General features: G+C 45.2%; 1 protein-coding gene across 2 annotated transcripts; it reads right to left on the reverse strand.

The window, feature by feature from the left end:
* Positions 1–509: 509 nt before the first annotated feature.
* On the reverse strand, positions 510–15,938 carry LOC100121357 (protein embryonic gonad). Of its 2 annotated transcripts, none has more exons than XM_001604919.5 (3): positions 15,340–15,938; positions 9,831–9,908; positions 510–2,923 (listed from the first exon to the last, which is right to left on the reverse strand). In XM_001604919.5, exons 2-3 carry the CDS (start codon positions 9,906–9,908, stop codon positions 1,700–1,702), a joined length of 1,302 nt encoding a protein of 433 aa, XP_001604969.2. In that variant the 5' UTR covers positions 15,340–15,938; the 3' UTR covers positions 510–1,699. The 2 variants fall into 2 exon arrangements, with proteins under 2 accessions (XP_001604969.2, XP_031786310.1); XM_031930450.1 differs by lacking the exon at positions 15,340–15,938 and adding an exon at positions 15,102–15,333.
* Between the last annotated feature and the right edge of the window lie 56,151 nt (positions 15,939–72,089).

Here is a 72,089-nt window from a genome sequence, read left to right on the forward strand (position 1 = left end):
CTTTGTCTCTCCCACACTCAGCTGTCTGTGTGTCCGATAATTGAATTTTCTTACAGTATAATACGCAGATTTCGTAAATTCGCACCGATTGCGCAACGGCACACTCTGATGCCTCTTCCTTTCCTTTTTTTTTATCTTCTCTCTCGCGCGAACGTAAAAATCAAATTAAGAAGTCTGGCTGTCGCGTCTTTTTTTTTTTGCTAGGCTTATAAATTTCGGTATTTATTGGAATGTTCGACTTTCTTCACAAGAGCCACACACGTGTCGCGCACCCGGCTCTTAGCCGAGTTTTTCTCCCGTGAATCAGCGCCGGTGAAATTTATAACTTTATGCAAAAAAGAGAAGAGAAGAAGAAGGAACATAACGAAAGCGGAATTTTCGGCTCTATTACGAGTCGTAAATTTCGGACGAAAATGTATTATTGGAAACAGAGGTGTAGGGGTATAAGATAACGATACTCGTAGTGGTTTTAAATTAAACAAAAATATTTATTTGTCATCAATATAAGCTTAAGTACTGGCCGCTTTTACTGTGTGATTGTTTTTTTTTTTTACTCTTAAACGCTACTATTTACAAATATAAGAACGATTCGCTGGCTCGCTCCGTTAATTACAAAATACCTACGGCTTTTTTCTTCTCTCTATTACAATAATACATAACAAGTGATGTGTGTAAGAAAAAAAAAGCGAACGATATCCTTTCAGGCATCGAGAAAAAGAAGAAGAAGAAGAAGAAGAAGAAGAAAAAAAATACATATTATAAGTTGGAATGCCACAGGTTTACTTCGCGTTAAAAATAACGGACTCTATATCTGCATTGCTCCGCGGTCCGCATCGTAGCGTGATTTGTAGTTTACTGGCCTTTTGATTTACTAAGGATCACATTTTCTTTTTTTTTTTCCCTTAAGTTTGCATCGTCGACAAACCCTCGTCGTCCTCGTGTCTCGCATACATTCGCAAGAGTACACCACATACACATGACGTGGAGCTAGATCCCGTACAATATGCTCGTTATATAAATAAAATATCTATGTATATGCAATATATAAAATATTTCATATATGTTATGTCGAATATAGTACAATAAAATAACTCTATGACTGTTCGTTGCATCTGCCTTCAATTCGATATAAAATGAATACGCTCTGACGTGTGTGTGTTGGATATACTTACATATTTGGTCGCGCGCATATTACAATGTACGATAATATTTATATATGTATATATTCATATGTATATATGTATAATAGAGACGTATACACGCTATGGGCTGTCTCGCTCGTCAAGTGCAACGATGAAAAAAGTATAAGCTATCTGCTGCGTTGGAAACATCAGGGCTACGAGTACACGATGTAGTAGTAGTAATAATAATAATAATAATAATAATAATAATAATAATAATAATAATAATAATAATAATGTGGCTGGCTCTGAACACATTTTTTCGTACGCGGATACACACACACACACACACAACGATATACTCTCTCTCTCTCTCTCACTCTCTATTACTCGCTTCGCAATACAATCGCTCCGTACACCGATCTCGACATTCCGGGATAAAGACAGGCTATCGCGCGCGTCCCCGACCAATATATCTATGCAGTGGGGATCAGGCTCAGTCAAACGTTTGATATTACATATCAGTCGGGACCAGCCCGCCTCTGTCCGAATGCGCTATATTTACAGGCTTCTTGGGACTACAGCGACACCTCGGCCGGCCTCTTGACGTCGAGGCTCAGGTCGAGCGGGTTGCTCTTGCCGGTGTTCTCCTGCTGCGTGCCGATCTTGTTGGGCGAGCTGCTCTGCTCCCGTTCCTGGGACTTTTCGCGCTCGGAATCGAGCACGCGATTCGACCTGTGGAAACTGCTCTTGATGGTCGATTTGAGGCTCAGGTCGATAGGTTCCATCTGCTCGACCGCCAGGCCGCCAGGACTTGGACTGGCGAGGAGCAGGTCGCCGCCTCGGAGCGAGTGGTGCGACGTCGCCGGGGTGACCAGCTCGCTCGGGGGGTAGACCAGCCCGTGGTGGTGGTGCTGGTGGTGATGGTAGTCCGTGGAAAGGGTGACCGTAGCGTTGATCTTCCGCCTGGGCGGCGAGTTGCCCTCCTGCTTGAAGTAGCTGAAGGCCGAGTTGCTGCGCGAGTCGTGCTCGTCGCTCTCGACCGAGGAGGCGCCACTGTCGCTCGGCGTGTCGGTCGTCCTCTTGTAGATCGGCAGGAACGGCCGGAAAACCTCGAGAGAGCTCGCGGACGCCATGGCGCTGGGGTCCTTCTGGCCGGCGGCGACCAGGCCGAACATGGCCGAGCTCGAGACGAGGTCCTTGTAGGGGAAGGACGGCGGCGTGCTGTTCCTCGGCGGCGTCGTGTTGGCCGGGGACTGCTGCTGCAAACTGTTCACTCGGTCCTCCTCCTTCTGCCAGGCCAGCAGCTTCAGTTGGTTCTGCAGCGCTAGGTCGTCAGGTCGGGGCGACTTGCCGTCGCTGCCAACACCGCGGCTGCTCTTTTGCTTCATCATCGCCACATGGAGAAGGTGCGACTGCAGCGCCAGGTCCTCCTGACTCGGCGACCTCTGCTCCCGGCCGTCCTTGGCCGAGGAACCGTAGCCCAGGAGGCTCTGCTGCGACTGGGACTGGCCCAAACCTGGCAGGAAGCCAGGTATGAAACCCGCCGCTCCGAAGTGCGAGGCCGCGAGACTGCTGGCGTTTTGATTGTTGTTCGACTGCTCCTGCAGGAGGCAGTGGATCTTGAACCAGTTGGAGCGACGGCCGTAGCGCGAGCCCGACTTGGACATCCCGACCATCAGGCATTTCCTCAGCCGACAGGCCTTGCAGGCCGTGCGGTTCTTCTTGTTGATGACGCAGACGCCGCCGTTCTTGCACTCCGATATGCTGCCCAGGTTGTTGTACGTCCGCCCGAAGAATGACTGCAACATAAAGAGAGAGAGAGAGATAGAGAGGGATTGCTCCAATTAGTCGTGGAATTAACTAAGGTATATATATATATACATATATTCATCGATGTTTCCGCGGCGCACGACACGCGGGAGGATTAGAAAGGCTGAGCGCGTCGGGGATCGGCCCTGGGATTATAGGATAGTCGCTCGATCTTCGATCTCGATTTCTATACATAATCCTCTCCCCTATTAAGGCTGTACGTATATAGGTGTGTTCTCCGATTCACCTTCACTCACGGCGATTGAGCAATTTTTGCAGGACGGACAGTTTCGAAAATTGCACAGAGGAGGCGCAGTAGCTTTGGACCAAATGTGCAGAGCATCGGAACGACTCCGGAGAGGAAACTGTTATATTGGCGCAAGTGTTTCGCTAGAGCGCGGGTGGTGCAAGCGACCTAGGTCATTGTTACTTCCGACGGCGCAGGTGTTTGGCAATTGCGGGTACTTGCTTGCAGTTGCTTGAACTCGCCTCGGTATACAACAAAGAATTCGCTGTGTTTAGCGGCGCTGCGCACTGACGCAATGGAGGAAATGAGCGTAAGAACGGCGAGAGAGAGAGAGAGAGTGGCGAAACGGCGGAGGCATGAATGATCTCTCGCTCTAGCTCCTGGACTCTGACGGAGAGAGGATTACAATCGGAGATTTTCCTTTATCTCCCGTACACTCTTTTGCAAACTCACACACGCACGCAGCGGCTCTTATCTATCAGGGCCAGCCGGTAATTTCGTTACATTAGCCGATACGGTACACACGGCAATAAAAAGGAAGATATATATAGTAATAAGGCTTGCGTAATCGGGTCGCAAAACGGGTACGCGATCTTAATTCTAACGTTTCATTTTTTCTCTCTCTCTCTCTCTCTCTCTCTCTCTCTCTCGTAATACGCTATAATTGCATTGTGCCGCGCGCGCTTTCGGTAATTCGTTTTCCCAGCGCCTCATTTATACTATATACATGTATATAGTCCCCGGCGCTTTTACGCGACGGACGGACGTGGTGAAGCTGACTAATACGCGTGTACAGTTTATATCGAGGAGATGAAAGGACGGCAGTGTGTTAATTCGACAAAACCGATGCTTATCGAGAGCTGCATCAGTCACGCTGGATTAGCCTCGTCCCTCTCGGAGTGTGTTGTGACCGTAACGTCGGCATCGATCACTTCTTCCTCTTTTGATCCGAAGCACAGGACGATTTTTCCACGCCAATAGTACACACACACACACACACAGACTATATACGTATAAAGAGGAACATTGCGCAGCGATTGTCGTTTCTCCTCTCGCGCGAGCCTTTCTCTCCCATCCGCCCGCATCTAGGCTCTCATCCGGAGAGCACCTGTAACGCGCGAGAGAGAGAGAGAGAGAGAGAGAGAGAGAGAGAGAGAGAGAGAGAGAGAGAGAGAGAGAGATGGGCCTTTCTCTGTCACGACCTCCGGCGTCACGACTCTCCGGACTCGCGTAAATATGATCTCGTTGCAGCGCCGCTGCTGAGCTCTCTAAGTGATAGTAATCGGCTGCGCGGATTTTTAAGCCCCTGTTGTATACTCCAAATTCTCCGGACCGCATAAGCATTCCTCTCGTCGCATTGTGTCTTTAGCGGAATATCGCTTATTTTCGAAAGCGCCGCGCGCGGCTTTCCCCGGAGACATCAATGACTGTCCGGGGCAATCAGCGGCCGCGAGATAAAAAAAGCGCGTCTCTCTCTCTCTCTGTGCGAGTATTTGCGCGGAGAATTAGCGCTTACGAGAGGAGGAAATGAATAAAGCGACTATGCACAGGCGCGTCTTCTTCTCCGAGTATGTAGTGCGCTATAGTCGGCGGGTGAAAGTCGCGGAGTTATCGGACCTCCGGTATCGGGTCGCGACTGTTTGCTTCCGTGCGCTCGTGTCTACAAGCTGCACATATCGCGCTATACGCCTCGAGGCTAGTCTGGAGAAGAGCCGACCTTTCTACCTGCTGCGTGAATTAGCCGCTCTTTTCGGATATAGGCGGAGTTTCTTCTCCGAGGAATTTATATGGGCTTTCCCCGGCTGTATGTAGTGTTAATTTATTAAAAGTTTATTACATACGTCTTTATGCGAGTTACGCAACGCGAAAAAAAAAAGAAAAAAAAAAAACAGAGGAACACATCACAACAACACACACGTGAAAGTGTACGGACGGCCGAGTATGTGAACCCAGCCGTGGCCGTGCTCGCTTTTCACAGCTGCGTGTGTATTTCGAGGTTGTTGCGAGAGAGATGCCATCACCGCGTTAATTATCGCCCTCGGTTATAATCGACGTGCTCTAGTTTTCTTTTTCTCGTTTTGTTTCGAAAAAGGGCGCGAAATTTGAAAAGCGCTTGAGCAATACCAGCGAGGCGTATATTGTCAACCTGTGCACGGGGAAAACTAGATTACGATACCAATGCGATAATAACGAGGCTCCTTCGCTTGCGAAACGGCCATTCATAAAGCCGGCGCTCGTCACTACATATATATATATATATATATATATGCATCAGTAGGTACAAAGTAAAAGTCCCTCGATAGCGCACTGCTGGTGGGGGTAGAGAAGAGAACAGCGCGGAGAGGAAAAGGGAAAAAAATGACATGTTTAGAGAAATGATGTCGCTAGGCGCATAAAGAGGCTTGCAATTTGCTGGAAATGCAACGAGAGAGAGAGAGAGAGAGAGAGAGAGAGATGCCGCCGCGCGCACGAAACGCTGAATGCGTTTCTGGAACACGACGCGTCGCGTTGCATAATATCGATTGTTATGAAAAGTTCTCGCGATCGCCGCTATACTATACTACACAGCCGTACGGGGTCTCTCTATACTAGTGGAACATAAGACACAGAATTGCGTGTACACGCGCAGAGAGGAGTCACTCGGAATCGCCGGCTGAATGTTAAGTGCGATTTGCAAACGCGATTTCGTTTCGCGCTCTGAGGCAACGGGCGTGAACTGGGCCAGTAGTGTAAGTGCCGATATAATTCGACTCGCGTTGAGGTGTTTCGATTTCGTTTCACCTGCATCCTATCGTCTTTCGCAATAGAGTTATATTGACCCTGAGCGATTTTTCGGCGACCGGTATCGAGAAAATCGGTTGCACAAAACTTTGCATTCTTTTCTAGTCCACTTGTAATTGCCAAAGTGTCTAGAGAGAGAGCGAGAGAGCGAATGGAATTGCAGCGTCCTTGAACGGCACTCTTATATCTCACGAAATCTAACCTAAAATCGGAACGCTGCTGTGTGCAAAGTCGATCGTTAAAGTCACCGCTCGTTACGCTCGGCAATTTTCCAGGCTGCGGCTTACGTAACGCCGAGAGACTTATCGCTCTAATTTTCGACCTTTCCTGCACAATGTACTCTCTCACGGCGTTGCAGCGCATTATGCGCAGCGAGGAGAATCGAAAAAGGTACGCGGAGAGACATCTCCATCGGCGTCGTCGAGAGGAAGTAATAGCGATAAATCGGCGGCTCGTCGTGTTCGCCGCGCGGTCACGTTTCTTCTCAAGGAGGTCATCGAAACGTCCCGCTGATGAATCAACGGAAACTCCGACACTATACGCTATTCTCTCGTCCGCATCTCTCTTTAGTCAGCGCTTCTTTTCACAGAAATAACAACCTTCGCGCTGCGACAGAACAATGGGAGTAATAGTATCGCATCACCATATGTTGAGGGTTGATGCATCAATGCGCGATACACACACACACACATATATATATATAAATTTTTTTTTTCAGAGCCGAATATAATCCGTCGAGAGCTGCTGCATACTTTTCTCGGGAGCGTCTCTCACTCAGCGCAAACATTTGCCTCATCCGCGTGTGCGATAACAGAAAGCTCGTCGTTCGGCCCCGAGGCTGCAGAGCGACGGAGGTGCGAAGTGTCGTGAAATCTCCTCTCGCGGCGGGCATTGCTATGCAAATGACTTCTCCAAGCTATATATATATATACATATACGTGCAATTAGGTGGGGACGACTCGTTCCTTTTGTGTCCCGGCGACTACTCGACACTCCCCGCAAGCGCAGGTGTTTCCTCGACTACTTCGAGCCTATGTGTGTGTCGATTTTTTTGTTGTTGCTTTTCCTTCTTTACTCGAGAGAGCATAAGTAGGAGAAGAAAGCCGGCTTTCTTTTAGCGAGCTTTTGATTAGAGCGCGAAGGTCACTGAACCTTCGACTTTTCGGGCTTGGAACGGATGGGTTTCCATATGGTTTGGTGACGATAAAAATAATCGAAAATAGGAGAAACTGGTTCTCCGGCGGTCATGGGGTATATATAGTGGCATCCTCGGAATTTCCGGAGGAAGATGGTCCCCTCGTACTTTATGGTCCATTTGTTTTGCTTTAACACTTCCCGGCGCATTAACATTTCAGGAAATTTTCGGCTGACCGTCTCCATATTCTATGAAGAGCCCGTATACTGACTCACACATATTCTAATAATTCGAATTGGATTATAAGGCGACAATAGTATAAATAACCAAGAAAATGAGACACGTTTATATCGAGCGTATATCAGAATTAGCCGTCTCGCGTTTAAGAAGATTTAGCGCTTTTATGCGAAACTCTCATGAGACCACCCATCATCATCCCGTTCTTTAAACTTTATATATATATATATATATTTGTCCTCTCCTTTCTCGCATATTCGCGTCCTAGCCGCAAAGCGCCGGCAGTTGTTCCTTATCGGCATCCGGATCGCGTTTTCTGCGTCTGTGAATACACACAGACACACACAATGCGCTCAAGTGAGCCGAGTAATTTCTGGCTTTAAATCGCGTTTTAAGATATATCGGGCCGAGCGCGGCGGAGCATCGAATTTCGCGCATGTATATCGGGAGATTACGATAATAAGACGGGGATTTTATCGCCCCGCAGAGCGAGACGTCCGATTTTTATTGGCCCTGCGCGGAATGATACAAGTATACTAAAAAGCGGACCCGATCGTCTTCTAGTTCTTCTTCTTCTCTCCTCTTCTTTCTTTTTTTTTTCCAATCTAAAAAAAGCAGCTCATTCGAGGTCGTTGATATTCCGGCTCTCTAATCGAATCCGAATATTCATACATACGAATCAGCATCGAAAAGCTCATTGTTCTCTGAAAAAATCGGGGTCGATCATACACATAGCCGAAGAAAGGGGCATAATTAAAAGTCACGAGCAAGCAAGCCATCAATCGCCTCGATTGCTCTCTCTCTTTCTCTCTCAAGAGTCCCTCATGCTCTTGCGAAGTGCAGAAGCGCGAGCTCCTTCGCATTCCACCAAGCGTCCGCAAATAAATTTTTTTCGCGTCCTCCGCACATACACACACACAGACAAAGGCTGCGCGAGGTTGCGCCGTTTTCGCAGTCCTGGCCATTGTCCCGAAGCTTCTATATATATATACACACACCTTTCGGGATGAATGAGGCCGGCGCTTATGAATCACGCTGACGCGCTCGACTTCTGTGCTCTACCCACGGGCGAAAATTCAATCGCGATGATACATAAATTTCCGCCCCACCATTCGAATAGCTTGCGTAATGGCCGATCGAAAAATCGTCGCTTCAGGAGGAGAAGCGTATAGATAAGAGCGGCGTTAGTATGCTAATCGGGTATAGAGCTCCGCAGAATCGACGCTTCTTTTTTTTTTTCGCCGAAATTCGTCCACACACACACACACACAGATTATAATGACGCAAGCCGTACGTGTGTGTCGCAAGGAGAAGAAGCTCCCGCGGCGAGTAGGGAAAAGCTAAAGTTACAGATTTAGATGAGCGAGAGATAGAGCCGCTTGTCCGCCATTAACTGTCCGGCAGCTGGAATTTATGTTTTTGAGGCAGCAGCAAGAGAGAGAGAGAACGTCGCGCTGCAGCCGATCGGTTAGCGAGCGAAGAAGAAGAAGCCGCAGCAGAGGCTACTCTTCTTTTCCCCTACTTTCCGCTATATCCTCGAGCTTGTGTGTGTGTGTGTGTGTGTGCTCGCATATGGCTCTCACCTTCGGACTCTCGAGAGCTAAACTTTCTTGTCGCGATGTATATAGCTTGGAGCTCTTTCTCAATCCGGAGCAGAGGCAGCGCCGTCGTGGTACGAATTTCATTTGAATTTTACCGGACACTCGGCATGATTGGGAATAATTATACGCAGATCGCAGATTTATCCCAGCGCACTAGGTAAACCATCGCTCGTTGTTAGCCTAATGAGATCCAATCGGACGGGTCACTTAGTATGCGGTACCGATATGTTCCCTTTCCACTTGCTCTCTCTCTCTCTCTTTCTCTCTCTCTCGCGCGCGCAAGAGTGTATACACAGCTTAGCGGTGAGAGCAGCGTCTTGACGTCCGCAGGTCGAGAGCAAGGGTCAACACCCTTGGCCGTACGGCTGTTAACAAGACTACGCGCTTCGATTATATAGACCGAACGCATAGCGCCCCTGCACAGTATGCAGACAAGCTCGCACCGGCTTTCTGCCAATTTGCTCCCTGAGAGAGAGAGAGAGAGAGGTTGACGCTTTTACCGGCTATGCACAGCGTATGATGTATCGAGACAGCTGAGAGATTGCGAATATGTCATAACAGCTTTTAGTGCATAGCAGCCTGGCAATTACGTCGTTAACGCGCGCTCTCTTCTTTTTTTTTTTTTTTTCATCTAACGCGCGTCGTTTTTAATCATCGCAGTCTAGAGGGAGCTCAACAGAAGCATCGCCCGGGAGCTGAAGCCTCCCATTTTTCGTTTTTACGAGCCGAATGCGGTCTCGCGGTTTTTCCCCGCCCTGCATAAAGTCTCTCTCTTTCTTACCGCAGAGACGCGCGGCGCTTCCGCGAGAAAAATCCGGGATTGCAACGCGCTCTGTGATTCTGTATTATCTCACGGGAAATTCGAATTTTGTATAAATGCGTATAGATATAATTACCTTGCAACCCTCACAGGTGAACGCTCCGAAGTGGAAACCAGCGGCCGGCTCTCCGCAGACCTTGCACTGCTGATTCATCTGTAAAGAAGATGATGTTTTAGTTAGGTGTGAAGATTTTATTCTATTTTATTCTACTCGTCTCCTATAATTCTCTCTAAAACCCCGTGAAAAATCGTCTCGCGGCTCCCGTTCTCTCATCCTCCGCCTGTATAATTCCCCCGTCCCTTATCTCTCTCTCTCTTATTCAGGCTTGCGCGCGCGCGCGCGCACGTTCTCTTTTTGCGTCGTCGTCGTCGTCGTCCCGAGCGGGACGTATTGCAGTCTGCGGTCGACTATAGTCTCTCTCTCTCGCGCATTTAAAAGGTCGCCTTTATCCGCACGATATCTATGTAGATTAAAGCCGTCTCATAACAGCAGCAGCAAAGCAGGTGCCTAATAAGGCCTTTTAGCCGCGGATTTGCATTAGCCTCTCTTGCGTATATACATCCGTGTGTGCACCGGAAAGCTGCAGTATATAGTCTGTGCTCTCTGACATAATCTCTCTCTTGCTCTCTTGGCGGGTAAAACAAAAAAATCATAACGTTTTCCGTCATCGCGGAAGCGGCGCTTTTTTACTCTGACTCGAGAGGACGTCGCGATTATTCGACGGCTTTCTAGAAATCGCCGGCGAGTATACACGCACACACACTGGAGAAGATCGATCGAATCACTTTGATGGATGGCGAGCCGCTGCTTTATTTATCGAGCGGCTTTTTCCGCGCCCTAAACAGCATCGCGCGCAGGTGCTCGATATTTGAATTATATATATATATATATATATATAGATCTTTCTCTTGCAGCAATTAAACCGCTCGCGCAGGCGTTTATGTTTTCATCCAGGAGAGAAATGCGCGCCGGTACAGGCATCAAAATCGGCGGCTGCTTTTTTGCGGCTAGGGTATTTTAACGAGAGACTCACCCGCGGGTAATTAGAGCGACGCGAGGGATGCTGCTACCGTATGTCTCGGTCATTTGTACTTAATTACGTTATGTCGACCTCCGGCGCTGCTCTCTGCGCGAGATGAGAGACACAAAGACGCTGCTGCTGCTGCTGCTCCCGTTCACCGCTTCTTCTTCTTCTTCTCCTGCGCGTTTGTTGTGTGTGTGTGTGTGTATACATGCGACGAATTGCCGAGATCGTTAAGCCTCCTTTCCGGAGGCTCTTTCTCTTCTCTTGGGCTTCTCTTTATCCTCTCTTTTCTCACTCTCTCTCTCTCTCTCTCTCTCGCGCGAGAGAGAGGCTACTATCCTCCGCTTTTATTATCCTTCAGAGTAGAGGCAGCAGCCGGAGAATAATCGTTCGACACTTAATAATTATTTTTCTTCAATAGAGAGCGCTGAGGACGATTTGTCCGCTGCTGCGGAGTGCAATCAGCGCTATAGCTACTGAATTGTGAGAAAAATTTCTTCTAATAACTTTATTTTACGAATTCGCGTGTTCTTCTCGGCGGTATAGTTTGATTTGAATAAAAAATCGATACACTATAGAGAGAGAGAGAGAGAGAAGAGCCGTGACCCTTATACAGACGCTCTTTCGGTTTTTTTCCGATTAAAATCCTGCTACATAAATCATCGTATCGGAGTAGATGTGGCCGTTGCCGTAATTAAAGAATATCTGCCGACACATACAGACGTTCGAGCTAGCGGATCAGTAAATGTATGCGTGATAGAATTTGGGGAAAGAAAGTGATATCGGTCTACTACTCCATTTGCGATTATAATTAGGCGAAGCGTCTAGGAATCGCTTTATTATACAAAAGCGACGAGATCTAACGTCCAAGGGATAGAATTTCGGCGAATAAAACAGTTTCATCGATTTCGAGGACAGAAATATACACAGCAGATGAGATCCTATATACACGTGCCTGCGCAGAGCGAGGAATATCCACGCGCGCTCGCCCGATCTATATATATATATATATTCATCCGCAACGGCACAATCTCCTCATTTGCATATAAGAAATTGCATTCCAGTTTTTACAGAAACGGAATTTATAAGACAAAGCGCGGCGCGGAATGCCCCGCACACAACCCGCCGAGATTAAGTGGATCTCCGATCGCTTATGTATATATCTGCTTATACACACACACACACACACACACATACGTATACACCTATATACGTAAGAGACGGATATACGCGACTCTCAGCGTAAATTATAGGCGGCGAAGAAGCGCTGCGCGCTCGCGTTTTATATACGTGCATATCACGTATAGTGGGTGTTACGAGTACACAGCAGCAGCAGCAGCAGCAGCAGCGGTGGCATATACATATAGACACATGCGAGGAGGAGGAGGAGGAGGAGGAGGCGATCCAAGGCCGGAAAAAAACGATTGTGTATTACCAGTGACGCGCGCTCTCTTCGCGGATGCGCGAGAGGAATCTTTAACGAGCTTTTCGTCGCTGATGCGCCAGTGTGCGTCTGTGTATCCATTAGAAGAAATTTCCAACGAATCTCCGGATACTCGGGAATTCAAATATTGAAACTACATCCCCGCAATAAGAGCCATAATAAATAACAGCGGCGGAATTCCGCGCGCAGAAATCAGACCGCTCTCTCTCTCTCTCTCTCTCTCTCTCTCTCTCTCTCTCTCTCGCCTAATGGATATTCGAGGGGGCCGGGAAAATAAAAATCAACAAATAACAGCTGGACACCGCTCTTCACACTTCTCTCTCTCTCTCTCTCTCTGCAAGCGGCGGGTGGCGTAAATATCGCTCTTATTCAGAGATGCGTTTTTAACGATCGCCAAGATGAATGGTTCCATCTCTCTTTCTCGGCCTTGAAAAATCCCAACGCGCGCATGGCCCGTTTCTTCCCTCTCGGCTGTTTTTCGGAGCGCGCACAATGCACACACACACATATACGCCACGGGAGCCGAGAAACAATTAATAACCTTCTTCGGGATCATTTATCGCGACAGTTTAACCCTCCACCGGCAGGCACCTCTATATGTGTGTTTTATTCCTCGATGCTCTCGAGAGCCGTGACCGATAGGATTTTTAACGGAACGATTCTCGCTTTGCATATGCGTATGCACTGTTGTACGCAGTGTATGCGGAGAGCGTTTAATGTCTCTTTTTTTTCTCCAAGCCCGCGACTCTAAGCCGTTTACGACTTGACGCTTAAGTGGAGCGCGTCGGCCGGTGCAATATGCGAGAGAGAGAGAGAGAGAGCCGCCGCTTCACCTGTGTGTGTGTGTGTGTGTGACCGCGCTTGAGAGTCCGCTCTCTGCACGCGTGTAAGCGCAGCGCATACAGCGTGTGAAAGAACGTGGGTGATTTGGCTTTTTACTCTCCTCTCGGCTCTGCTGCAGCCACGAGGGTTAAGAGTCATCGCTTCGTCCCGCTCTTTTTTCTTCGCACTTGTGTATTTCCTTCTCTCGCGCGGCAATTTCCTCCGCTGCAGCGAAAAATCGCACATATCTCTCGATATAAATTTCGATATTTCGCGCATGCGCACACAAAGTATTCGAAGCTCCTTTATTTGGCGATTAAACGCGTCGGCTCGCTTTGATTTATCATCTCGTAAACGGTGGTCTCGAACAGAACCCCGTTCTAGAGAGAGAGAGAAAAAAGCTTCGCGCACACATATAAGAGAGACTATGAATCCAGACGCGTCGGAATGCTATTTAACTGCAGTGCGCTGCACACTCGCTTGTTTCTCATTCGAGAGAGAGAGAGAGAGAAAGAGCGAGGGATAATAACAAACGCGTTGTAATATATGAAATGTTATTTAGAAGCGCATAAAGCTCGAAACGGAGGGTAGTGCTGGGCAGCAGCCGAGCGCGTAATTGATAGCGCATGCGCGTAAAAACGACTTAATAATAATATTAACGATTTCGAGTGATCGAGCGAGAGGTTCTTTCGGGCTCTCTCGCGTCAGAGTCGCGAATATCATAATCTCTCTCGACGTGAGCCGATTCTTGCCCTTTTCATTATGCACACGCGGCTCTGCGTGTGCTCCCCTTCGCACACATGTGCCCAACAAAGCCAGAAGAACAAAAAGGCGTTAAGTCAGATCACGACCTTAAGGTTACGTCGCTCACGAGCGCTTCATATGCAAATCGCAGCCCCGGCGATTTTTCACACACGCACACACACGCACACATATATATATATACATATAGCACCGATTAATTTTTTCGTACACAGCGCACTCCGCGGTTATTTTATAAATCGCACTTCCCGGAAATAATATTCATACACATCACGAATTGCATATTTCCTATTCATACGTACGCTGCCTCCCCTATATACATACATTTTTTGTCTCTATCTATCTCAACCTTCACTCGCACACACACACACACACACGCGTGCTCTGGGCGCGACTCACTTGATCCGCTCTCGCGAATACATTACACGCGCTCGCGCATTATAAAAGGGCAGACTTTGACCTCTTCGACAGAGAGTCGCACAAGTGGGATAATAATCGCGTATAAAGCCCCGACAATGGAGCGCCGCCGCTGTACCCGACACACCGCAGTCATGTGTGTATAGAAACAAAAAAGAGGGAAGAAGAAAAAAAATTATACGCGGTGGACAATAAATATATTTTGACATGGGAGAGAGCTTGTCTCTCCAACGGACCGACGCTACAAACTGGGCCCATTGTCGCTATAGCGCAAGTGGCCGTGTAAGCAGATTTATTAGCGCGGAAAGGGTGACAATTTTATGTTTTCATTACAGCGCCCTGTATGTATAGTACAGATGAAAAAAAAAAAAAAAAAACGAAAAAGGGATCAAAGGCGCATTGTTTGCCGACACGCCGCGGCTTTCACCGCAAGAAAGTCCGGTGAAAAGCGCGTTCGTGCCCCCGTTGCTCCTCCGTAGCCCCCGAGGGCACACGCGAGTTTATGCGCGAAATGCCCGCCGCGCGCGATCGGGATAAAGTCGGAGAGAACGACGACGATTTTTATCCGACGTCGCTGCACAGCTAAGGAGAAGAAGAAGCGCCGCCGCGATTACGTAGAGAGACACGCATAGCATTACGGACATTTATACGTGTGTGTGTGTGTGTGTGTGTGTGGGTAGGTAGAAGCGCGGAAGCGCCGAGCGCGACGTGCCGGAGATTTAAACGCGCGACAGCGCATGTGCCGCTGCCGAGCGCAGCCTAAATCGTGAATCACGGCTATTTGCGGTGAGCTGCGACGAGGACGATTTTTTTTTTCTTGTATATACTTATACTTTGCGATGTTATACCGATCGATTCTCGGTTATACAGGTATTACCTATAACTGTGCGGGGAGAACGACGAGGATACATACAGTTGAAAATGTGCCGTAGCGGCTTATGTAAACGATACGTGACTCGAATGCAGATCCATTTTCATTTATCTCCCGCGCGCGAGCGAGCGGTTCATTGTTCGATCAATTTTTCGACGCCAGCACTGAGTCAGACGCTTATGCGTACGTATGGAGCACTGGTTTCTTCGGGCACTCGTTGAAAAATCGGCAACTGCACACTCACCTTTGACGCGGTGTTTCGACTCTCTCGTAAGATCGGTATGGAAGAAGTGCGGCTTTGGGCTTACGCAATCACATGTACACTACGCTGCCATGTCCTCCTCGAGATCTTCTCAGCTCTCTTCGATACTAGTGTTGTGTGTAGCAGGAGCAATAATCACCGCACGACAATTAATGATCTCTACCGAAAAATCCAAACTATTTCGGAGTCCTAGAACACTCGCGCTGGCACATGCTGTCCGCACACTACTCTTACAATATAATCTCGCACAAAAGTAGCAGCTAGTGGTGGTCTTCCTCAGCTTGTTCACTCGCGAGACTGTCCCTCGAGACTGCAGCAGTCCATGCCGGTAGCCGGTTAAGCGCGCGCTAGTGTCACTCTGCGTATGGGTGTGTATGTACACCCGATGCACCTGTCGGGGCCAATACCGATCTCTCCTCCTGCGCGCGAAGCGACCGGCGTGGGCGCGCTGCGACGGCGGGGGGGTGGGGGGGTGGGGGAAGGGATAGACGACAGAGAGCAGAGAGTAAAAAACGGAGCAGCTCCGACGGCAGCGCGCGAGTAGTGCAGCCGCGTCGCTGGACGGGAGAGGACTGGCGCTTAACGATCCTCGACCTGTTGGACTGAAGGAAGGTGGCCGATTTTCCTTGCCGCCGCCGCCGCCGCTGCTCTCCTCCCCTCCCTCCCTGCGCGAAAAAGTGGGCCCCGCTGTCCAAGCCCCGCCCACCGCCGGGCTCGGCCAATGGGGGGGCGAGTCGCTACTCGGGCCCGACCAATGGGAACGCCTGGGGGGCTGGGCCTCATGCCACGCCCATCGGCTAAAGCGACCGAGAGCGAGATATGCACTTGCGCATGTATCCTACACGTCTTGTCTCGGTGCGTTTCTGTCGCTGCATGCATGCTCCTATGACCTCTCGCGCGAGGGGGGACGGCGACGCACTATGCTCCTTTGAAGCTTTCATTCCGGCGCGCCCGCCAATCCTCTGCTTAGTTAGCGCTCCGCGCGCCGAGAGGCTTATGCGCGTTTATATTCGCATATCTATCCGTCTCTCTCTCTCTCTCTCTCTCTTGTGGAATATTGCACTTCCCGCTTGCAGCGGATTTATGTTTTTCCACGTTCCCATGCCGACTCTTCCTCTTATTATCCGCGAATAAATTCGATTCCCCCCTCCCACCCCTCTCTGGTGAGCTTATCTGCGCTGCTTGGTTGTTCCGCGGATTCGTTTATCACACCTCGGATCACGCCGAGGCTCGCGCTGAGATTTTCCGATCCGAGTTGGGGAGGGAGAGACTGCGTGATGGCGGATTTATATTGTTGACTGTACCAGGAAGATGACGATCGATGTTTGCTCGATAGACGTCCTGCGTGTAACGCAGGCAAAAATCGGTAAAAAGAGAAAGCCCATACCGGCGGGAAACAATCGAGCGATCGATTAAAATCGCGCCTATTAACGAAGCGAAAAGTATTTTCGAAACGGCTCGTCGCTTCGGCTTCTCTCCCGAGAGACGCGCTGAGCAAGTATGCTTTTTGTCAGGTATATTAGGAGCAGATATTGACCCTATATATATATATATATATATATATATATATATATATATATATATATATATATATATATATACACGTGCTCGCTCTCGAGAGCCGCCGAGGGTTAGCCGAGAGACGAGCGCGACGAGGCAAATAAAGAAGAAGAGAGAGAGAGAGAGTGAGAAAAAAAATAACGCGCGCTGCTCTCTCGGCGGACCTTTTGTAAGTCATTTATGGACGTTTTTAAGGTCATTCGCCGTCGTAAAGCCGGGCCCGGGACAAAACCGACCCTAAAAAAATGTAGGAGTGTAATCAGCGCCGGTGAGAGAGCCTCGAGAGAGCTGAGAGACAATTTTACAGTTGTCAACCGCGCGCGTTCGAGAAGAGGCGAAATGGAGTGTCGAATCCGAGTCAGTTTCGTCATCCTCTTCATCGAGAGCCGACGAATAAGAATATATTCCTCGCGATATCGCCGTGTGGTATAATGGGGTGAGCGATACTCACACTCGGTATAAATAACACACTCGCGATAATCGTCGCTGGAATTCGGGAGAAGACAGTATAGATCTCGTGTCTCTGCGTGGTTTCAAATAATTATGCAAATAGTATAGAAGATGTCCTTATAGCAGCTCTCGGCTTTCGAGAGAGACTCGAGAGGATGATATTTGCTTCTTAAGTAAATCGTATAATTTAGTGCAGCGCGCGTTCGGTCTCTAATTCTCGGTGTCACCTTCGACGAGTTATCGTGCTTACGGCCAAAAATCAAGCCGATTTCTAGTTTTTTATAATTTTAGATCGGATTCCTATAGCTCGAGTAGAAACGGATGAGCGACTGGATCATTTCAATACAAATGAGTTATTTGACCTTTATTTTTTTTTCTCATCTGCTTCTAGCATTAAACAGCTCCAAATGTTCAGATTTATCGTTTCCGCAGAGGTAATCCAGCTGGTGTACATCCAACATCATTGTTTTTCAATTTTTCAAAGCGACGTCTCAATTGAAGACAATTTCTCATATACAGAAGAGCCCGCAGTAACGGGTATACATATCGCATCGGCACAACAAATTTATAAGAGAAGGAGATCCAGACTATCTCGCGTTATAGGTGGCACACGCGATAATCTCCGAATTTATGAGAATTTTCGGAATAATTTGAATATACAAGGTGTGGCCGATTCGTGTTTCGGGAGAGAACCGGAGCTCATATCTCGCTTATGTGTGTGTAAAAAAAGAAGACACGTCGCGCAGAAATTGAGCAAGAGACTCGAGCTTCGGCCGCATTTACGTAGACCAAATAGAACAGGTGACAAATGGTGAATCATTACACGTGTGTGTGTGTGTGTGTGTGTGTGACTCTCCGATGGGTGCTGCGTTATGTGGAATACATATCGATGGAAAAATGAAGGTCAGCACAGAGAGCCCGGTATATAAGAAAGTTATTCGAGGAATTCCCGAGTGTGTGACAATAACGCGCTCTGCGATCTCCATAGTATAGCTTGAAAATTATACTCGATATATTATACTCGAACGAATGTATTATATCTTCAGCTCGAGTAAACAGCCAAGAGGAAGCAGATGATTCTCGTCTCTCTTTCAAGATTTGCCAGTATAATGAGCCCACGTTCGGCAAAGCCTATTGCTTGTACAGTGCAGTACACGTCCGTTGGGAAGAAAGAGGGCACATGTGTAAAAAGTCAGAGAGAGAGAGAGAGAGAGAGGACAGCTATGTGTATCGAGAGCCGCGACGCTAATTGAAACGTATATAAGAGCAGCAGGCGCTATACCTATCATTAAGCGCTATATTCTATCTCTCTCTTATAGGGAAGCGAGTATACATCGGTTGGCTTAATTGCAGCGCGCTGTGGGCCTTGAATACGAATAATACCTGTAAGTGCTTTCTGATCATCGACGGCGACCTTCTTTCTCATGGATATAAACGCGAAGACGATCTTCGCTCCAGATAATCGGTTATATACGATTTATATAGATTTTTCAATGCTATAATAACGCGACTCCGTCGTGTGGATTGGTAGCTGTGTATGTGTGTGTGTGTGTGTGTGTATTGATATGCTAATCGAAATCTTTGTTCGATTTTCTTCTTCGCGCGCGCTTATGTAACTCCCGATCAGTGCAGCACTGCGCCTCGATTCGAATCGGGATTGATACGCGCGAAATAATAGAAGCGAGAGGTCTTGTATAATTAAAATCATCATATCTCTTGTTATCTCAATTGCGAAATTTTTCATCGCGTCGGTCTCATCTCTCTCGATTGCAAAATGAAATTCGTAAACAAATTGGAAGCTGTGCGTGTATTTGCACTAAAAATACACTTTTCGCAATAACATCTCTCTCGCTCGAGAGTATATATTTTTACCATATAAAAAGCGACGACGTACGTTACACATCGTGAGAGATTTTTAGCACGTCTCGCTGCTGCAGAAATTCGAACGAGTGTATCGCCGCATAAATTATCCTAGAAAAATAAAGAAGCCTATATACACCTCTGCACGTGTACATGCACCTATGTATATATGTATATATAACAGGTAGGAGGTTACTTTCATAAAGATCGTCTTCGGCTCTCGAGGACGCGCCGTTCGCGCTCTCGCGACTTTTACTCGTGACCTCTCGCACACACACACGTATACACACGGCTATATGTATACGTATGCAAGTATGTGTACAGGAACGGGATGATCCAGATGATTAGAGAAAGCGAGCGAGTATAGGCACCTGTGTCCGCGCTCGCTATATATACAGTGTACACGTCGATAATGAGCGCCGACGATTCGACATAATGGAGGTGACATTTGACGAGAGCGAGAGAAGATTGCGCTCGTTAATGCGTGTATATATATATATATATATATATATACGTACATCGCTTGGAAATCCTTTCCGAGCCGCTGCTACTATACCAGTCACTATATATACGTAGTGTGTGGGGATCATTAAAAGAGCCGAGAGAGGAGCGACGAAAAAATATATAATGATACAGTTGCGCTCATATGTGTATGTGTACGTGCGTATACAAAATGTAAACAATGCTTTCTCTCTCTCTCTCTATCTCTCTCTCTCTCTCTCTCTCTCTATCTCTATCCATCTCGAGGATATCCCGGCGTGAAAGTCACCGCCGCGAGTAAATTGCAGAGTTTCGAGGTGATTGTAAACGGTCCCATTGTCGGCGCACGTTTACAAGTGCGAAAAGAGTTGTATAAAAGAAAGACCGTATCATCGATGCTAGAAAGTCGGTCCAGCCTCTCGTGAAATGTGTCTCAGCGAGATCCCTTATCCTAATCTCGCACGTAGATCGGCTGAAAAATCATCTCCTTCCGCGCTCTCGCTTATATATCTTCTTCGAATCTTACACTATATATAATATAATATGTCGCTCGCAATAAAGTGCCAATTGCGAAAGTGTGTAACGCGGCGTGTATACTCATTACTTTTCGGCGCCGCTCAATTTCGACACGTTATAAGTGTTCCCATTACGCTCTATACGTCTAGGAAAGCGTGTGTATATATATATATATATATATATATATGTGTATATATATGTATGTATAGGCAGGTATGTGCAGGCCGATATATAAAAAATGTCGAAAGAGCTCGCTCGCCCTGGGTCATAAATAAAGTGAGATGTCCATTTGTAGAAATTAAGCGATAGGAAACTGGTTTCGAAGCAGCTCGTGTGTATACTTCTGACCTCGTGCCTCTGCTGTATATATACTATATATACAAGTCGCTCATTCATACGAGCCGCAATGTCCTCATCCTCGATGGTCCCTCTCGTGGATTACTAATGAGCCTTTCGGTCGGTTTTCCGGCGCGCACTAAATTCCTAATCTATTCCTCCTCTCCTATACTGAACTACAGATGGGCCGAAAAATCTCGTAAATGCACTCCGGAAGTCTCAACGACGCTCCTTCTTTATTTATGTATACACTTTTTACCTTCTCTCTAACTGTATCACGAGCACAATACACTGCGCATCGAATTTAACGTCTCAGCTCGTATAAAGCTTCGGTGTATTACACAGTATTTATGCACGAAACCATAGCGTGTGAAAGAGAAAAGATATTGACCTTTCGTCTGCTGTAAAAAAAAAAAAAAACTACGAGAGGAAAGCGTTTGAATTCTAACGAGAGCATCGCTCGAGCGCGGCTCATTAGGCATCGAGAGTCGAGCAGCACTTAATAGCGCTGAGAAATTCGGTCGGTTTTCGTGAAAAATGCGTTTGGCTTAATATGCCCGATTGCGGAAGCGCACGTGTGTAGACGTTATTGATCGTACGAATATTTATACGCGCTGGGCTTTTTTGTCTTTTGACACACACTGGACGTGTTTGAGAAATATTACGCGAAAAAAGAAGAGCTATACAATGAGCTCGCAGAGAGGTAATTACAAGCGCGTTGATTCAAGTTAGTCCCTCGTAAAAAGCGAGCCGAGCGATAAAACATTATGTGTGTGTGTGTGTGTGGATCGTCCGCACAAAGTTTTTATGGTTTTTTCGCAATACTCTTTCTTTTTCGCTTATCGCGCGCTTTTAGAGCTTTCTCGAAGCTAGACGCGATTGCGCGGGATTTTCGAATAATCGAGTTATTTTCTCGCGTATATAGCGATCGCAAAAAAGCGGGTATTATTAGCCTTCCTCTCCTCGAGTGGAATAATATAAATGATAAGACTCGATAAATCATGGGATGTACATACATCAGTGCTTATTCTTACGTAAGTGTGCTGCGCGAGTTTACGAGGCGTTTTTTCTGCGCTTCCACATCGCAGGCTAGAGATTTTTTGCGCGTCTCGGGCGAGTAATGAAGTAATTTATTGAAATATTTTCATCTCCTGACACTCACACACACATATTGTTCGTCATTTTTCGCCGTCTCTACTGCGCTAATTGGTGCGCATCGTGGTGAACTATGTATTCCGTTATAATCAACAGATATAGATGGCCCGCGGGAGATTATTCCATCGGCTTTTCGGAAATTCGGAACGGTATACGTACTATCTTTGTGTGAAGGAGAGAGACTCTATTAAATCATACCTGTCCGAGTGTGTAGGGAGTGAGCGAGCCGGGATATAGAGGGCCCCCCGACGCACACGAGAGAGAGAGAGAGAGAGAGAGAGAGAGAGAGAGAGAGAGAGAGAGAGAGAGAGAGCTGTCTTGTTATTACGAAGAAAAGTTAATCGAGCATACTAATGGCCGGAGGAATCCGTAACACTTATAAAAAGAGCCGAAAAAGAGAAACTCGACTCGGAGCTGGAACGAATATCTTGTGATCACAAATGAGCGGCTGAAAGCGCGCGAGAGCGAGCGACATTCGAATAACGACATAATTCACGTCAAAACAGCCTCGAGATAGGATCAGAAGAAGCAGAGAGAGAGAGAGAGAGAGAGAGAGAGAGAGAGAGAGAGAGAGAGAGAGAGAGAGAGAGAGAAAAAAGAAAATATAAAGGTCGCAGCCCTCCACACTCGCATCGCTCGATCTCTCCCTTTGCATATATAGGTAAAAACCGGGGAACCCCCGGGTGGACGCTTCTCCGCGCGCGGGGCTTTTATCGCGCGCTGCGACAATTTCGTATATATACAGAGAGAGAGAGAGAGAGAGAGAGAGAGAGAGAGTCGATCCCCCGCGAGGCGCTTTATTAATCCTCCTTGCGCTGCAGTTGTATATTCGTTTCTTTTTTTTTGACTCTTTCGACGGTTTATGCAGATATTGCGCCGTGGGAAGGTCTGGTCGCTGCAGTGCGTATAGTAAGCTCGTCACACCGCGAGTCACTTTCGAGAGCGTCGTCGTCGTCGTCGCGGTTATTCGCGGTTCACCCGAGGCCAAGGACGGATTATCTCGAGGGAAGGTTTTCTCGATTTTGCTTCCTTGTGTCGCTGCTGCGTTTTATTTGTGTTTATAATGAAAAGTTTGTATTCCGCGAAGCGAATTTTCCAATTTTCAAGCAATTTGTTATTGTATACGAGGAAGAGGTATAATTGGTTAGTCCCATTGTCAGCGGATCGGCTGGTAATGGATTCGAGTTTTCGAGGAAAAACGGATTGCACACGACGAGACTATGCTCGTTTCGAATGCAACGTCACGATTTTCATCTTTTAGAGATCACAGCGATGGAAGGAGAAAGAAATATTTTCCAGAGACTTTTCATCACAAAGCTCCATTGTTTCCCGGCTGTAATTTGCTCGTTGGAAAAGTTTTTTCTTCCAAACAAATTGAGACCCGAACGTTAAGTACTGCACACACATCTCTCGTCGAATGAAGAAAAATCTCAGCAGCAACAACAACTTAACGACGATTCAATTCAAGTCTTATAAATCAGCGAGCTTCCCTCTCACAGATCCTCGGAATAATCCTCTCTAGTATAAATACTATTCGAACGGGTGCACACAGTCCCTCTCTCTCTCTCTGTCTCTCTGCTTCAGCCCATAGAGAATCCCTCGCGAGAGCGTGCGAACATGTCCAGCACATGCGCCGCCGCGCGTATACGCGTTCTTCCTCCTCTTTCTCTCTGGCACACCGCAGTGCGCAAGAAGCTGATGCAGCTTCGCCCGCTATAACCCCGGCCTGCGCTACTCGCAGTGGCAGTGATGCCAATGTCCCCGAGAACGGAGTATCCGATTGCCGAGCTTCTTCTTCTTCTTCTTCTTTGCTGCTGCTTCTGCTTCTGCTGCTCCTTCGTTCTTCTTCTTCTTCTTTGCAGCGAGGAATCTCTTTCTCTGCGGCTATAGGACTTTTGTGTCCGATGTAATGTCGGCGGAGAGGAGCAGCACTTTTTCTCTTCGTGGGAGGGAGCTTTTGTTCGCGGCTCGGCTTGTCATTTGAACTGTTTGTCGCTTGAACTTTATCTCAGCGGAGAGAGGAGCTGCTGCATTTTTTCCCGAATTCTCCGAGTGTACTGATACTCGACGATTCGATTACCTACTCGATTTATTATCGCTTAGTAAAGTTTACGCAAGCTCGATCGGCATAAATTTAACCCCTTATCTTTTTTTCTTTTAACCAATTTTTTCAGGTCTAATCGTAGGATGTTTCACGATTTTTTATGATTTATATATCGGCTGACTTGTTTACGATTGTTTCTTTCGCTTTCTACATTCCGACCTACGGCGCTGCCGAGTTTCATTAGAGATGGAATTGGGCATTGAAAGCGACGTTTACGACTCGCGCGCCTTTATGGAAAGCCCTTTTTCATACCGGCCCCTGCGCGTATCCAGGATTTTATGTACGATTTGCATTTGAAACATATATACTCGGATATAATTTCCAGCTATTACGAAATAGCCCGCCGGTGATGCTTAGAGGGTCAGTGCCAGAGGTCGAGGAAAATTTTAATACAACCTTATCCGCCTCGAGAATATTTTGAAATTTCATAAATGTTCCCGCCTTTTTAACGCTAATATACAAGTCTCGCAATAATCTCGTCGTCCGGCTAACGGAAAATCGAGGAGTATTTGCCGTCCTGTGTGGCTATATAATACTAGAGGAGACACACACACACGCGCGCGCAGAGAGAGAGAAAAAAAAGCGTCCGTTAACGCGCGAAACGTCCATAGCGCGAGGTGTATAATTGGTTAATACAATTTCAGCTCTTTGCACTCCTCCTGGGACAGATCTCGCCATTCATAATGCATTATACCCTCGAGCGACTCTCGGGGCTTTACAATTCTCCTCTCGGCGTGAGGTGCGAACCTTTCAAAATAGGAATTAGCGAATCGCGCGACTCTTTTTCTTTTTCACAAGAGCCGCAGAAATCCGAGCGTACGACGTTAATTGCGCGCATAAACACGAGAGGAAAAAGATGAGCCGCAGGAGAGCGCTCGCATTAATCACGCATCTTGTTTGCGCTCACCGAGCGAGACTTTACGTAAGTCTCTAAAAGTACGTTGCTCGAGTCGATGAAAAATTCAAATTCAAGCTCCGACTCGCGGATCTAATTTGCGCGAGAAGCTATAGGTCGGTATCGTCGATAGGAAAATGGATTGCGAGAGGCGCGTTTTACGGATTTGTCAAATAAATTACGCCGCCGTGTATAAACTGTCCGCGGAAATATATTACCCCCCCGTAGTGGCATATAGCTTATATACGAGAGAGCCGCTGCAGATTATACGAGTATAGAGAGCGTTAAGTGTTATTACGGGGGCCGTTAATCTGTAACAAATTGAATTTTTAATCGTTATCTCTCCAGCGCGCGTGGATTAAGATATAAATTGCAAGTGTGGCTTTATCGTTGGAAAATTGAAAAAAAGCCGCTATTATAATGGGATAATTGTGTCAAAATCATCAAGTGCGCGCGCTTTGACTTCTCTCTAAAGGCATATCGGAGTCGATTGAGGCTGCGATACTTTATTAATCATTACTTATTCATGACTTTCGTTAGCCGCGCGAGTTTTCCTCCTCTTACAGCAGCAGCTAATTCTTGGAAGTTTTGAGAGAGAAAAACAAGATTTCAGCTTGCCGGCGCGGGAAATTCAAATCCAAACCACCTCTCGCGCATTATACACGCGAAGATAATATAAGAAAGGGGCGACCGCGAACAATTAGAATAAGGTCACGTAACCGCTGGCTCTGTGAGCGGCGGTAATTTCGGTGGGAGCACTTTTCTCTTTTCCCTCCTCGCGCGCGCGCGCGCGTTGTGGGAAACACCGCAGGCCGAAATCCTTTTATCTCTTCTTCTCAGTCTCTCTCTCTCTCTCTCTCTCTCTCTCTCTCTCTCTCTCTCACTCTTCGCTTTTCCGATTTTTTCGCGGCCCCGTGTAATATACATGTATATAGCACATAGACGTAGTGTTCCGGATCCGCACGCTAGTCAGCTCCGCGGGCTCGTCTCGGCTTTTGAACTTTCAATCTACTGCGCAGCCGCATTGTTTTCCCTCGCCGCGTGTAATGCATATCCGATGGCAATTACCCTCCAGAGCCCTATCTGCGCGTGAGAAAATACTGCTATGCCGATGATAACGCGACTGTGTATTACATTATGCATACGTGTCACGAAAATTCTTCAAACTCTGTATATATACATTATGTACGAAACGGGGGTGTAAAGCTCGAAAATTCACACGGCCGTAGGCGTGCGCCGTCGATCTCCTTTTTTCTCTCTCGATCTTCGCTCTCGCGCCGTTGCTTCCTTTCTTCTTCCTCCTTTTTTCCTCTATATATATACATACGCCTCCAGCGCGTGCTGTCCCCGCATCCGTTTTGTCGCCGCGCGGCTGCAGTAGCTTGTACGGAACCTTTTTTTTCTCGAGCCTCGCCCCTCTTACACACACCATATAGGCTAGAGGTATAGGTATATATATATATATATATATCCCGAGGTGCGAATTAGCGGCGTAGGCACACATATACTTGCGTAACTCTTTTATCGAGCGACTATACTTTCTTTGTGTGCCTCTTTTTTTTTTATTCCCGAGAGTCGTGTATCTCGCCGAGGTGTGAATTGATTGCGCCGCGATTTTTACGGGACGAGCGAGGGATCGCCCAGTGCGCTGCAACGCTTCTGTAGTGTTAATTTAAGGTTTTGGAACGGTAAAAGCGAGACGTATAATCCGGTGTATAAATAACCCTAAAACACGGGCAGATTTAGCTACTTTCTAATTTCGTGTATGAAAAAGCGCTTGGAATTCGACCTTCTAAGTAACGCATTACTGGATCTTCGATTTGTCCCACCAGAGCAGCTCGTATACATATAGAGAAGAGAAGGAGACGAGGATCTATAGCGCGAATTATAAATGTGGGAGGTCGATTGAATCTTAAATCCTGCTTGGTTAAGGCGAGTCGCCACTAAATTAGCCGGACCGCGAGCGGAGATAAATCGCGTAACCTTCGCTATTTTCTAAGCGCTGCTGTGTAGAGCTCCTGATCGATATCTAAATCAGACTGCAGAATGCCTTTGTGGAGAGAGAGAGATAGAGAGAAGTCTAGCTCTCTCGGCAAACACGAAAGGCGCGTCACAAGCTTTGTATATTCATGATCAATTGGCCGTACGTAATCCGGATATATACTACACTGGCTGCAAGTCCGTTTGTCTCTTCGCTTCTTCTTCTTCTTCTTCTTCTTCTTTGGCTCTCCCCTATAAACATGCGTATACATATATTCTTCCCTCGTATGCTCGCTCATGCAGAAGCCCATTCAACGAGGCAGATGGCTCTAATATGAACTCGATGCTTCCCGAGCGAGGAAATATTCATTGTGGCCCAGTTTTTTGAAAAATGCCTCGGCGTAGATATACTGGCTCTCTATCTCTCTCTCTCTGGGGCAGTCGATCGTGGAAACGTTATAGCGAACGGTTGACGCGCGCTTTTTTGCTCGGGTAAGAGAGAGAGAGAGAGAGGATGAGCTCGCTGGTGTGATATGTAATAACTGCGTGTTCTCTATTCAGTATATAAGTGTCAGAAGCACCATTGCTTCTCTCGCTTTCTCGCGCTCGGCGATTTTTCGAGATGACAGCGCATGACAAATATCTTCTCTGTGTTAATCTTCCTTCGTTCTTCGTCGCCAGCTTCGCCATCGGCTCTTTTTTTACCCTGCGAACGTTCTCTCGTCTCGAGTGGATGAATTTTTAACAATAACGTTGTGTATGTACGGCGAATTAATTAAATACCTCGTAGAAAATACGCCATAAGATATGACCGGTGAATAACTACTAGCTATATTTTTCTTAGCATAATATGTCAACATAATATGCCCACATTATGTTGAGTACTTGACTCCACCAATGGGTTTATAACCTAAAATCCATAAACTTAATAATTAAATTTCTTTTGACGCAGTAAATTCTAAAATCATTTACGTTAAAAAAAAAATGATTTTACAATAAATTTTGAAAATACAAGGCAATGTGTTAAGAGCCTAATCTTGAATATTCATACATACAAATTTACATATAATCACACTCAAAACTCACTAACATATATGTATACTATTCTGGCATGCATGTTTTTATGTAAGCGTGAATATTCGAAACAACATCAGGTAAAATTTGTGTGTTCAAGATTATCAACAATCAAGTGTAAAACTGATGATCTTGACAGATATTCTCCCAACTCAGTGTTCGAGTCAGTCGCAAGCAGTATTCATCATTATAGTGCCTTATATGCAGTGTATTCATGCAAGATGTTTAATTTGTGATGTAGACGCTTATTTTATTATGTAGAAACATGCTAGCGTAACAATTTTTGCTTGTCTGTCAACTCAATTGCTGCTAGCTGATACACACCCGAAGCCCATGGCTCCGGAGGCAAAATTTACACATGGGTGTTTACATGAGAATTTAAAATACAGCACTTGAGATAAAGACAAGTGGACATATTGTTTTAACAGCTTGAAACAAATCAACATGCAAAATTTCAGCCCTCTAAGTATGATAGATTTTAATTGAGAGCAAAATCAAATTCTCAATGATTGTACGATTACTATATTTTCAATTTTTCTTTATGCTCTCAATTAAAATCTATCATACTTAGAGGGCTGAAATATTGCATGGCGATTTGCATGCCTGTTCCTACATAATAAAATAAGCATCTACACTACAAATTAAACATCTTGCATGAATACACTGCATACAAGGCAATATAATGATAGATACTGCTTGCGACCTGACTCGAACACTGAGTTGGGAGAATATCTATCAAGATCATCACTTTTACACTTCATCATTGATAAAATCTTGAACAAATTTTACTTAATGTTTCTAATATCTAAACCCACATAAAAATGTACATTTGAGTGTGGTCATGTTTGTACATATGCATAAATATGTGCAAGGTTAGGTTGCCATGTATAAAACGTTCGCCATAATTTTATGGCATGTTATGCCCACTTACCGTCGCCTGTTAACAGGGACATATGGCCACGATATGCCACATAATCTGGCTACTGGGCATAAAATTTGGCATATCGTGCACATATTAGCCTCAATTTCCTATACGAGAGTAGTGTGAATGTGTAGTAGATTAGCATGTGAAGACATGTTCAGATGTATAATCATAACATAGAAATCTAGACGCGGGTCAATACGGGTGGAAATCTTGATTTTTAGTTGAGTATAAAATGCCAAACACCTAAGCTGGACATAACCTCCCGGTTGGCGAGTTACCCAATAGTTCGCACGATGGCCGAGTGGTTAGGGTGCTCGCCTTTCACTCGGACGAACGGGGTTCGATTTCTGATACCTTCCTATAATTTTTCCAACATTTATTTGTTGTTATTTATTTCCTTTTCCTTTTTAAAAAGGTGATACCGGAAAATTGGTTGATTCTGATAAATCGAGAAATGTGATTGGTTAATAGCGGCGCTGTAGTTAACATCCAGAAATTCACCATGATTGGTTGTTTTAATGGCGCCAAATTTGAAAATTCTAACCTTAAAATGTAACGTGTGTGGAACACGAGAAAGTGTTCATGCGCCACCAGTCGTCAGGAGCCAGAAACTAAAACAAGTCCATAGTAGTGCAGTGGGCAAAAGGTCAGTCCAGAACCGTTTAGCGCGATTGATTCACACGAAAATAACAAGTTCCTCCTCACCGACCATCGCAACAAGAACAGTCGGCGCTATCAACGCGCGTCTGCGAGCGATTTGTACCCTGTCACTGCCTCTCTCAATATCGGATATCAATTAGAATAACTCAAACTCACCTCGAGACCTCGTCCACATAGAAGTGCAACATCAACGCGTACACACGAGACGTATAGCGACAGACGGACAAATAATGAAATCAAATCAACGCTTCGCGCCTAACATGCCCTCGCTGTGTGCTCGTATATACGATCATATCTACGGCTCGAAATCGAGCGCATCGATCTCACCTATACGGACAGTCGAGCTGTCGAATGAAAAATCGAGCTACATGTTCACGGCCCATTTCGAAAGTCCCGAAAGAAGCGTATCACACAGAGCGCCCCTTTATAAAAGTCAGCTCTCGCGCTGCGTACACACACGCCTGGGAAACAAAGCAGCCCGTAGTCGCCGTGTGTACACATCGCTCTCTCGCTCGGAGGAGAAAAAAATAGAGACGATCCTCTCGAGTTAACACCTCGAGAGGTGGCGGAAAAGAAGGGTCGCGAGCGAGCGAGACCGCGTGTGGGACCCAATCATTAATAATTTAAATGGGAGGCAGAGCGAGAGGAAGAGAAAAAAAGGAGGAAGAAGAAGAAGCCGAGGCTCTGACTTGGAGGAATGACCGAAGCCGCTCTCGAAGAAAGTCTCTTTTTATGTACTTGATACCGAGCGGCTCGATTGCGCCCATAAAGCCAGGAGGTCTCTCGGGCCGACGGACAAAAGTTTTACTGTATCTTAGTATCTCGGTATTAATTTCATCTCCCGGGAGAGAATCTCCACGAGCACAGGTCCTTTTTCTCCATCGGGGCTGCGTAGTGACTCTCGTTTACACTGCACAGTTTTTTTTTAATTGAAAATATTACACATTACGCGACTGCTGATGAGTTGAAAAGTAGAAATCTTGCTCGAAGCTACATTTTGATGGACGTGCGAGCCCGTAGGGAAATCCGAATTTCTATAGTTGATGGCTTTGATTTTTTTTTCTCACTCGGTTATATGAATTATCGAACGACTCGAGTTTTTCGAGGCGTTTCGGGAATATTTGTTGATAAAGAAATCAATGCGTCGAGGTGAAAAAAGAATCAGCGGCTTATCAGCATACGATTATCATAAGATGCAGAGAGAGAGAGAGAGATTTATTCCCCCGACAGAGAAGCGATTGGAATTAAAACGTTACGAATATACGTGAAAGGAGCTCTAGCTTCAGTCGAGTCAGACGCTTCTTTATCAAAAATCCGTAGATTACGCGTCGTTTATATTCATAAGGTGTCTCATCGATTTTCAATCCGTCGCGGATAATATGATGCAACTTTCGTCGGGGTCGTGTCCCGCTTTTTATTCGCGAATTATACGGAAAAAAAGAAGAAAAAAAATTCCGAAACTAAGTCGCTCGCTCTCGACCATCAGCGGCTGTATAAGAAGCCGCGCAATTAAGCCTCTGACGAGCTGTGGCGGCAAGTGATTGCGAGAGAGGCTCACCTTCGCCCTTGCTCCCGAGAGAGAAAAAAGGAAAGGATCAAAGCCGAGAACGGCTGCAATTAGATTATGTATGTAAAGTTTCCATTATGCTGCCGGGGATCGGCGCTTAATCGATATACTTTCGGCCCCTGATGCTCTGACGACTCTTGTGGAATGAAAATTAATGAGCTGTCGAATAAAAATCGATCCGTTCTACCGCGGCTCTCAGCACCATTAACGACGAGTCTATTCATTATACGGGCCGTGAGCTTCTTGCGCTGGATATTACGTGCTCGGGTTTCTTCGTCTATTTTTTTTTTTTTGTTGGCGAAAATAGTTTAATTATTTTCCAAGCGCGAGCAGCATTGAAAGGTGTAGATGAAAAATGAAGGCTTTTCCCATTCAGGCTCTTGATCGATTTTTTTTTACACGCGGAGGTGAAAATACCGACGACATATAACAAAGCTCGACTCTGTGTTTTTGATGGATTACAAGCTGTGATTCGTTTCAATTAGCCGAAAATAGCGATGTATTATTTAAAACTGATTTGTAACGCGTTAACGGCGGCGACTTTCTAACGATGCCATATAGCTCGCCTTTTTCATCTAAAGCCCGGTTCCGTATCCTCTATATATGCTCTCGTATTTTTTATTAATCACGACCGAGGCTCATCCTTCATATTTCGGCGCTTCGACACACCAGAAAATTAGCCGAGGATATACAGTTATAGCATACCCCGTTTCTAGGCGTTTAACCGATGTCTCTCCCGCGGGGCATGTGGATACGTGAAAAAGCCCGTGTGTATGCGTGTAAAAAGTGCATTAACTCGCGGTGATTAAGGTCTAAAAATAAACTTACACACAGACGGGAGGCCGTCGAATCGGAGATAAAGATTATACGCCTTATGGCGAAGTGCGAGCTCGAAGAAGAAGAAGAAGAAGCCTGCAATTGGAGCAATAATCCTCTCTCGAATCGTGGCTCAATTTCGCGGCCTTCGCGCCAAGCGGAATGTACGGTGTCATTCGTATTAATAGCGAAGCCCATCAAGAGTGTGGGAGAGGATCCTTATACACTGTATACGTGTAGAGAGAAGAGTCTCTCTTTTGTGACCGTCGTGCGCGTATGCGTATTGTATTATAGACGCGAATTTCGAACGCAATCAACATCTCTGATCCTGTGAGGTCAGCACCAACCCACACACACACACACGAGAGAGAGAGAGAGAGAGAGAGAGATTTAAGGAATGTCGGCCCTCTGATTTTTATGAGTTCTAAATCCTCCGGCACACACGACTCTCAGGGGGAGGAGGGGATAAAGAAAATTAAGTTAGGTTAACGCGCTCGTTTAATTTTTATCGCCTCAAGGACACGCGCGTGCGCGGCGAGATGCAGTTTTATCGCAAGGCGACCCTTGCCATTTTCTCGGAACGCTCTCTCTTCTCTCTCTCTCTCTCTCTTTCTTAGCTTCTTATTTTCCCTTCGACTAAGGCGGCATTCCGCAGAGGTCCCTTTTTATTTTATGACGCCTCGAGAGCAGTGCACACAGAGGGATAGTCTTCTCAAAATAGTAGCCTTCCGTTTTCGGCCCACTCGAGAGAGTGAGGGATTTCACACGTTTACACGGGATCGAAAGAGACGATCCATCTCTCGCTTGGGTCTTCGCGAAAATATATATAATACACACCCGATTTCCCGCGGCGCCTTCAATTAAGCCGGATTCATCGCTCAGCGTATGTATATAAACTGATCAAGTACCGCCGCGTCAAAGTCTTCATACACACACATCCGGACTAACAAATTGCCTCTTCTTTTCGCTCGCGATATCCTTTTGCAAACTCGTATACGTATATAAGCCGATTTTTCCCGGTGCGCGCGCGAGAGCTTGTGTGTATATAGGCTCTTGAAATCGAAATGCGCGCGCGCGAGCTTGACGAAGGTGAATTACGGCTCTGTGGCGCAGCGCGCGTCTCTGGAATCAAATGACGTGGCAATAATGACTCGTTCTGTTACTCCTTAATGAGCTAGACACGTACGGCCGGGATATGTTGTTTGTGGATGAGTTATTGATACTCGACCTTTGCGACACACACACACACACACACACACACTTGGTGTAGCGTTTACGAAACGATGCGGAATATATATCGCACCTGCAGCTATATACGTTGTTGCGATATGAGGTATTTTGTGTGTATGTGTGTGGAAAGTAAGGCACTATACCATAATATGTGCTTTCACGAGAAGCATTTAATCGACGCGACACTATATATGTATATTTTTAATTAGAGAAGCTGTTGCATAAGCGCATAGACGTATACGCGGGCTTCGATTAAATTGATTTTCGTGCGAAGAATCGTGCAAAGTTACAAAACACACCGCGACATACACACACTAGACAGAGAAGCTGCGATTTCGCTGTAGAGGAAAAGGATATATATATATATATATATATATATAATGCCGAGGAAAATGTCGATGAAAATTGCTCTTATTACGGCAAATCACAGCTAGCGTATAGAAAGGAGATGCTTCTCTCACTCACTACGGCCATATATGCAATATGATTGGTGACACAGTACGTGTCGGTGTGATTGCACGAAACGACGCGCAGCGGTTCTATACGAGCTGGGGATCTATAGATCGACGAAGCGGCGGTGTCTTTCGCACCCTCCCATTACGAACTATATGTACAGAGTCACTTTTCTCTCTCTCTCTCTCTCTCTCTCTCTCTCTCTCTCTCTCTCTGTCTCGTAACGGTGACGTCGTTACTCGGAAAAATTGCGATACTTTTCGCGCTCGCAGCTGAGAGCGTTGTAAATCATCATTTGGTTTTATTACAGCGGCGCGAGTATACACAGAGTATAGCTTTTTTGCCACAGGTGCAGAACAATGTTTCCGCGCTGCATTTTATTCACGTGCTATATAGTATAATGCGCCTGTTTATGGAGGATTAGAGCTGCCGCGAAGCAATTAACGTTAAATAAGCCGATTAAGCTCGAGTCGCACCCCCGATTCGTGTTCCGCGCGTATACATTCGCACATACACGGGATATGAAGAAGAAACTGCGTCGCTATGTAGAAAAATAAACGCCAGCTCTCTCTCTCTCTCTCTCTCTCTCTCTCGCGTACATACATACGTATATGTGTCTGCACGTCCATCCTATATGTATATATATATATAAGAGGAACGACGTCGGCGGCGTAGAGCACAGGTCGAAACAAGCGTATAAATCATAAATCACGCGCTCGCGAGCTATTTGTACTGAAGCTAAATAGCAAAGTGCTGCATCATTTATAATTGTGAATTAACTCGCGCGACCGGCGCGAAAAAGTGCGCGTTGTGGATTTTTCCCTGTTCCACATGAGCGCGTGGAAATTTTTCGATATTTTCGACCTATGATCGAGCACGCACTTTGGGAGCAGAGCTTATAAGAAGAAGAGGAAGAAAGGAGCAATTCTATCGGCGCTGCGGCGCACAAGCCGACTGCTCCCGGGTGGTCAGCCATCCTTTTACCCTCTATACTCTCGCGCCTCTCTTATACTTGTATATAACGCGTGCGTTGCAGTTCGACTCTCTCTCTCTCTCTCTCTCTCTCTCTCTCTCTCTCGCGGCTGTGTGATCTAACGAGAGAACCGGTGTGCGCAATGTGCGTTGGGGACCGAAGGCCGTTGACTCTCTCTCTCTCTCTCAGCGCTGCAGCTCTCGCACAAAGCGAGTAAAAAAGGGAGAAAAGAAAAGAGAGGCAAGTGTGCGAGAGAGACTCGGATGAAAAAAGAACGTGTCGCGCGGAGGTGGGACTTGAACCTTGAACCTGTGCGCGCGAGAGCGAACGAGCGAGAGATCTCCGTGTGTGTGTGTGTGTGTGTGTGTGTGTGCAGGTATCGAGAAAAGGGGGGAGGACGAGGCTTTTACAATATTTGATAAACATCGGGCCCTGCAGTGCTGCCGTATACACACACTCGATATGCGGGGGACTTAAATTCTAACTTGACCGCTGCAGCGGCAGCGCCGATGATCCCGATACGAATTTCGCTTCTCTCTCGCGAAACAAATATCTCCCCACGTTTACGTTCGCGTGGAGAGAGATAGAGAGAGAGAAAGAGAGAGAAGAACACGTATACGGGGGAGAAGTTATGATATCCTACCTGACTTTAAAGTACATCGCCGAGCGCGATATAAGCTCGACGATCTCTCACAGTTTATATATACGAATATATACCTATATACATACAAAGTGCAAAGTTGACGTAGGCGCGCGTATTATTTGTCAATCTCCCATCTCGTAAATCGCCGATATAATTTGATTATTTAACAGGCCTATACATATGAGTGTATACATAGGGGGAGCCGTGTGAATTGACGCAATTTGCGAGAGTGTTTGCACTCGATCACGCTGTGAGCGCTCGGATTTTCGTTTTTTTTCCCCGCGAGAGAAAGAGAGAGCGGCGAACGGCCCGCGATTTATTGGACGCCTCGCGGTCTTCCGTACCGGTCCCTCTAGAGCGTACGAGGAACGTTAGACGTTGGGATACGAATGGGAGCAGTGACGTACTCGTCGGTGAGGTGAAAATTTTGGAATTGGACCCCAAACCATAAAAATCAATAAAGCCTGGCAAAAGCTCGCGCGCACCCCCCCCCCCCCCCAGTAAATTAAGCAAATGTGACAAGCCAATTTGGCCCTCTCTCTAACCGCACGCGGCTGGAAATGATCCATTATAAATTACACGCGCGCGAGAGAAGTGCAAGTCGAGCAGACAGAGAGAGAGAGAGCAAAGAATCGCGGCTCGAATTTCGCTTAAATTAGGCTCTCGCTGCGCCACCATCACAATAGGGGCCGAAAGTACGCGATTCCCACACACACGCACACACATACACATACCGAGAGAGAGAGGGTCCGAAGAATCTCTTTTTCTTAATAGTCACTTAATAAACAGCTTTGCAACTGTCACGGCTGTCACGCTGATATTCGCGGGCCGATATAGGCACGCTCGCTCGCTCGAGCACAGGTGAGCGGATAATATATGACATTGGCGAGCATAAGTTACAACCCTGTGTCGTTGCGTCCGCCGTACGGTTCGCGAGTTCGCGCGCGCCGCATTTTTTCCCTTGTGTATTCTTTTTTTCTTATATCTCTCAACTCATGCCGCACGCTGCGCATCAGCGCGATAAAGAACACGATAGTAGGCAATTTAGAAATCGTCATATCCGTCCGAAAGGTCGCGCGAATTTATTTTTTGTTTTTATCGATGCCGAGTCGAGTTATTGCAGCGGACTCGCGGCTCATTTATCAAGCATCGAGAGGTCGATCCGCGCGCGTATAGTTGACACTTCATCCGTCTCTCTCTCTCTCTCTCTCGCTTTAAAATACACTATAGAGTATAAGCGATTACAACGGCTCATCGTTCATTACGCATCAGCAGCGCGTGTGTTATAAATAGTAAGTCCGAGGATTACGCTGGCACAGGAGGTACTTCATCGATTTTACATCGTAAATTCAAAAAGGCGTACAAAGCGTTATTTACTCCCGAGAGCCGAGAGCTTATCGTTTTCGCACGGACGACTCTAGCTCGAGGTGGAGTAATTACAATGAGCTTATATTTCCGCGTTTGACAAGTCGAACAAAAAGCTTGTATCAGAGCTGTCACGAAGAGATGGGAGAGAGATGCTCTCAATAGCGATTCTAGAACGCCAAGCCCTGTCTAAATCAATCATCCAACGCGTAGTACAATGCCTCGGGCGTTTAATACACCGGTTCTCGCTTTTTTATCGATCGTTAATTGGATTAAGCTTTTATCGCCCGCGGTTCGACTCGACTCCTCTTTTTTTTCGAGTATTCCTGTAGCCTCGACAAAGGAATTTCGTCGATCCGACCAGATCAAACAGATCACTCGGGTTGGAGTCGAGTGTACTGTACACACAGAGAAAAAAGGCGTCTATTCACCTGTACGTCAAGTTCACCGCTGGAATATACCACAAAAGAATGTCCGATTTTCGTGGGGTCTCGAGTGAAGAGAAGAAAAAAAAATCCGATTGTTACAACAGGCTCGCGGAGAGAGAGAGAGAGAGAGACGCCTCCAGGCCGTCTCGTCCTAAATAATTGTTAGAGAAATCCACGTCAAACCGACACTCACGCTGTATATACTTCCTTAACTCTCGCGCCTCATTTATTGTAATTAGGTCCACATAGAATTTATCGCTATTACTGCTGCTGCTCTCATTTTTTTTACAATCGATCGAAGTTTATATTTGCGGAATAATAACGATAAGGATAATCATCGCCGGCGGTTGCGTTTACGAGCTGGCTCGTTAAACGCGAAAAAGTTTATCAAAAATGACGCCGCATTACGAAAACGAAGATACGACGCTGAGCTTGACAGGGGTTAATTACAAGTTTATGAAGGAATCGAAATTGAAATTAAATGATCTGCTTTGGATTTCGCTGATTGAAATATACTCGCCGATTAAGTAATCGGTGCGTATTAAACTTTCGTTTATGTGTGCGTGTTACATACGCGAATGAATTGATTCCGAAGAGCCGGTTAATGAAACTTTACGCAACTTGTATATGTGTGTGTGTGTGCGCGAGATGTTCGCTCGGAGTTATTAATACGAATATCTGTGTCAAAGTTAATTCCCGATAAAGGTAATTAGGCGCGCTCAGATCGACCGCGCGAATATGGTTGTATTTCACGAGGCGAGCTGTTGTACGAAAAATCTACAGCTGCTTATTTTGAAATTGCTTTATCTGTATAGTTTTTTGTCACTAGTTACTTTTCTCATAAATTAAATCCACACTTCTATAATAATTGACATCAAGTTAACCGCAAGTCCGAATAAAAAAACCGCGACGTACCACACACACACACAGCTCTCATACGCACAAAGCCAAAAGCAAACAAGAAAAATGTGTACTGGAAAGCGAATCGGCGCAAAAGCCGTCCAAGAGAGCACACTGCACAACCCATATAGTATATATACGTATACGACGCTCTCTCGGCGCGAGCGGGTCTTAGAAAATCAGCAATCTCATAGAGAAACGTCGCCTTTAAAAGCTTCGTCAACTCAGCATATCTGCATGCATTATACATTCACGTCATTTTACTCGGGCGCATTCACATATACCCATACACACACATCGCGAGCCACCTCATGTGGGGCGTTTCATGTCAAGTGGACCGCTTTTCTTTCTCCCGGCGGCGCTCGAGACTCGCGCGCGCCGGACACTCGAGAAAACGCTCGGTAATATTTGAGCTAGTAGTCGTCTCTCTCTCTCTCTCTCTCTTTCGAGTGAGATGATGCGCTGATGCTGCAGCTGTAGTATGGGTGCAGTCGCTCGTGTGCATTATGTCCGCGTGATTCTCCAGATATCGTCAAACAAAATTCCTTTTTACTGCGCTATATTTTTTTTTCTCAAGAGGGAGCTACGAAAATACAAGCCCAGAGGGATAAGAGTGTATCTCTCGTCGTGTGCAGTATCCTTGATTTTTTTTTTTTCGGTGCGTATGCGAGTTTTATAGAGGAGTGGAGAACACTTTTATGCGTTTTGACGGAGAAGCTGGTGCGATTAAAAATTACGTTCGAGTCCGATTTCGTTTTACGCGAGGGTTTTACTGCGCCGTTCGCTCATACAGCTACAGAGAGACAAGGTGTGCGTAATTTCTGTAGAAAGGTCCTATGGGACAGGTTTCAAATAGTCAGAAGGGAAATAATTCTATAGTTGGCGTCGAAAAAAAAAAAATCTTCACAATCAAATCGGTAATACCCACTAAATAAACAAGCTCGAGCGTAAAACGCCGCGCGCGGCGAGGAGCTCGAGGAAGTGAACCGTGAATCACGCGTGCGTTAACTTGACAGCACCGCATGCGCGCGCGCGTACACAAGATTTATTACTTTTGTATACGCATTTTCGCGATATTTTTACAAGTTTGCAAAATTTCTCCGATACGTATAGACACTCGTCAAACTCTCGCGCGGCGGGTAAAATAGGACTGCGCACGCGCGCATATAGCGGCGACCTTTAACCGTACGTGTATAATACCGTACGCGTATGTACAGTGTATTTATATACATACGTATGGCTTAAGGAGCGCCGGACGATATTTTTCCAGGCGAGGGTGTGCATGGGAAAGCTATCCCGGAGGTAGACACACGTGAGCTGCGTATACAGAAATTGTTTATTATACGCGCGCGCGGACATTGTCGTCGCGCGGGCCTAATTTATTCGGGCTTTTAAGCGGCAGTAAACGTCTCCCTTTTCGCCTCTCCGTGCGGGAGTGTGTATAGTATACTTATATTCGTGAAAAAAGAAGGGACGAGTATAATATGAAGTCGAAAAAAAAATATCGGTATAATTGAATACGCCGCTGCGTTCGTTAAAATCTCCGTTGCGTAAGGCGAGTCTCTAGCCGTCTCTCTTTCTCTCTCCGCGAATGTGGATTTTAGCGGCGTAGGTTTCTCGTTTCTTCCAAATTATTATTTGTCGCTCGCTTATCGCCTTGCGTTAACGGCCGGCGCTCTCTCTCTCTCTCCCCCCCCTCTCTCTCTCTCTCTCTCTCTAGCGATGCGCATACAATTACGCCGATATTTACGTCGGTAATTATTTCAGACCGGCGACTGACGCGCCGCTCCGCAGGTTCTTGAACCTTTGCGCATGCGCATGTGTGTGTGTGTAATGCGAAGTGACGGCTTATAATATTGGTTGCGTAAAAGCAAACAAAGTGTTTCTCCAACCTATTAAATTTATGTCCGCGTATGTATACACGTGTATGCGCGAGTTTCATCCTTTTCTCCTTTAATTTAACGCTCGCCAATTAACAGTTTCTGCGCGTGCGCGCGCGCGCGAGCGAGCTAGGGGTGTAAGCTTCTTCACGACTCGTCTATGCCGATAAAATCGAGTGAATTTTATACACCGATTTTTTCACGCCTGGATTCGTCAACTCGTGAATTATAGTTTCCTGCACCCGCATCGTCTATTGATTTATAATGTTACACACATATATCGATCTCGGTGCGTAGGTATAAGAAACACGAATACGGGACAGTTGGAGGAAAAAAAGGCGAGTATAAATACGATAGGTCGCCGCAACAAATCAAGCGCATACAGAGCGAGCCCCAAATATCTGGGATTCCCCGAGCGCTGTCTGCAACCCCCTCGCACCTAACCTCAAAATTCCATAGCGTCGCGCACGCCGAACATATTCTCGCGCTCCGGGCGGTCATCGCGAGCACACATGTGTGTGTACACAGACGCATACGTAGGAGAGCTGTATACAGGTACGAGCTACGGGCTGGCCTCCTCCTCCCCCGCTAGATCTTCATGAGCCTGTTCTTCGGTGTCGGTTTTGCTCCCACACTCCCACGTACGAGAGAGATGCCCTGCGTTCAGCTCCTATACGTGTGCGCAGGTATACGTATAGGCTCTGCAGAAGATGCGCAGCACGAGAGAGGGAGAGAGAGAATGAGAAGATGAGAATGAGAGATGAATAGAGAAGAGAGAGAGAGAGAGAGAGGAGAGAGATCTCACGACAGGCGAACGTTAAGAGTCATTGCTCTTGGCTTTCACACAGATGATCGCTGCTCGGCTTCTTCTTATCTATTCGTCTTATTTTCCCTGATATCGACGAATTTTTACACGATATCCTAAGCAATTATCGATTACGCACACGATTTTATAGACCGTATATTCCAGTGCAGCGGCTGCAGGTGTGTGTATATATAGACGCATCGCAAATCGACTTTTAAAGCGGCGCATAGAGGATGATTCAATTAGGATATTTAGCGCAGGTTAACGAGACACCTAATGAAAATTTATCCCTTCTCATTACGGCTGCTTTAATCAATTCCTCTAATTAAACAAATAAATCGCCGCAGTCGTCGCCGAGTCAGTTTCACACGTGTCTACATCCATCCGTCTATTTCGCAACGATTTCGCTGCACCGAAAGCAAAGGAAAAAATAACAAAACAAAGTCGCCGCGCAGTCGAGATATTTACACGCTGTATCGAGCATGACGAGTAGGAATAAATATAAAATACTTTCGCGGAGCGCAACACACATATATATATATATATATATATAGTGACTTGAGAAATATGCGGCAAGTGCCCGGCGTGCGAGAGCCTCGTATGCGCACACGAGTTCCTATATACATGTATGTAATACACACGTGTGTGTCCGGCGATGCAGCACACACGTCGGTGCACGCGCGAGCGCTGGGCCGTATAAGCGTGCGATTCTTCTCTAAGAGAAGTCTAATTAACGGACCCGTTTATTATTAAAACCTTTGACCCCCAGCGTTGTATGATAATATCTCTCTTTCTCTCGGACGCCGCGAACTCTCTCGTTCTGACCCTCCTCGGCTCTCTCTCTCTCTCTCTCTCTCTGCTCTCTTCCTCTTCTCTTCTCTCTTGTGCTTATTCGTATATATACTCTCTTGAAAATTTGCTCTCGAGCTCTTTTCTGCCGCGAGATTGGTAAATTGCCTTTTAATAATGCGCCTCGACGTGCCGGCGTTTTTCTTTGGCGGCATACGAGAGAGAGAGAGAGAGAGAGGAAGGATCTCGCTCTTTTTTTCCTCTACACGCTTTTGCGTATAAAATGCGTAATGATCGCGCTCCGAAGTGGATCGAACTTAACTCTTTCGCCCTTATCGTCGTAATTTAATTAGTCATATAATGATCAGGATAACATTCTCGAATCGAATCCGATTAATTATATCCAGGAGTTCCAGAAGAGGATCAGAGTATATTCGTTGTGTGATTGCGCGCACGCTCCGGTCTAATAACAGCCCATAGCCGAAATCGTGCGAGTCTCGAGTTCAAACGCTCGAAGCGTGTCACGAAGAGGTGTAATAATGCGCGGCGAGCTTTCTTTCTCTCTAAGAAGTAGACCGCGATCGAAATTTCACACTTTTCTCGGGATTAGCATAAGGGAGATCCGCACGGCGAGTTTTTCCCATAGCTCGCATCTCTCTCGCGTGTGATGTCTACATCGCGTTCCCAGCGGCGCGAACGTTTCAAAGCTGCGGCGCGCCATATTCCACGTAATCCGTAGCAGTCCGACTGTAATTTTCTGGAAATTGATCTCTTATACCCCAATCTGGTTAACACCGCGCGGCGTCGGTGTCGGCGCTGAAGAAGAAGAGAAGAGGAGAGAGAGAGAGAGAGAGAGATGCATCGCCGACGCATATGATCTTGTACACGCCGGAGCAGATCGCAGTGCACGCCTCGACTTTTCCCTCTTCTCTCTGTGCAGTGTATACGCGATGCGGCTCTCGTCGGTAATCCTTTTGCTCGTTTAATGGCTGCGCGCCGATTCTGGAGCACGACTCGCGCGCGGGCGCGTGCAGCAATCTCTCTTTCTCTCTCTCTCTCTCTCTCTCTCTCTCTCTCTCTCTCTCTCTCTCCTCGGCGGCGGGATGTGAGGATGGATATATATACTCTATCTACTCTCGACTAGCACTCGAGTGACGTCATCGAAATTGCAGCGCTGTGAGGGGGAGAGCTGATATGCGTTTCCGGAAAAATTATCGCGTGACTGGGTGGGGTGAGGAGATCGGTGGTGGTGGACTACTAAATCAATTTTGAAGGCTCTGATAAAATATGGATGGTATGGTATGATTCAAGAATATAATATTTTTATGTACAAAATAGTATATAACGTGTACCTTGTGCAGGGAAAGTGTTTTTGAGGTTAGAAGAACGTAAACAGATATCGGACGTGGATCGCGCGTTCTTCTCACATATTCTAAAAATTTTACTTTTTTAGGTTAAGAATTCGTAAATGTAAAGATTTTGCGCGAAGAGGAACAGCCGATCGCAGTGCAGTATACACTACTTGGTTAGATACTCTGTTAAGAAACTTTTGGAGTTGATCTAAAGCATTTATAACATGATTCTGATTGGTTGCTACGAACAAAAAAGTGATTTCGATTCGATATATATTTTGATACATTCGATATAATATCGCAATCATTCTTTTTTCGCTAAGATTTGAGGTTAGAATTTTCAAATTCAGCGCCATTAAAACAACCAATCATGGCAAGTTTTTAGATGAGCAATCACATTTCTCGATTCATTAGAATCAACCAATCTCTGGTAGCAGTGTTCTCGAGAAAGTACCTCAAAGCTACCGAGATTTTTCAAATCTAGCAGGGTTTCAGAGTAGAATCTAGATGAAAACCCCGATAAATCAGACATGATTTCTGGAAGAAATCTCGGTAGAATTTTTTCTCCACTATGATTTGTTCATATAACCTTACTTTTCACACCAATGATCCTGCTCTGCAATGACATTGTTTGAAAATATTCATAAATTGATGAATATATATATACCCTATTAATTAGAATGATTTTTAAGGGAAAATATGATTTTAAAAGTGCCCATTAAGAGTGAAAACCTAACCCTACACATACATGCTCTCTTACATGGCAGTATTATTGCAGACTTTGTATTATTCAAGTGCAATTACTGTGTGAAAAGTGTCATCGATGCTCAAAGTCATCAATGATGAGGTTTGAACAGATATTTCAACCTCATCAGTATGCGAGCCAGTTTCTGTCAATGTTCAAGTACTATGATTATCATGCTAAATCCATGATATTGAAGTTTGATATCTGTTCTTTTGCGTTGAGACTTGTTCAATTATTTAGAAACAGACTGCCATATCAGTTTTTACTTAATAGTCTTGGTTCGGGTTTTCACCCTGAACCCTATAGCTTCGGCGTCAAAAAATGCAGATAGCTCTGTACATGAAAATCGAATTCATATCAGCTAGAATGAATTCAACTTTATACACGCTTTCAACATGCCAATACAAATTAAGTTGCAAAATTTCAGCTCTCTAGATATGATAGTTTTCAAGTGAGACCAAAATCAAATTTGATTGATTTCGATTACTTTTTTCACAATTTTATTTTGGCTCTCATTTGAAAACTATCACAGTTAGAGAGCTGAAATTTTGCAATTTAATTTGTATTGGTATGTTGAAACAGTATATTGAGTGGAATTCATTCTAGCTGATATGAATTCAACTTTCATGTATAGACCCACCTGTATTTTTGCCGCCAAAGCCATAGGGTTCAGGGTGCAAAGCCGAGCCAAGACTGTTAAGTGAAAACTGAGATGGCAGGCTGTTTCTAAATAATTGAACAAGTCTCAACGCAAAAGAACAGACATCAAACTTCAATATCATGGATTTAGCATGATAATGATAGTACTTGAACATTGACAGAAACTGGCTCGCATACTGATGAGATTGAAATACCTGTGGAAACCTCATCATTGGTGACTTTGAGCATCGATGACACTTTTCACACAGTAATTGCACTTGAATAATACAAAGTCAGTCAGTACAGCATGCTTGTACATACTGTCATATATGACAGTATGCATGTGTAGGGATAGGTTTTCACTCTTAATGGGCACTTTGAAAATCATATTTTCCCTTCAAAATCATTCTAGATGAATCAATGGGCTAAATATTCATCATTCAACATTGACTGAAACTGTGAAAACTGTAGTTCTGTCTGCTATGCTATTCTGCTGTATAACATAGCAGACAGCCTCTACAATACGCGTCATATACTTCTAGTATTGGTACCCTGGGAGCTCTAAAAATTATAAACATAATTTATTTAGAGTCCTCACGACGCGGTTTTGACTCTACGCTATATTATTTTGGTAGCTCTATACATCCGAGATTCACGGATGTACAGAGACTCGAACTTGGAAGCCTGGGGCGCCCAACTCCCGAATGTAAGCCATTCCCCCACCACGCGAGCGTGTTTACGCACGCAAAGAAAACGGTGGTGGGGGAAGCCTGCATCTCGGCCCATCTCGGCCTGCATGCCAGAATGGGGGACCCAAAAGTGGAATCTCTTAGACACCAAGAGTTTCGGACTACCCAGAGTGCCAAAAGTTTTTCCGTGTACGCGCATGCGCAAAAAATTAAGAGAACTTCTGCTACTCGGATTTCAGCGTAGAAACTACGCATATTTCTCGACGAATTCTGGGTTTCATTTCTACCGAGTCGCTAGGGCAACGGGCCAGAACTTATCGGCCATTTGCTACCAGGGATCCATTTTCAGCTTTAATTTTCCGAAATCGCTTTCTTAAGAGGGAAATTACCCAAAAATTAGCTAACTAATCGTTAACTTTTCTGCTAGGCTTATTATAACGATTTCATGTAATAAACAGCATACCTCCTCACCTGCATCGAATAACAGTCGAGAGCATCTCCCCACAAAGTTTCACACACCTCGCAAGCTCCTCCATCTCCACCAAAGAATAAGTACACGAATCACCGCGGAGAAAAAGAAGAAGTCCCTCTCACAAAGTACCTCGTTGACACGTTCGATTCTCTCTCTCCCTCTCCCCATCCCTCAGCGCAACTCCCAGTACACTTATAACCATTATCATTGTCGCGGAGGGAAGACGAACGACGCTCCGGCGATCGTAATGAGAGAACTTGTCAAAGGGCAATTTAACATTCGCCGCGACGCGCTGGCCTACAAATGAGCTCGCGCACACGTCCGCCTCGGAAAAATCTTACCGATCGCCGCGATTCCCAGTCAGAAAGAGAGAGATGAAAGGCTCGCTTGCCGATTTGCAACATCATGTTCGTCTCTCTCTCTCTCTCTCTCTCTCTCTCTCTCTATACAGCGCACACTGCAGAGCCTACCGATACGAAGACGAGGAGAGAAAGAGCCGGCGAGAGGATAACGAGAATGAGGGAACAGTACATTAAGTATGGGAGCGAGAGGTGCTAGCCGCGCATATAAGAGCCGTTGTATATAGAAAAGAAGGGAAGAAACAAAGTGTCCATGTACAGCTGGCCGCTCGCGAGAGAAAGAAATCGGAGAATGAGGAAGGAGTCGCGTGAGAGAAGCTGAGATTACGGGAGATCGAAAGACTCCTCTCGCGAATATAAGGAGGAGCGTAATACATATCGGAGCTTGAGAATCGAAGAGAGAGAGAGAGAGAGAGAGAGAGAGAGAGAGAGAGAGAGAGAGAGAGATGAGCGTCTAGTACGTGCGAGTTGTTAGCGCTGCGGCGCGTACCGGCCGAATATATCTGACTCAATTTCCGATGCGATTACTCGCCGCCGGGGCGTAAAGTCAGATTTATCGGACGTGACGATGCGCAGCGCAGGAGATCGTTCTCCGATCCTCTCGCGCCGCTCGCGATGGAATTCTACTGTCGTCGTTTAACGGCTCTCGGGCCCGTTAATGACGCGCCTTTTACTGCTCTCGTACTGTACTACACTCGCTCCGCGAGAGAGATGTCCGGGATTTATTGGACGAATATTTGGATATACAGGACTTTCGCTTGTTCTTTCCTTATTTTTTATTGTCATTGGCGATCTCGCGGGAGAAATCTCTCGCGCCGGCGCGTTCTTTTACATAAGCCCAAGCGTCTTTAATAAAGCATATTTCAATCTTAAAGAGCCTATTAACGCGCTCTTAGGCCCGCGCCAACACTTTTACGGCTTTTCCGCTTACAAGCTTTCGGAAAAAAATAACTCGCTTTATTGTGCAACTTTTATCATCCGCGGCGCGAACGCTGTGAAAAATCGGCTCGGCGATTTACGCGGAAAATAAACTTTTATCAGTTTAATCAAATCATAATTGCGCGGCCAGAGAGAGAGAGAGAGGAGTGTAAATCTGAGCGACGCTTCTTTAATTGACGTTGATGCGCTGCGTGGAAAAAATCACGCCCGCTTGCCGGCCGTAAAGTTAATGGGTCTCCGAACCCCCGACGCTAAAAAGGCGAGAGAAAAAAAAATCCGAAGCCGGAAAAACTACTCTCTTTCCCGGGCAATCTCGCGTTTATTTCTTTATTGTATAAGTTCTCGGCCTCGTTTTTTTGCGCGTAGCTGTAAAAATCCCGTCGGATCTCCGAAATTGTCAACCTTAAAAAGTCTCGTAAAAAAAAACGCGTCTCCCAGGACGCGATCGATCGTTTTATTGGCGTGTCGCCGTAGCGGTAGTAAAGCCGAAAAAAAAAAATGCTACGCAGCGCTGTACCCTTGGAATAATGGTACAGCCTCGGCGGGGGCGACAAAAGTTGCATATGTCGTCCAGGTATGCATATAAGCGAGTCTCGGAGGTCCAGCGGAAGAATCGAATCGATTATTGACCGTCGGATGATGGCTTTACGAGGTCCGATGAGGCTGTCCTGAGATCCAGATGCGCCGAGTGTATTGTGGTGACAATACGTGACTAGGATGTTTATATACCTAGATTGTTAACCCTCTGCGGAGTGCGTACCTGTCGACAACGTGCCCAGGGTGTATAAGGGCCGTGCGGAAGGAAGGCGTTTACGGCCCAGCGTACAGTAATAATAATAGAAACAGCCGAGTTTTCTGCACTAAACTCTCGGCGTAGTTTCACCCCCCGGGGCGAGCGGAAAATCGGTTGGGCGAGCGTTTGGGACAGTATACGCGGAGTAGAGCTGTATAACATGGCAGAAAGAGGAAGAGAGAGAGAGGACGGGTTGGCGAGAGGCGGAGCAGTAGAGCAGAGAAAAGGCGTTACTGGCGAGAGAGAGAGAGAGAGAGAGTCGGGTGATCATTTCCGAGTCTTTGCCTCCTTTCTCTCTATCGGTCCCCGGCGTTGTCTCTTTTGCCTGCGGGGTTAGCTCGACTGCGCGCGCAAGAGGGTGTGGACTCGTGCGAGATTGTGTTTGCGCTTCCTTGCTGTGTACCTGGATTGGCCGGTTTTTCCCTCTTAATTGCCGGCATTATTCCGTAATGTATGGCTGAATGATGAACAGTTTTGCGGGCTGATGGGGGATGTGCCGGAGCGTTTGTGTTTGCAAATATTTTATTTACAAGCTCGACGACGATGCGGTTACTGAATATTTGACGGGGGTAAAATTAGGATGTTTGCGGTGATTATAGATTTAGCGGGGATCGTATATTATTTGTAGTTTCGGACTTTTCGGTGTGAGTGTACTTGGTTATTTTGCTTCTTGACGATATTGGTTTTGATTGCATTATTTTTTCGAATGTTGCATTCATGTTTGGTATGCGAGTTTTATAGTTTTTTTTTTGCCCTAAAACCAGTTGTTTTTTTTATGTCAGAAATACTTAAAAGCTTTTTTCAAAAGTCGGATTATTGAACTTCATTTTAGATAAATAAAAACAGTCACCATTAATTTTTTGCCTTTAGTCGAAACCTAGTACGCGAGTGACTTTTTTTCCGCAATATTTCATTAAAAAATGTTATTCCCCTTTTTTATATCAAACATGAGTGAAAAATTTTAGAAGATATTATAGGAATTGGAATATTTAAAATAGGCTGGAAATTATCGACTAGCTTGTGATGAAACGCTTTTTCTTGCATATCTTGATCATTTTCTAAAATAAACCTAAACTCAAAATCATAATATTGACTTTACCTTTTGTAACTTTTTGTATCGTACAGTGAATGCAAAGAAGTTTACAAATTTCGATTGGTTTTTAAGTTATTTGTGATTTACAGTATAGACAAAAGTCATGTATACAACCACGCATTATTTTTTTGACCGAGCGCATTTTTACATAGTTTTTTCCCAGCCAATAACTATTAGTTTGCCCTAATCAATCAAATCTATGTTAATAAGCTTGAAAATGCCTTAAAAAATGGCATAATTAATATCTTACGCCATGTTTACACTAAAATATGCTTAAGAAATGTTTGAAAAAGCGTTTCATCGGTGGGCGAAAAATGGATTTCCACCAGGAAAGCAAATAAAAAAGTTGAAGCGGTGGGAGAAAAGCCAGTCCGATATATTTTCATATCGTACCCAGAAATCAAAACCAAACTTTGCTTGTGCACTCGTAACAGTTTTCAAAGCATTTCCACTTTTTTCAGCCCGAAAATCGAACGGCAAATCGGCGATCATTTTTACAATGGAAAACAGGCTGACTTTTTAGCGTCGATTTTCCCAGTCCGTCCCTCCGTCAAAAAACGATCTGTTGACAAAACACACCGAGCACCTAAAAAAAAAAAAGAAAAGCATCAAAATTAGAAAGTTTTCCTCGCGCGCAGGTAACAAATCTCTCCCTACTGCCTCTAAAACACTCCAGCACAATCGTCGCCCCGGGGGTGAAACAGTCCGTCCCAGAAAAAAGAAAAAAACACAGCACAAGGATCCCATCACACAGCCGGAATAAAAAAGAAAGCGGCGACGAATGCAGCCCAGACGCCGAGAGGAAAAAGTCAGCTCCGAAACTAACGGTCCCCCGACGGAAGAACCCCTTCGGCTTCTTAGCATTTTTACGACGTGACCTACATTTTCGGGGTCTAGTTCGCTCTCGGTGCACACCTCGCTATATATGCATACGCAATACACACACAGGTATACCTATATCTACTACACAGAGCCGAGCACGAGGCACGCAGTGAGCTTTCGCCTAAGCGCGTCGGGTCGCGCCCTCGTAAAAAGCCGAGTACCGTACGCTTTTACCGTCGAGCGCTCCAAGAGTATAAGCGAGAGAGAGAGAGAGAGAGAGAGAGACAACGATGTTCCAGCGGCGGGAAAACATCGCAGCAGACGATCTGCGCGTGGAAAACTAAAGCGGTATATTGCCAAAATACAGAGAGGTACCGTTGGCTCCTTAACGATTTCGGAGCAGCTGTGTGCAGGCAGGGTGAGAGTTTTATAACGGCACTGCGTAAATACTTATGTAGTGCGTTTAGTAGTATGCGGGGGTAGGCCGAAAATTTTCCAGCGATTTTACGGTCGGTATTAGCCGCGTCTACCGACTCTCCGCGGCGGTGTTTGTGAAAAATATCGTAAATAGAGAACTCGGAGCGAGCGATAATGAACGCTCCAAATAAACAAGCGCGCTTATCGCGCAGCTTCTATTCTCTTAAAAACATTTTTTTTAAGTTTTTCCTATCCCATATATAGGAGCGCTATGCGCGCGCGCGTGTTGTAAAGAAGGCTCCGAGGGTAGCCGACATAGTTTCTTTATTTTTTATCCTAATTGCGGTTGTATAATTTTTTCCCTCGCGCCGGACGCGTTTATTGAGCCGTTGAAAAAAGGCTGCGCTGCGGAGATGTTTCTTTTTTTTACTCACGCGCGCCCGCGTAGGCGAGAGAGAGAGAGAGAGCGTATTTTCTTTATTGGGGCCCATTACTTTACGCGTCTGGATTTTTTATGCGCTCGCAATAAAAGGCTAACGTCTTAATGCGTGTAGGAGCTAGCCCGAACTTTGTGTATAGGCTTCTTGTTTTTAACGTTCGTAAACCGATGAAATAATTTTTTTCTGTTTCGGAAAATTTTTTTAAGCGATCGGAAAAACACCTGTGTGGGCATGTGCGTTGGATGAAAAGCGTTAACGGCGCGTTGAAACAATAAAATAACGTTTTCACACCTGTGTGCGAGCGAAATCTCTCTCTCTTGAGGATAAGCGTTATTATGTACACAAGCTATGAATGGATCATTATATGAAAGTAAGTACAAGCGAGTAGAGATTACCTTCTTACCGAAAGCTTTATATAATAAAAAACACAATATTATTGTACTCGGCTAGCGCAGCTTCTATCATTGATTTTTAATTTCGTATAGGTGTATCCATAATATACACTCGAGAGGAATATAAGTAGGAAATGTATTAATCACGATTATCCGTAGCGCAATCAGGAAAAATTGGACTAATTACTGACTCATTAAATGCATCGGGATTTCCAGCTTCGAGAGAGAACACGACGATGTCTAATCTGCTATGTATACTCGCGTGATGTCAGCCGGCCTGACGCAATCGGTACGATTTCAATATTCGCTGCTCTTTTAAATTAACTTACGATCGTTTAACCATAATAATATTTCGCAATATATGTTCGAGCGAAGTACAGCAGTATTTCATACGATACGTACGTGTGTGTGAGGATAAGCGTCGAGGTTTGTCAAACTTTCGCGGACACTCTAGTGTACTGGCATATTGTAAGCGCACGTCTTATGTAAATAATCTGCATAGAAAAATGACACTGCCGCTTTTTTCCGCGTCCAGAGTATGTATATACGGCTCCTTGAAATATTGTTGGGAAAAATTGAATTCTCAAACGCGCGCGCGCGCGTAATCCATTAACGCGACGCTCGTCGCTGCTTGTGTATATTGTGGAAATGAGCAGTGTAGTTATTTTGAAAAATGTTCGACTAGTGAGAAATCATTAGGAGCCGGTAAATATAATTTTTCTTTGCTTGTAGTGTGCAGCGAATTTTTTGTTCGTGGTTTTTGAAAATTGCTCAAAATCACACTTGCACCGACGCGTACCGCTTCGACTCTCCGCGCTGAGAAAAATCGAAAAAGTAGATATTACACTATACGCTGTAGTAATTTGAAATAGTTAGTGATTAAAAATTTCGTTGTAAATGTAAGAATATTTTTGTAGTTGTTTATTACACTTTTTAGTAAATTTTTCGGCCCTATTCGTCAGGTTGTGATGGAATCTTTTTATAGTTTACAACTTGGATATAGTAAAGAAGCAGCGATTTCTAAACTAAACTATCGAGTTTTGCACTAATTTTTCCTATAAATTTATCAGTAATAATTACTATAAAATATTGCAGTGTCTCTATACTGCTAGAGTTTTCTCTCTTAAAAAATGATAGTTTTAGTTGTGAAGAATTTATAACGTGATTTTTGATTGTCATACGTAATTTACCTTTTTAATTATATTTTACGTTAAGAAATAGATTATTAGTCATTAAACAGATATAATTACTTAGTTTTTAATTCAGCTACTTTGAATTGTTCGTTTTTACCCCATCTTAAAAAAGTGATGGAATTGTTATTGGCTCATGTAGTGGTTAATGGTTACACATATTATATTTTTCTTGATGCGTGTTTCTTATCAGCAAAGATAGGTGGCGTAGCGTTTTCCTCACCTAAATCTGCCCAACCCAGAGTATATAAATGCTATTGTCGCACCTATATGCCGAAATTGTGTTCCATTGGCCGTTGGGCCACTCATGCCATAACTGCGACTGACATAATAGAAAAGGCTGAATGAAGGCTGAAGGATCTGCTTCGTATGATGCTCACAAACTATTTGGCGTTTGGTCCAACTCAGAATTCGCACACCTCAGGAGACCTGGATCACAGAAATTAATCACACACCGATCGCTCACATCAAACACACGCGTACAGAGATACCCTCGCGATTAGGCCTCTCCGCAATCTCACGCGCTGACTGCATCGCACGGATATTATGCATATAAAAATCCAGCCCCATAACGCTTGTAAAAACTATAACTTTAGTGTCAATTCATTACCCGACTAATTAAACCTGACAAATTCTGAAAGAGCTTCGCCGCGGCGCTCGTAAAGCTGAAATATACGGCGTAAAAAAATACCCTCCACCCCCCCCCTCTCTCTCTCTCTCTCTCTGCCGGAGTGTCGCTGCGCTCGGCATCTCATCCTCTCTCGCGCGCGCTCGCTCTTGCAGAAACCATTAATCCATAAAAAAATCCTCTCTCTCTCTCTCGGCATATGCGCTCGCGCGGCGAACAAGTGCCTCCTCGCGAACCTCTAACCCCGCGACCGGTACGCGCGAGCGCGGACAACTTTCCTACTCTCCTCACAGCGCGCTCGGACATGCGGAGAGAGAGAGAGAGAGAGAGAGAGAGAGAGAGAGAGAGAGAGAGAGAGAGGCGAGGCTTGTGCAATCATCGCTCGGTTCTCGCTCCGCGCACTCACACACACACACACGTGTCCGATGCTTTGTCAATCAACGAGAGCCCAGAGAGATTTCCCTCCTCCCCCTCCCGTGTGTACATATACATATAGCTACGCGTGCATGTGTGTGAAGAAGAAGAAGACGAAGAAGAAGAAGAAGAAGGCTCTCTCTGGAGGTATTTTCGAGGCGCGCAGGTCTTTGAGGCGTGCAGCTTTTTACGAGGCGTTTAATCGTGCGCGCTCGCGCGAGTGAGAGAGAGAGAGAGAGAGAGAGAGAGAGAGAGAGAGAGAGAGAGCTCTAGCGAAAGGGGCTTGTGGCACGCCACCCGGCGATCGCTTTACGCTCGCATAAATATGGCTTTCATAGGTGCATCGTATACGTGCACACACAGAGACTATATACGTACGTAACGTTACCGAGCGAGCGCAGCTGAGGAGACTAACGAATCCGCGAGTGAGAGAGAGAGAGAGAGAGGATAATAGCGCGCTCGCGCGATTTACAATTAGGGGAAGAATTAGGGATAATTAAGGAAGTGACATCGCGACTTCTTTCGGACGACACGGCGATATTTCAGATTTTATTTCATACACGCGCTTATGAAAAAAGGAGAAGAGTCGCGATTGCAGGTACATAGTTGTAAAGTATATTACAAGCCGTGAGAGGGGAGCAAGCTGTGCTTTAATTATATCGTAAGAGTATCGCTGTCCGAGTTGTCATTTCGTTCGCCGGCGCTGCGGCGGCGGCGGCGGTTGAGACACTGCACGATGGGACACGACTCGCTCGTCCTCGTCGCGGCGGGACGACTCGCGGGGTTAATAAGATATCCTTAATATAATAATACCAAGTTTTAATGTAAACATCGGTATTATATTTCCCCGTATCTCAGGGCTTATTTATTCCCGGAGTCGCCGACACGCAGACGTCTCGCTTTTTATTATATACGCTCTCTGCGTGCGCACGGGTTATGTGTGTGTGTGTGTGCGTGTGTGTAAGCGGCTGATGCGTAAGGCTCGAAGATGCTCGCCTTAATTGCATTAAGATATAACTCTCTCTCTCTCGGCTGAAGAGCGTCGTTTTTTTTTTGGTTGGGAGAGCGGATGAATTGGAGTGTGAGAGGAGCTGATGGGGCTTCAAAAAGGTCATGCTGAGAATAGTGAGGTACGCTGCAAATTCGTATATTTGTAATTGTAAGAGTTTCAACATAATAAACAAGATAGACTACTCCACTTTTCCCTCTCCCACAATTTTTACCTCCTATACGCGATCGGGGCACCTGTACAGCTACATACACGAAAAAAGTCGAACGCTCGCGAAAATTTTCGATTTATCAATCAAGCTTTATCTTGTAACACGCGAAGCCGCTTAATGGCCCTAAATAAAGCACAGCGCAGCTCTCGAAAAAATAATCCCCCGGCTGGAACACGGCGCCTCGCGCGCGTGTTTTGAGAAATCTCTCTCGCTCGTCGTCCCACTAAACTGAGTGCATTAAGTGACGTAAGTTTCACCTGTACACTTATCCCAGTATATATGTGTGTGTATGTATACACGTTGTCTTAATTAATTATTAGGGATGCGCTGCTGATGAGGGACGTGGTGTATCAACTTTCGTTTTTTAGAAAAAAAAAAGAGAAGGCGCGATTAATATTCCTTGCATTAGATAAGGAAAAAAAGTTCGGTATATGTATAATTCGAGCTTAAATGATTGCGTCGGACTCGGTGAAAAAGTTTTCCAGGCGTTCGTTAGGTCCAGTTGTGTGTGCTTATAATGTACGCTGCACGCGCGTGTGTGTGTGCGGGTATTAACGAGAGTATCCGTGTGTATACGCGTGGGAAAAAGGGTTTTTACGCGCGGCGTTCGGAAGGTAACGGTATTATACGGCTTCGTCCTATAAATATTGTACTATCTAACGCTTGGTGAGGATACGTTGTAATTAGGAAATTGTATTAGAAACTCGAATTTGTTTTTTCTTAGCTTCGGTTTTCGAGAGAGAAAGAGCTCTAATTTGCGTTTGATTATCGGTCACAACAATCACGGCGAGATGGGTATAAAAGAGTGCTTGAAGCATTTCGAGCGACGATTTTCGATTTTCTTTTTGATTTCTTAATCGATGAATATTATTAAAATTTCTCTAATGTACACGAAAAAAATCAAACCTTTACTAATTTAGAAGAGACATGAAATCTAACCTCAAAAGTGAAATTTAAAAATGATATCAAAGGGATGCATTTTAAAATCAAAATTTATGCATACACCCATTAATCTCTGGTATACGAACGAAAAAGCCCGCGTTAAAACGCACTTATTTTACCGAATAAATCAGCGACCTCCTGAATACAGCCCATCCCTCCTGTATCCTCCTTTTAAAAGAAAACCCTCGCAATTGCTTATCCACATTTTCACTTTTCGCATCCATATACACCTATGTATATACCCGCACAATCTATCCGTTAAATAACAAAAGTCAACGAGATTGTCGAGGCGCATTAAACACGCGCATTAGCAGGGGATTTACACGGGGGATTTCATTTTCCCGAGATTTATCGCTCCATTAATTAAACTTCTCTCTCTCTCTCTCTCTCTCTCTCTCTCTCTCTCTCGGGCGCGCGCGCGCGAATATAACGATTTTATAACGTTTCAATACAAATTTTCAATCGCCGGATACTTTTGCTGTGCCGCGCGTTATACGCTGTTACACACACGAGGAATTAATAGACATACCGCGGCGGCGGCGGCGGCGGTGCCGAGAGAGAGAAAAGAGCTGCCACGGGGATGAGGAAGGAGGCGAGAGCAGCTCTCTTCTTCTTATACAGCCACGCGCGTATATGACAAAATTTATAACCTCAGAGGCGTGTTCAGTTAACCTCGGCCCTCTCGCGCAGGCCCCGCTTATAAGCGCTTCGCGCTATGGGATTCCATCCGCAGCGAGTAGTGTGTATAGGTATATAGCGAGTATAGGGAAAAATCGCGTATATTCGGGGCGTTTTGTGGTCGCTGCAAAGTCTGATCGTCGCAGCTACTCGGCTTTGATAAACGGCCGGACTAGGAGTCCGATATATCACTGATGCGCGCGCGGATAAACGCTTTGCATTAGCGCGTGATGTACTGTAACGGCTGTGGTCTTTGGTATTATTTTACCCTAACGCTCGTGTAAGAGCTGCTGTAATGAGTTTAAATTAATTTATGGATCTAAAGAAGATTATACGCGCGATCACTTTCCGAAACTCGGGAAACGCGCGTGGATTTATAGAAGCGCGAGCTTTTGGTTTGAAAAAAGCTCCGTTAATAAACAGTAATCTCTGAATTACTCTAGTATACTCGGCTCGGTGCGGAATTCCGATCCTTATGCGAGATTTAAAGGGACAGCTTTCCGCGTCGGTTTATCACACTATATACTTGAAAAAGAAAGTAAAAGAAAAATATTTCATTATATACAGCGAGCAGCTGAAAAATCACCGCTGTAAAACTGTCAAATTATCGGCTTATTTACAGTTACAGCTCGTGCGAGAGGGAGAGAGAGAGAGCACAGGCTCTCTCAGTCTGCGAGGCACAATATCATGAATGAATCTCGCGGGGCTTCGAGGTTTCATTCATCCTCTCTTTCGCTCTCCCGCGCGAACGTACACACACACACACACACGTAAGCGGTCGGGTGTATATTTATCAAGATCGAGAAACAAACTATCGAATTCGTATATCTGCGGAGGAGAAAAACGCGGCAAAAATACGAGCATCAGACAAGCCAGCAGCGGAAGCGAAAAAAAAGAAAGACACCTGTGTGCGCTGCTGCAGTATTTGCCAAAGGAGAGAGAAAAAGCTCTCTCGCGTGGTAAATGCATTTCTTTCGATCTATCGTCCCTCTCTACCGATGAGCAATCGATGAAAGAGGTCGGTACAGGGCGTTCCGTGGGCGGAGTGCGCAGAGTCTGCGCCTCGGCTTGTTGGTTTTTCTCTCTGGCCCTCTCTCAAGCTTCTTCTCTCGTATCTTCGATCGTATTTGTAAATAGTTCATTTGTTCCCTTCGCTCGAGCCCTTATCTTTTTTCCTTTTATTTACTCCCCCGGAGAGTCTTATACATTCGAAATCCAGAGATACAGTGGGTAGCGAGAGCGAGCGATTATTTTTTTTCGAGAACTGCACTCGTTAATTCTTTATATTGTACCGATGCAGTGCTCTCGCGAGCGAGCATATTGTCTTTTTGCCGGGGTGGGCGTTAAGAAAGAATATAATCGTAAATCACATTACTCGCGCGCGTGTATAGTCCTCTCGGCGCAAATTACAAACTTTACATTGATTAAGGGTTCGCGAGAGAGAGAGAGAGAGAGAGAGAGAGAGAGAGAGAGAGAGAGAGAGAGAGGATCGTGGGGGAGTTCGGCTGTTTGATTTAATTAAGATCGCACGAGTTTGAAAAGTAGATTGACCGGGTTAATATAGCGATCATATATCTCGAGGCAGAGAGAGAGAGAGAGAGAGAGAGAGCCGAGCTTTATATTCGGCCCTCCTTTTATCGATTGTTTGATCCTATAAATCAATTCCTCTTCGATGTGTACCAACCTACCTACCCCCCGAGAGAGAGAGAGAGAGTTGGCTCTCTCTCTCTCTCTCTCTGTGTTTACTCTTCGATTTTCAATCTGGCGTATATTTCACGAGAGGTGTACTCTCTCAGAGCGAGTTTCGATTAAAATTTTAAATTATCGCACTCGCACGCCTATACGTATACGTATACAATACACGCTATATGTATACGCTCTCGTTCTAATTCGCCGAAGAAAAGTATATACGTATAATGCACAATGTATATAGTATGTAAGCTTCGGAAAAAAGGATATCGCGCGCGCGCGCGCGCGAATGGGTTAAAAATACACTTCGGAACGAGTTCCCGCTCGCAGTTTAACGGAGCGTAAATTAAGAAAGCCCAGCTCTCGGAGCGAGTTCTCTCGTCATGCGCGGAATTCCTCTCGGGGTCGGAGAGCGCGAGAGTCAGGTTGAAAAATTGTACCAGAGCCGTTCTCGCTCTCTCTCTCCACCCTTTGGGTCATTCCGCGCTAAATCACCGAAACGCGCGGGCGCATTAAAATAAACGGTTCATTTTTTCCGTTTCTCTTTCTCTCTCTCTCTCTCTCTCTCTCTCTCTCTCTCTCTCTCTCTCTCTCTCTCTAAGAAGCCTATAAAGAGCAGCGAGTGGACGTTAAATTCGTTACCGCCTAAATTTATGGACGATTTAAGTGTTATGAGATGCGTTAAATTAGGCGTTTTGGATGCACTTTCTGCGCTCGCGCGCGCGCGCGAGTTCAATCGCACTGATAGATGGCCACTCTCGTGTGTTCTCTCTTCTTCTGCTTCTTCTTCGCGCAGTTTCTTTCTTTCGTTGGATATTTTGCCTTCTCCGACTCCTCGCGCGCTTAATTTGCTTCGTCTCGCATTGGCTCATTGTTATATTACTATAAGTGTGTTCGCCCGAGTAGACATGTAGAGGGTTATTCAGTTAAAGATTCGCTTAAGCGAATAAGCAAATACATCGCTTAAGATTTAGCTGAAAAGTCGTTTGATTGAATAGGTGGCTTATACATTGCTGCTTAGCTAAATTTAGTTAAGTCTTTGTTGGGAGAATTTTCGAGGTTGAGAATTCACCATAACGCAGCGAAGAGAATTTTGCAAAATTTGTCATAACTATGTTCTACTTAGATGTTGACTTGAAATTTTACATGGAAGTCTATTTTATCTGAAAACACTCTCATAACTCCAAAATATAACCTAACATTCTTAACATACTGGTTAACCGTTTACATTTAGTTAAGTTTTAACTAAAAGCGATCAGCTAAGTAACGATTTTTACTCGTTAAATGTTTACCAAGACGGATAATATTCTCAATAATTACACACAAGAGGGACTAAAAGTGTTATGAATAATCGTTACACTCGACGCCGATAGTATCGCTTTTATCTTCTCACACCTATTTTTCAAAACTCAATGGAAACATTTTGTGAGAAAGAAAAAAAGTTTTCGCAGCTGTACAGCACAACAAACACGACGAGTATTGTAATAACGAAGGCTCCGATTTGTGCGAGCGATGAAAATGTCACCCGCCGTATCTTCGCACATCGGCGCCAGATACGATCTGAGGGTATAGTGAGCATAGGTGAAAACGCAGGAAGCAAACTGTCGGCCTTTTTCCGAATAATAAATCGACCCGTATAACAGAGTGTGTATACATAAACGTAAAGTTCTCTCGTCGTCATATTTCAGAAATCGAGCGCGCGATACCTTTCTTCTCGGAATAAGCGTCTCCCTTCTCGATCTCCATAGATATCGCATCGGCCGGCGCACAAATAACACCTATATAACACGAGCTCAGCGCGTCGATATCAATCACTCGCGCAATGTGTATCCACGATCGAGCTGATGGTACGTATAAATAGAAAAAAAATATTCCACACAATACCTGCATGTATGCATGGGGAAGAAGCGGCCGTCGATAATCGGCCAAAAGCCGCAGGGCCATTCTCGTTTCTCAAGTAGCGTGGCCAATTGTGCCGGCAGCTTTTCCAAAATCGGGACCGCCCAGGTCCTTAAGCGGCTTCTCCCCATTGATTTTTCCCTTAGCACCGCGCGACAAAACCTCAAAAGCCACACACGCGAGCGCGAAAGAAACGGTTGCACAGCTCGCGCGACAACACGTCGCTCGATAAATCTGAGCGAGAGCTGTGAACAGCTCGGGAGAATAATGGACGGCGTTACGGGCCGGCGAGCATGTTCAATATGAGCGACCCTCTGTAAGAGACGTGCCAGTCACAATATTGGGGGAGTGTAGTTCATTTTTATGGCCTGTGTGAGAGAGAGAGAGAGAGAGACCCTTGAGCTTCGCTCTCGCTACAGTTAAAGGGATGCATCTGGCTTTCCGCTCAATTGAGCTCTTGTAGTATACGAGTATGCGCGCGAGTGTCCGATGCGTATTTATAGGATGTTCGGATGTGTTGTATGGCGGAATTTTTGGCTTATAGGACACGCGTCCCGAGTGATGATGGAGATCCGTGACCGGTATGGGATAAAAGTCGCTTAACGATTTTGTGTGCGTGTGAGGTTTTGTATACGATATTGATGCCAACTATAGGTGCTGTTGAGAGCGGGATTCTGGGGTGGATTTTTGAACGGAGATCGTTTTGATTTATTGTTTTTTTTTCTTTTTTGAAAGTGCTTTGGCTCTTTTCGAAAGTTCATGATTGAGAATATTCATTGTTGAGAGCAAGTATCGGTAATTTTTTGATACAAGATACGTGAATTATTCGAATCCTTGAAAGAGAGCTACGAATCAAGCTGAAAATTTAATTCCTGCGACGATCATTTATACAATCAGGAGTATAGCGTCACTAACGATTTCTGAAGTATTAATGTAAAAATTCGCTTCCCTGTCCCAAGATATAACTACGTCATAAATACGGTACTTTTCACATAAAAAATATTCACACTCTGCGCAAGCCATCAGTACTTTATTCTATATGCACCACAGCCTCTTACACGCAGTTTACACCCAACGATCGTAGTACATCATCGCACCCATACACGCACATCCTCCATAGAAAAATCCTCAACTCTCTTTATTTATCCAGCAGTAAATAATCCTAATTAACAAATCAGCGACTGCACACTATTCTCCCATTACATAACAATAACGATTAAAAAGGCGTGTGCGATACCCACCGACGCGTTTTATCACATAAAGTTCGCGATACAAACGAAAATAAAAGTACACACACACACACACAGAAGTCTGCTGGGGTGGCCCGTGATTTATCAGACATTAATCCTCGCGAAGCGTCCACCGATCACTAGAGAGAGAGAAGCTCGTTGCTGTGCGGCTCTAACAATTCCTCCATTAGAGATATGTTAAAAACAAGGTATATACGCATACACACACGGGTATAATTCGCGGCTAAAGAATTGTCAGGCGAAGAAAAGGCAGTGAAATATACGCGTCGGTGCGAAACTGCAGGGGGACAGCATCGCAGAGAAGGAAACATTATCCGCTACGGGATGTATATCCCTGCGCTGCATATCCGAGCAAATAATCGATGCGCCACACTTTTTTTTTTGTCTCTTTTAAAAGCGTATATATACACGCACAGCTCGCTCGGTGTTAATGAAATTCTATTAACGGCCCGTGCACGCGGCGGCGGCGGCGATTTTAATGTATCGCTTTACATGCTAAATGACCCGCGTGTATAGGAGGATTAATTGTTGTCTACACAGGCGCGCGAATAACTGTTCCGCGTGATTTAAGGCTCGATTCTTTCTCTACACGTTATATAGAGAATCTGCCACAAAGTGGCGATCGAGAGTCCCCGTATCTCATTAAATTCGCTTCGATCCGAGAGCGTCTCGAAACAAAGAAGGGAATAAAAATCGGCACCGCGAATGACGTAGCAGAGAGAGAGAGAGAGAGAGAGAGAGAGAGAGAGAGAGAGAGAGAGAGAGAGAGAGATCCGTTAAAATTGCCATGAGACTCGAGTGTCTCGAGTGGATCTCTCTCGCCCGTTACGACAATGCTTATACGCGCGCGTGTGTGTGTGAGAAAGCAAAGCGCGAGGGGATATCGCTCTCTCGTCAACTGGTCGTCAAAACATCCCCAAAGCGAATCCGTGACGAATAATCCACTCGTGTATGTGTGTCCGACGTCTAACGGGGCCAATATTAAAAGCGCTGCAGCATAGAGTAATATATATATATATATATGTACGGCAGAAGCCAGAGAGGTATATATATATAGTATATACAGTATAGGTGGTAGCTCTCGAGCGAAGCGCGCGCGAGCGAGCGCTTGACAATGTGTGACCGCAAATAAACGAGCGGCAGCAACAGGGGGCGCTTGCGAGCATTCAACATCGGACAGCCTATCATTTGTCACCTTCCATACTACACACTCCTGCTTCGCTCGCTTCTCAGTCTCTCTCCTCTATCTAATGAAACTGCTTTTAGATGCTTTTCTTTTTGTGCAGCCCCGCGGCTAGCTGGCACCTGGCACCTACTCTTTTATTATTCTCCGCTGCTTTCCCAACTGCGCGTTGTTACATTTATTTTTTTCCTTTTCCTCGTGCACACGCACACGCACACGCGCGCGCGCACACGTGTGTGTGTGTGTATAAGACACTCGAGGTTATTGTGCGCGAGAGCTTCTTATACATTTATCTCTCACGGACCTGCAGCATCGCGGCTGCCGCTGCTGTTGTTATGAGCGCGGAGTCGAGTGCTTTGACACGTCGCTGTATTATGTGCCGCGTGTGTATAGAGGCTGCTGCTGCTTCTAGATTTCTTTGATCTCTTGGAAGGATGTGGATTTCTTAAGCTTGATATTCGCATTTTCTTTTTTTTTAATGGGTTGGGTTTGAAATTTTTGGTACCGATTGTAAGTTGGCACTACTGTAAGATTTGAGGTTATGATACTTTATTTGCAGATCGGCTAAACTCGATCAAAACATATCTTGTTGGCTAAAATTTGTTGTTTGGATATTAATTCCTTGTTGTATTAACATTTTTTACAGTGAAGGAGCATTCTGATGACACGCAAAGTCAACAGGCTACATTTAAAACTAAATAAATGCAATGGCATAAGCTGCTCGAGCAAGCCTGTATAAGATAAGGCAGTTTTCACACGAGTGCGATACACCGCTCTGTATATACATCTCTGGTGCGTATTAGCGATGAGGGAAGGGGAAAAGCGCCTGTGCGCCACCTATCGTCACCGCTCGAACTGACAACAGTTTTCAACGAGAAAATTTCGAATTCAAAACGTTCCGATCAAATCGAGAATGATATCGTACACGCACAATAATATAATCGGAGCTTCTTCATAGTCAAGTGATTGATCATCGCGACATTGTTGGAAAACAGTTTGTAATTTATCCGCGCCTATAATAAATCTCCGAACTCGCATAATAGCGGCGGCAGCGTATAACAGATGAGTCGTTTTTGGTTACTTTCTTTATATAGCGTCATTTTCGTATTCAGCGGCCCCCGAGAATTTATGGATCTAAAACGCCCGAGCTCGAGAGAGAGAGAGAGAGAGAGAGAGAGAGGTGAGCCATATAAGTGGTATATTTCAGAGGCGTCGCACGGTAGTGCAGAATTTGGCCGAACGTGTCGAGTTTGACGCAATATTTTGCCTCGAATTAACAATACGGGCTTAATGTATACTATGCGTATAACGATGTAAGGAATGATTTGCCTCTGTATTGTCGAATCTCTGCGCTTTTTTTGCCATAACCAAACGAAACTAGTGTTAGTCATTTTTACCCCAACAACAACAATCTCTGTACACATCGCCCGGAGAGAGAGAGAGAGAGAGTTCCGTTCTTCCTCGGCGTGTATTTACACGCATACACACACAAGCCCGCGCTTTGCGCAATCATTTTAATTGACCGATCGGGAGAAGATCCGCATTAGAATCGCTCTTTATATTTATGCTTTCATCTCTCTCTCTCTCTCTCTCTCTCTCTTTCTCTCTTGAGCGAAGAGGAAGACATGCCTCTCTGGCGCAAATTGTATCATGATTATTTTGCGCTTGTTCATCCGCCAGATATACATTCGCCTCTCCCGTTAGAAGCGCGCGCGGCATCTCTATACATCGTGCTATATATAGTATACAGCATAGCCCCGCGCGGCGCACACAGATCCAAAGAAAAAGCCAAGACTCTTCACTCATCACGCATGTCACATAACATACAATGATGGAAATGACACTTCTCCCTTCGGGGTAAAGCAAAGGTTGAAAGGCAGCGGAAGAAATATAGTGATGGGACTCGCACGCCAGCCAAGCCTTTTCACTGTTATAGTATGCTATTGGCCAAGAGAGAGAGAGAGAGAGACCATGTCTGTGCCGCTGCTGCTGCTGCCGTTTCTCTCTCTCTCTCTCTCTCTCTCTCTTGGCTTCGCGCCGAGACAGACTTCATTTTAGAATTATCTACAATTTTCTTCGAAGTACTGATAATGAGTGAGATACATGGTTGCCTTCCGACGAGAAAGAACGAAACGAACGTTTAATGCGTTCTCGCTGATTGTTATGAGATTTCTTTCGCTCTTTCCTTCTACCAAAGTCCCGCGTAAATCTTTTCGGGATATTGCGAGTATTTCTCGCGATGCCCGCGCGCGCGCGCGCGCGCTTATAATAAGCTTTTGCTCAATTCGAACGTAGCAGTGATACTTCCTTTTGCGTCTCTCACCCTCGTGTTGTTGCGACTAATTTATTGTGTAGTGGCGGACAGCGATGGATTGAAATTTCGCGTTTTTCCATTTCTCTTCTTCTCCGACAGCGGGTAGAGCAGATTTCGTAAATAATCGAACCGGTTATAATTTTTTTTACCGTTTACCGTTTTTCAAACTCGGCCGAAACGAGTCTACCAAAGCACTTAACAAACAAAACAGCGCGAAAGCTCGTATAAGCCTATAAACACTCGAGAACTGATCCGGCGGCGCATTTAAGTGGATTTGGAGCTCGGCCGCCGTGATTTAGTCTCTCGCTTACAATGTTATCTCGGCCGACAAATACATGTCACCGAAGAAGAAGCGACGGCCAAACAGAATAAACCACAGGACACGCGTACGGCTTTCGAAAATTTAGACCTGATTTATATAAGAAGATAAAATACTCTCGAATTGTAATCCGAATGCGCGTGTTATCTTAGCGGAGAGAGACTCGAAGGAGGAAAAAATACACCCGTCTTTTGTGTACACTCGAGAGAGAGAATCGACGGAGATCACGTCTCTCGCCTTTGGAGACACACAAGTAGGAGGCGCTCGACGAGAGCCGCTTCGCGGAACTCGGCTGGCGGTATATAGTATAGCCGCTCTTTCACTACTGTGTGCGCTCGCACGACGGCATAGGGGCAGCGATATTCAAAAGGGACGCCCTCGAACGGTAGTTTCTCGTAATTTATAACATTTTTCATAAACCACCGAGAGGAATTCTCCTCCTCGGGGCCTTTGTGCTCTCGCGCGCGCGCGCGACGACGATCATGTTTGAGGTTTTCGACAAAAGCCGAGTGTATACGACTTGCTCTTCTCGGTATAGATGATTTTTCATCCATCTTATATAACTATTTTTTCAGGAGAAAACTCGACCGAAGAAATCAAGCGTATAATCACTCGTAAATTAGCCCTAGTATCCATACCTGTGTGCCAAAGAGGCCTTTCCTCGATCCGCTTAGAATCGCTGCAGGAAGTAGCCCCCGTCGAGTCGCACTTCTCTCTCGTCGATGATTCTTGCGGTCCAGCCCACTTCAACCCTTTACCAAGACAGAGCTTGTACGTGCGAGCTTTTCCTTCCGTTCCGTATTCACATGATGCCGTGGGTGGTCTTGGTCAGGCTCGCTTTTGAATTTATGGCGAGCGGTTGACCGGAAAGTGTCTCAAAAGCCCCAGGAGTCTCGTTTATTATTGGGACTGTGGCTCGTAAATCATCGCTATCTGGTAGGATTTAGCCGGACGACCGACGACGCTGCTGAGCGAAAAGTTGGACTGACGACAGGACAGCCCTTTTGGTGGGCGGTAGCTTTGGCAAATTACGAGAGAGCTGCCGGAAACGTGCTGCTACAGCTGTGTGCGGTCTCGCCGAATTAGCCGTCAATGATGAGAAATATCCCTGGTAGCAGCGTTCGCGAGAAAGTACCTAAAAGCTACCGAGATTTTCCAAGTCTAGCTGGATTCCAGACTAGAATCTAGATGAAAACCCCGATAAATCAGACATGATTTCTGGAAGAAATCTCGGTAGAATTTTTTCTCCACTATCATTTGTTCATATAACCTTACTTTCCACACCTGCTCTGCATTGACGTTGTTTGAAAATATTCATAAATTGATGAATATATATATACCCTATAAATTCATCTACAATGTTTTTTGAAAGGGAACATGATTTTTAAGGTGCACATTAATAGTGGAAAACCTAACCCTACACATGCATACTGCCATATATGACAGTATGTACAAGCATGCTGTACTGACTGACTTTGTGTTGTGTAAGTGCAAGTACTGTGTAAAAAGTGTCATCGATGTGCTCAAAGTCACCAATGATGAGGTTTGAACAGATATTTCAACCTCATCAGTATGCGAGCCAGTTTCTGTCAATGTTCAAGTACTATCATTATCATGCTAAATCCATGATATTGAAGTTTGATGTCTGCTCTTTTGCATTAGGACTTGTTAAATTATCTAGAAACAGCCTGCCATCTCAGTTTTCACTTAACAGTCTTGGCTCGGCTTTGCACCCTGAACCGTATGGCTTTGGCGGCAAAAATACAGGTGGGTCTATACATGAAAGTTGAATTCATATCAGCTAGAATGAATTCCACTCAATATACTGTTTCAACATGCCAATACAAATTAAATTGCAAAATTTCAGCTCTCTAACTGTGATAGTTTTCAAATGAGAGCCAAAATAAAATTGTGAAAAAAGTAATCGAAATCAATCAAATTTGATTTTGGTCTCACTTGAAAACTATCATATCTAGAGGGCTGAAATTTTGCAATTTAATTTGTATTGGCATGTTGAAACAGTATATTGAGTGGAATTGATTCTAGCTGATATGAATTCGATTTTCATGTACAGAGCTATCTGCATTTTTTGACGCCGAAGCTATAGAGTTCAGGGTGAAAAGCCGAACCAAGACTGTTAAGTGAAAACTGAGATGGCAGGCTGTTTCTAGATAATTTAACAAGTCCTAATGCAAAAGAGCAGACATCAAACTTCAATATCATGGATTTAGCATGATAATGATAGTACTTGAACATTGACAGAAACTGGCTCGCATACTGATGAGGTTGAAATATCTGTTCAAACCTCATCATTGATGACTTTGAGTGCATCGATGACACTTTGGACACAGTAATTGTACTCGAATAATACAAAGTCAGTCAGAACGCAATGCTGTACATACTGTCATGTATGAGTGCATGCATGTGTCGGGTTAGGTTTTCACACTATTAATGTGCACCTTAAAAATCATGTTTCCCCTTCACAAAAAACATTGTAGATGAATTTATAGGGTATATATATATTCATTAATTTTCACTCAGTCATCAATGATGAGGTTTGAACAGATATTTCAACCTCATCAGTATGCGAGCCAGTTGCTGTCAATGTTCAAGTACTATTATTATCATGCTAAATCCATGATATTGAAGTTTGATGTCTGTTATTTTTTTGCATTAAGACTTGTTAAATTATTTAGAAACAGACTGCCATATCAGTTTTTACTTAATAGTCTTGGTTCGGGTTTTCACCCTGAACCCTATAGCTTCGGCGTCAAAAAATGCAGATAGCTCTGTACATGAAAATCGAATTCATATCAGCTAGAATGAATTCAACTTAATATACGCTTTCAACATGCCAATACAAATTAAGTGGCCAAATTTCAGCCCTCTAGGTATGATAGTTTTCAAGTGAGACCAAAATCAAATTTGATTGATTTCGATTACTTTTTTCACAATTTTATTTTGGCTCTCATTTGAAAACTATCACAGTTAGAGAGCTGAAATTTTGCAATTTAATTTGTATGGGCATGTTGAAACAGTATATTAAGTTGAATTCATTCTAGCTGATATGAATTTAACTTTCATGTATAGACCTTCCTGTATTTTTGCCGCCAAAGCCATACGATTCAGGGTGCAAAGCTGAGCCAAGACTGTTAAGTGAAAACTGAGATAGCAGGCTGTTTCTAGATAATTTAACAAGTCCTAATGCAAAAGAACAGACATCAAACTTCACTATCATGGATTTAGCATGATAATGATAGTACTTGAACATTGACAGAAACTGGCTCGCATACTGATGAGATTGAAATACCTGTAGAAACCTCATCATTGGTGACTTTGAGCATCGATGACACTTTTCACACAGTAATTGCACTTAAATAATACAAAGTCAGTCAGTACAGCATGCTTTTACATACTGTCATATATGACAGTATGCATGTGTAGGGATAGGTTTTCACTCTTAATGGGCACTTTGAAAATCATATTTTCCCTTCACAAAAAACATTGTAGATGAATCAATGGGCTAAATATTCATCATTCAACATTGACTGAAACTGTGAAAACTGCAGTTCTGTCTGCTGTGCTATTCTGCTATGCTATTCTGCTGTATAACATAGCAGACAGCCTCTACAATACTTCTAGTATGTGAGTATGTTCGGAAATGAAATTTCGGTTAGTAGTTAGATTGGTAGCCCTACTCTAACCAACCGCTCGACGTTCAGCGCGTGTAAACAGTAGATGGTTAGCACAGCTGATTGTTCGGATTCGGAGCAAGTCAATGTTATTTCAATAAAGTATAAAGTTGATCTATTTATCAAGATATTATGAATGTAATTGAGGTGTTTGATGATATTCTATCATCGACCGATTCTGATAGTGATGAACAAAGTGATGTCGATGAAATGTTTGATGACATTTTCGATGATTATGAAGCCAATGATCATCGTATTCCACGAGTTGAAAATTTTGTAGTTAATGTTGTACATAACCTCAAACCTCGCATAGTCACATGGCATGCTCATCAGTCACCATCGCGGAAATCAGCTCGCCTAACCGTCTATTGTTTACATGCGCTTAACGTTGGTCAGTCGGTTAGCGTAGGGCTACCAACCTAACTACTAACCGAAATTTCATTTCCGAACATACTCTGCCTGTGCCTGGCCTGAACCGTACGCGCATGCGCAAAAAATTAAGAGAACTTCTTCTACTCGGGTTTCAGCGTAGAAACTACGCATATTTCTCGACGGATTCTGGGTTTCATTTCTACCGAGTCACTAGGGAACGGGCCAGAACTTATCGGCCATTTGCTACCAGGAATTAGCCGCGGGATGATGGTTTTCTACGAGTCGTTAGTTAATCGCATCATCGACCGATTTAATAGCTGAATGTGTATACATTTTCGCAATAACAATGATCGATTGTCCGGCAGTAGTAGTGTATACGTCAACGATACAATTAATCGCGGGATTTTTCATTCCGCGAGTCATAACTAAGCGCGAGCGAGTGCAATTACTGCTCATATTTTCGCGCATAAAAATATAATCAAGGAACTCCACGCTCGTGCAGAGACTATTTTTTAAAAGCGAAGAAAGAGCGAGAAGAAGAGAAAAAAATAAGAAACGCCGGATAGTTCTAATCGAAGAGTCTCTGACTCATCCGTCATTCGATAAAAACTCAATCCCGTTCGCCAGCAGTCGAGTGAGCGAGAGAGAACGTCCTTGCTATTTACCGGCTATATACCATCATCATCATCACCTTCGAAAAGACGCTATCCTTATAACGCAAGCGAGCGTGTAAAGCAGCTCGAAAGATCAGCCTCCGATTTCTCACAATGAGAATACGGCATGTTAACGAAGTATTGCTCTCGAAAATTTGATACTTTGAATCTCTGAAAAATGGCTGTGTTTACATACATATTCAAATCCATCTCGATGTGTATAAGTATCGAAAGAATCCGCTGCGTCGCGTCACAACAAGCCCGCATAATCGAACGCTATATTTCACGGGTTTTCACAAAAATGCGCAGCCGCATCAACTTTCTAGTTTTTCGATATTTTTTTTCCTCCTCATACATACCTCTACGTATTTTTCATACTGATAATGAACTCACTGGTATTAAGTGCCGAACGCGCACGGGTTTTTTCTCCCCATTTGTATCACTGCATCAAAAGCGCCTGCGCGCGTCTGACCTTAATTAGACGGAATAATAATGCGCGATGGCGTGTTCTAGTTAAGGCGCTCTTAATGATTATACAGATATAGCGCTACGAGATTTTTTGTCACTTTTCATTACCAAACTAACGAGACCTTCGCTGCGCGGCAAAAAACAAACGCGCATAAGAAGCCACTTTCGAGGAAGAAAAATTAATTTTTCCATATCACACACACACACACACACACACACGTAAGTATATACATCTCAGAAGAAGACGAGGAATCTGCGTTGCGGACAATGACGAAGTGGATGCAGATATAGCTCGAGCGCAGGTGACTCGTTGCTACAGATGATGATATCCGCGGCGTTATGCTTACATAAAGACGCGCCGCAGCTACACATGCATTTCTCTGTGTGTGTGTGTGTGTCTTAGGAGAGGGCCGTAAATAGCCGCTCTCTCGGCGCATCGCGCTCGAATGACGAAACTCGAAGATGCGCTCGACGCGAGTATTATCACCAGATGATCTTGAACCAACACCTTTCAGGGCAGCTATTTATTATATACGTATATACCTGCATTCGCGTATACGCAGATAGGTATACCTGTTCCAATATAATTGCGCAAACGCGCAGCACGAGATTGCGTATGCGACTATCGGTAATTGCTCTCAGACACACACAGACAGGAGGGATGAGTCGCGCCTGCGCCGCGTCTCTATATAAAACGTTAATTGTCGTCCGTGTTTGTTTCCAGAGACTGGCGCAGAGGCTGATGGAACCAAAGAAAAAACACATCGACGGAGCGCATTAGGTGGGAAAAACGGCGTTTAATCGCTTACGTAAAGAGCCTGATGCGCGATGCGTGTGCTTTCCTTTTCGCGCGAGCGCTGCAGCGGCCGTAATTATAAAGCGACGCGTGTGGGGGGAGGAATTGATTGTTCGCGCGCGAGCGCGAAAAAAGGGGCGAGATAAGGATCGGCTTTAGCTCGAGATGCGGAGATCCGTGGCTGAGATAAGAGAGAAAAAGACGGGCATAAGCTTATCGATTTCATTAGACTTGTTTCTATACACGTAAGTGGGAGGGTGTATGCTGGTATAGGTGTAATTTGCCTTTTAAAGAAAAGATCGATTCGTAATTTGTTTATGATTAATTTCTCGATCGCGAAAAATCGATTCGAGACCCAGTTGAAACGACTCGAATATCCAACACAAAGAGTATATAGCTACTGACACGAGGCTATCACTATAAATAACTTTTTTTATAGTCCATACAACAGAAACTTAATTCTTCTTTACTGCCATTCAATTATCCACGAGAGAGAAAGATACGAAGGAAAAAGTTTACACCAGTCAGTCATACTCGCTTCTTCGCCTTCGATAATATTTACGCGCATCATGGCAGCGTTGCATGCGAATCCCGCATTATGAAATGTGTAACGTTCGAAAAGTGCTCGCGCACCTCTCGCTCTCTCTGATGCGATAAGTGAGCTCTTGAGTCTCTCGTTGCATGCGAGCGAAGATCGTTATAATATTCCACTTTCGCGGAATATACGCCGATCGGTAACCTTGGAAGCTTCGCTTCGCTTCGTTCTCTTGCGCTGAAGCGCGCGCGCGAGAGAGGATGTATCATTGAGAGTGACGAGATCTGTGAGCGCGAGCGAGGGCACTTTGGCAGATAAATCAGCGCTTATTTTATGGACTCTTTATTTGCAGCGTTTTGAAATTCTCCTCGACGATTAAGGTTGAGCGATTTGAATTTCGCGCCTTTTCACACACGCGAAAATCACGACGACACTGCGCTTATACATAAATATTCATACAGCAATACGCGCTGGTGTGACAAAGCGCGCGAACTTTGAAAAAAAAATAAAATCGCCGATACATCACGATACACATCCGCGCGCACACGCGAAAATACGAAGATTCCCAGCGAAGGAATGCGCATAATGAGCTGCTCTCCGCACTCGAGAGATGGAAATTTGCAAATGCATGCACGAGCGAGAAGAAGAATCGCTCGCAAAAGACACACCCATATACACTAGTTTAAAGGTCGAACGGCGTGTATGGTTATTACGGCGGAATATCTTCCCACAGTAGCTCGGCGGTGCACGAAGAGCCCACCTGAGAGGGAACGAAAACGCGCGCACGCACGCGAGCTGGTGGACAGAGGGCCGAGTTTGATTTTCATTAGTTGTATCCCTACATACCGATCCTTTATTTTTCATCATTATATTTACGCTATATGCTGTGTACACGCGCGCAATAAAGCTCTCGTGTATACAACTCGATTACAATGCGGCGCAATCATCTCTCGAGAGAGCCGGGAGCTTCGTCGTAATTGAAGCGCATCAGTATCCGGCAATAACCGGTAGCCGATCCATTTCTCCCCGATCCCTTTGTACACGCGCGCGATATTTCGAATCGACGGCCTGGAGAGAATAAAAAAAAAAAAAAAAAAAAAAAAATTAATCAAGAGGCCGCGCTTGCATCCCTCGCTCGACCTTTTCCTCTGCGCATTATACACACCTACAGTAGACTGCCGGCACTTTGGAACGCGCTATCTGCCGCGTGAGAGCCGATAAGATCGTCGCTGGGTCATTTCGCCCCCTCTCCCTATAGCCCGCGCTCACGTGCATTCCGTGGCACACACGGCCTCTTCTTCTTCTTCTTCCTCTTGGTTCATTGCGCCGCCGCCGCCGCCGCCTCTTTAGGCTCTCGCGGCACAGAGAAGGCGATAGAGCTTATTAAAGCCGCAGCGCGCGCGGCTAAGCTCAGATATTCCCGATAAGCCGCCAAATGCTCTCCTATCGTTTCGCAGATCGATACCCTCCAATGACTCGCGCGATCGGGGAAAT

The sequence above is a fragment of the Nasonia vitripennis genome, chromosome 4 (assembly GCF_009193385.2).
Source record: "Nasonia vitripennis strain AsymCx chromosome 4, Nvit_psr_1.1, whole genome shotgun sequence".
Lineage (NCBI taxonomy): Eukaryota > Metazoa > Arthropoda > Insecta > Hymenoptera > Pteromalidae > Nasonia > Nasonia vitripennis.

Bases quoted from the DNA above. Each gene is read 5' to 3' on its own strand.
- LOC100121357 (XM_001604919.5), bottom strand. From the start codon at position 9,908: ATGAATCAGCAGTGCAAGGTCTGCGGAGAGCCGGCCGCTGGTTTCCAC. The intron at 2,924-9,830 runs GTAATTATATCT...TTTATGTTGCAG, and splicing joins TCACCTGTGAGGGTTGCAAG to TCATTCTTCGGGCGGACGTA.